The sequence below is a fragment of the Ursus americanus genome, chromosome 2, assembly GCF_024610735.1.
Source record: "Ursus americanus isolate L20-20 chromosome 2, mUrsAme1.1.p, whole genome shotgun sequence".
Taxonomy (NCBI): domain Eukaryota; kingdom Metazoa; phylum Chordata; class Mammalia; order Carnivora; family Ursidae; genus Ursus; species Ursus americanus.
This window is the reverse complement of record NC_142128.1, coordinates 42,390,339-42,454,869: the sequence shown is the minus strand read 5'-3', so window position 1 is coordinate 42,454,869 and position 64,531 is coordinate 42,390,339. Positions and strand designations below refer to the sequence as shown.

The 64,531-nt window shown below is 59.3% G+C and overlaps 1 protein-coding gene and 1 long non-coding RNA gene across 6 annotated transcripts; one reads left to right on the top strand and one right to left on the bottom strand.

The window, feature by feature from the left end:
- Positions 1-16,645: 16,645 nt before the first annotated feature.
- LOC123783478 (uncharacterized) lies at positions 16,646-39,310 on the top strand. 5 transcript variants are annotated; one of them, XR_015721489.1, is made up of 6 exons: positions 16,646-16,723; positions 18,987-19,053; positions 30,601-30,702; positions 32,777-32,876; positions 36,623-36,733; positions 38,243-39,310. It is a non-coding gene; the product is annotated as an uncharacterized LOC123783478 (long non-coding RNA). The 5 variants fall into 5 exon arrangements; XR_015721490.1 differs by lacking the exons at positions 16,646-16,723; positions 18,987-19,053 and adding an exon at positions 23,680-23,877 and having other exon boundaries at positions 38,243-38,364; positions 38,522-39,310; XR_015721492.1 differs by lacking the exons at positions 16,646-16,723; positions 18,987-19,053 and adding an exon at positions 23,680-23,877 and having other exon boundaries at positions 38,522-39,310.
- Positions 39,311-53,178: 13,868 nt separating this feature from the next.
- Positions 53,179-63,406, bottom strand: RHBG (Rh family B glycoprotein). The gene is made up of 10 exons (XM_045784180.2): positions 63,140-63,406; positions 58,221-58,407; positions 57,661-57,811; positions 57,397-57,544; positions 55,857-56,023; positions 55,436-55,573; positions 55,182-55,315; positions 54,694-54,815; positions 53,696-53,769; positions 53,179-53,551 (listed from the first exon to the last, which is right to left on the bottom strand). Exons 1-10 carry the CDS (start codon positions 63,324-63,326, stop codon positions 53,483-53,485), a joined length of 1,377 nt encoding a protein of 458 aa, XP_045640136.1. The 5' UTR covers positions 63,327-63,406; the 3' UTR covers positions 53,179-53,482.
- Positions 63,407-64,531: the final 1,125 nt, after the last annotated feature.

Sequence of the window (64,531 nt, the reverse complement as noted above, 5' to 3'; positions counted from 1 at the left end):
CCCTCCAGGAGCCTCTGTGCTGCCCTCCCCTCTGGAACCTCCGTGTTCTGCCAGCACCAGCTCCCGGGAAGTGTTACAGTCTTCCCTTTCCCAACAAGCAAACACACTCAGATCTCTCCTATACCGGCAAAGAGAGTCCTGTCACCCCTCTTACCCTCTCAAACTACTGCCTTCTCTTCTCCTTCCTTCACCATCAAACTTCTCCCAAAAGGGATCAGGAAGGGCCTGTTGGTCCTCATTTGCCTGTCTGGGTTCCAGCCCCATCTTCTCTCCTGAAACCACAGTCTTCAGGGGCCCAAGCAGCCTCAAAGCTAGTTGGGAGGCGGAGTCTCTACCCTCCCTTCAGTCAGTAGCTTGTGACACAGGCCATGGCCTCGCTGCCACGGCGAGGCTGTGTCCTGGTGGCTGTGTCCTGGTGGCGTGGCTCTGCCCTCTCCCTGTTCTCCTCCCGCGCCCTCGGGAGAGCGCCCGTGGTTCTGCGTGCCCTCTAGGGCTCCGCGTGCCCTAACCTTCGTCTCCCCTCGCTCCCCTCTCTCTGTGGGTTTTCTCACCTACTTCTGTGGTGCCAGTACCTCTCCTTTACGTCGGTGATTCAGACCCTCCCGGATGCCAGACCCAGCTTCCCAGCTGCCTGCGCACGGCTCCATCTGGATGCGATTGCCCAGGTCCTACAAGCTGGCCAGTGGCCCCCTCCTGCTCCGCACACACGGAGATCTGCTCCCCCAAGTTTCCCATTTCAGGTCATGCCAGCACCACACACGCACGCTCATGTTCACCCCGCGAGCCAGGAGCTGCCAGGCAGCACGGGCGGGCGACAGGCCAGGTGCTTTCCACACGTGACCCCGTCTGCTCCGCCCGCAATGATCCCGCGAGGCCGATCGCTGTTCCTGTTCCTGCTATGACAAAACTAGTGGAGAGTGGCGGCGTGTGCGAAGGCCTCCATGTGGTATTTCGCCGCGTCCTCTCTCCCTGCCCCTCTGTGCCACCTCCAGCCGGTCCCCAGTCTCCAGTCCCCGTATCTCTGCATGGTCACTGTGCATGACCCTCCGTGGGCCCACCAGCCCCTTGCGTCGGCTTTGGTGGCGTGTGCCTGGAAACAAGCGAGCCCGCGTCCATGACCACGGGTTGTGTTCTAAAGCACGGTTGTGGGTGCACTGCTGCCTGCGAGTGGCAAGCCCACATGGCTCTCACGCTGGACGCGGCCTACCCCGTGACCTCAGCTGCCAGGGCTCCCCTCTGATGCCAGCTTTCGTCCTCCCAGCACCCTTCGTGTGCTTGAGCTCCCTCCAGACGAGAGCTCGCGCCCTGGACACACCTGCCCTCCCCCGCCCCGTCCGCTCTCCCTCTTGCTTCCCTCTCCGGGTCCCTTCTTCCTTACCTAGCCCCCCCACCATGCGCGTCTGTTGAAAGCCCCCGACCGTTCAGATGCCGCTTCTCCCTAAACCTTCAAACCCTCCAACAACATATTTACATCTACTTCTCCCGACCCCCACCCTTAGGATTTTTTCCTTTTCTTTATCCTATTCGTCCTGGTCTCTGAGGTTTTGTAAACGTCTGTGTCCTTGACTTGTCTCTTAACGTTCTCGGAGTCTCGGAGGGTTCGGACCATTAGCTGTCCTTGTCCCTTCCACACGGTCGCCCACTACCAGGCAGCGCCGGGAGGACGCGTGTGCTGTTGAGTGTCAGTTTGGCTTCAGCGCCCACGTTTCGGGGTCTGTCAGGCGAGCTATCTCTCCCTTGACTTGCCCTCCAGGACGGAGCCTCCCGGAATCTGGAGGAGACAGACGCCCGGCTTCGGAGGAACTAGGTTTGCCGCCTCCCACAGCCGCTGTCTCGGCAGCGTCGGGTCGAGAGAAGCCGTGCTTCAGGCCTGGAGGCCGCGGGTCTGGCTCAAGCCCGGCCCCCGACTTACGGGGACGGCCCGGCACGCGTGGCTCGAGCTGCCGGAGCCTCCGTGAGCACCTACCGCACAGGGCTGCGAGGGTTCGGCACAAGGCAGGTAGGGCGGTGCGGAGAACGTGCGGGGCAGAGATCGGAGCTCAAGGACGCCGGGGGGATCGTCCATCAGATACGCTCAGAGTGGGTTCTACCTGTTTCCACTTCCGTACGAATGTGTCTGCTTTCCTGGAAGTCCGTGTCGGTGCGCATGAAGTGACAGCACGTCTGGCCTCCCGCGCCCCCGAGTCCTGCCCGTCCGTGGGCGCCTTCCCTCGGCTCGCTCCCGGGGAGGAGGACAGTACCCGCCGTGGCCACCAGGAGGAGCCCTCGTGACGCAGGAGTGTCGCGCGCCCGCCGGTGGCGCCTGCGCCCCTGTCCCCGCGCCGCAGACACCCCTGGGGCGCACGCTCTGTGATGACACGCTGCCGTCTTGAGAGGCCGCCGCTGCCAGGTCTCCGTCCCTCCCCCGGGCACGCTCTCTACAGGAGCGGACCCTGGAGCGGCGCCGGGAGCCCCGGGACCCCCGCCCCGGCGTTGCGCGACTCCCCTCCCCTGTGAAGGGGGCCCCTCATCCCTGCCCCTGAGCCTCGGGCGTTTGCTGTAACGTGAGCCAGCCTGACAGGACCCGACACTCTTTCCGAACAAGGTGCCCGAAGGCTGCACCCGTGTCTGACCTCATTCCGTGTCATTTCTCGGTCCCGCCGTCTTTTCAGGGGCTGTTCTTCGCTCCCTCCGACCCTGGGCGTCGGGCTGGAAACTCGCGGTCCCCTCCGCCCCGGCTCACGGGAGGAGTGAGCCTGAGACGCAGCGAGAGGGACGGGCGTCGGCGTTACCTGGACCCTCCAGAGAGAGGCCCGAGCCTCGGCAACGGGGAGAGAGGACAGAAGCAGAGTGGGGGGCGGCGGCCCGCGCGGCACCCAGCCGCGGGAGGGCTCCGTGCACTGCTGCTCAAAGACTAACACACGCAGGAAAGGAGCCCTGAATCTGTGTGGATGCGCGGGGGGGGGGGGGGGGGGAGGTATTTTAAAGTCTGGGGACACTAGGTGGCAGCACGAGGCCACGAACCGCGGGGCGCATGCCGCTGCTTGGCTGCTTGGTCGCCAGGGGCACCCTGTCCTCGCTACCGACTGCGGGCACCGCGCGCCCCCCCCTACTCTCTCGTGGTCAAGACCCGGAGCAGGCGGGGAGAAGAGACCCCGGGAGCCAAATGCGAACTCCCTAGGGTTATTTTCAGAGAGGCCCTTGGATTCGTTTTCCAGCTTTCAAAGGGTACAAAAAAGGGGAAGTTTGGAACGCTGTATGAGAAATCTGGATTAGGGTAAGGGGGCATCTGGATAGGACTCCCCAACCCAGACTCATCAGGGAAAGAACTGGTTGCAGGAATCTTTTTTTTTTTTTTAATAAAATAGTGGTGCCCTGAGGACATCACTACCTCGCCCATTCCTGCCCCAGAACCCTCAGACATCTCTCCTCCAGTTTCCTCAGAGACAGAGTCCATAACCTTTCCCAGCAAAGCAGAAATCAGGCACGTGGCTAATGGAAACTCTTCATTTTATCCTTCCATCAAGTATTGCTTCTTTGCTCTGCCAAAAGCCAGGGACCCTTGAGAAAATCCCATCTCGGCCAGGACACCCAGAAGGGCTTCTGAGACACAAGGCAGGGAGTTGACCGTGCCGCCGCTGTGCAAGTGTTCTGGGGGCAGACATGGTCCCAGTGGAAGATGCCACCTTCTCCTTGGCTTCACTCTGCTTGCTTTTGTAACTCCGAGATGAAATCCCCTTTCTGGGTCATTTCCACTCCTCCTATTTCTCAGCCTCTTAATTAGTGGAGTCGTCATGGCCATGCAGCCCAGCAATGCCCCTCCCAATTTCCTTGAGCACAATGGAGGCAAGACCACCACCTCATCCTGTCTTCTCTGTCTGTGGCCTGGGGCTCCTCGGTCCTCCCCGGTCCTCCCCGGTTCCTCCAGACCTCTCTTCTTCCCCTGCTTCTCCTTTGACCAAACTGCTATAACACTTAGTCTTTATAACAATGCCTGTAAAGCTCTTGAAACACAACTCAATGTCAATGATTATCATTGCTCTAACTCTGCAATATTTCACAGTTGATAAGAACTTTCACCTGCATTGTCTAATTCATCCAGCCACTCATTCATTCATTCATTCATTCAACAAATATTCATCAAACACCCGTTATATGCCTGTCACTCTTCCGGGCACTTGATAGAGAAACGATGCACGTGACACGGTCCCTTCATGGAGCTTTCCAGGAAGCCTGAAACGTCAGCTGACACCTGAGCTGCTTTGTGTTAGGGTCTTGGCTTTGGAAATGGTGTTAGAAACCAGCTAGTTCAATCACTGACCAAAACCAGAAATTCCTTCTACATCTTCCCTGTGTGGCCATTCTTGACCAAACATTCTCTATATTTGGTCTTTTCCAGCCATTTGAACATTCTTCCTGATGCCAAACGTACTGTTTCCTTATCTACTTCTCTGCATTCCCTGGTTCTGCTCCTGCACATTAACTGAGTGGCCCCACTCGGGGCATCACAGCCCCACCAACAGCCAACAGCCAACGGCCAACAGGGAGAGGCCACCGCCTGTCTCTAGCAGTTTCTTCACAAAGCTTCCCTTTTGAAGAGTTAGTTCCTCTTTTTCAAGAAGGATTTTAGGGTCTGTCCCCCTCGGGCAGGTGTTGTTTTCATACCCGCTCAGGTAAGCCTCAATAATGATCCCCTGCACTTCTCTAAGGAGGGGGAGCCTCCCCAGGTCACCCCGGCGCACACGGCAGAGCCCCTTGGCTCTCCCCGTGGCCGACCCTCTGCTCCAGGCTCTTGCACGCCCGTAGCTTGTTCAAGAGGAGCTCGGTCCAAAGTACGGTGACATTCTCCATCCTTCTTGATCTGGATGGGACTGTCCCTGCTAGAGCGAAGGATGGCGTCGCTTTTAGCGGCTCCTCGATGTCACCGGTTCACAAGGAGCTTGTGCTTGCACAAACGTTCAGGTCTTACTGGTCCGCAGTCTCCTCCGCCGTCACCTAGTTCTGTACGCTGGGGGCCTACGCACCCTTCGGGGACCACCGCCCTTGCCACCGCCTTCATGAAACCTGTCCTGATTCCACATCACCCCAACTGAACGTGACCTCTTTCTCTCTCCACAGAATTTCTGTCTAATTTTCTGAGCACATGTCACGTCGTGCTGCGCCTGCCCGCAGTTTGTATCCTCGTCCGCACTCTTTGATCAGGGCGCAGTCCTCATTCCCCATTCGGGTCCCTTAGTGCTTTGTACGTACAGGTATCCAGCAAACACTTGCCAAATGAGAAAATCTTATAACCAGGAAATGAATATTTTGTCCCTACCCGTATAAATACTTTATATGCCCCTGTAAAATTCCTGGAGCGAATGCTTTCTGTGGCACCGGGTCTCGGTCCCTGCTCTGTGTCGTGTACAGAGCACCGGCCAGGAGCTGCATGCTGGCTCACTGGGTGCTCGAGGCAGTCCTCTGAGCTGGCACAGATGAGGGAACGGAGGCTGCAGACCCAGGATCACCCGGCTCGTAAGCAGCAGAGCCGGGGCTGACTCTGCCTGCGCTGTGTTGTTTCTGGGGCTTTTCAAGAGCAAAACTCGTGCCCTTCTGGAGACCAAGTGTGTGGGGGGCAGTCGCCCCGCACAGGCAGCTGTTGGCAGAGCTGGGGAGACCTGCAGAGTTTAGGACAGGCTGCTGGCAGCTGCTCTGGGTTCTTTTATGACCCCTTTTTAAAGTAAGCTCCATGCCCAATGTGTGGGGCTTGAACTCGAGACCCCAAGATCAAGAGTCGTGCGCTCTATTGACGGAGCCAGCCAGGCGCCCCCACATAGGAGAGAAGACTCTTTTTTTTTTTTTTTAAGTAATAGCCCCTTGAGGTTCTTGAGTGGTTACGAACCAGCTCAAAATGGTGGTTGAGGACAAGGCAGTGGGACCTGGGGGAAGACATTGCTGTTGCGTGCATGCGTGCAGGACTCTCCTTCTCCTCCTCCCCTCCCGAAGACCCCTCTCACCTGTGACTCTTGGCTCAGATGCCCCCTGTGCGGGGAGGCCCCACCCTAGATCCCTCAGCCTGTTTGGGTCTCATTCATGGTCCGTGGCAGCATCGCCGTGGGTGTCTGGCGGCTGGAGCTGGCTGTGCCCGCGCACACCCCTCCGGTTCCAGCGGGAGCTCCCCGCCAGGCTCCCCCGAAGCCTGTCTCCCCTGTTTGTGAAGCCCCCTTGAGTGACAGAGGAATAGCAAACAAGAGCATAAATGTGGAAAGCCTACAGAATACATGACTTCAGGTAGAATCCAACTGGTGTTAAGGTGCATTTTTGCGTCCCGTCTGCGCGGTTCTGCCAGGAAGGGGTGAAGGCTAGCTTGCAGTAACTGTCCCCCAACAGGCCCAGGTGGGAGAGACTCAAAGAGACCCGAAATGGGCTGGGGCTGAGGTGGGAGGGGCTGAGCCGCTCGTCCCCCACCCCGGCGGGGGGCTGATCCCTAGAGGCCCGGCTGGCCGCCCCTCGCCCGGATTCCCAGCGTTGCAGGCTCCCGAGAAGAATGCGGCTCCGGAGCATAAGTGACCTTTCACCCCTCAGACAAGCTAAGTTTGTTTTCTCCTTTTCTGTCCATCCCGCAGCAGGAGGGAGGGGGGAATGGGATGGGCCTTGTCGAACTTTCTCCCGCGACAATACCCCGGAGGAGCTGAAGTGGAGGGAGTAAAGGATCTATTTATTTTGGCTTGGGAAGGACAATGTAAGCAGATGGTCTTTGATGGGATTAGCGGCGTAATCTCTAAGACCCTGGTAAATTGGAAAATGATCCATTATATTCCACGAACCTTTGGCGGCTTCAGCTCCTGGGGAGGGAGGGGCAGGGCCCAGGGGCACCTTGTTAGAAAGGACCCCCCTCTGGGAGCAGCCCACTCCCGCACAGAGAATTTGGGAAGGAGTTCGTTAGCCGAGGCGCGGCCCCTCTCCTCCTGAGAGAGCACAGACATCAGAACTCTCCCTGTGCTCTCTGAGCTCCTTACCCGCGGTCCTACCCCTCCCTCCTCGTGAGATTGCTGAGGGGTCCTGACTACCACCCCCTGCCCCCAACGCTTTCCACTCCCAGGGTGCTCAAGGTGACTCTTCCTTGTGAAGAGAGTGCCACTGGCTCTCCTGCCTTGGAAGGGCAGGAAATTCTTCTTAGAATCCAAACGGTATCCCTCCCACTGGATTTCCAGTCTGTTGCCCACTCCCAGCCCCACAGCCCGGGAGGACCCCTCCACACACACTGGGAAGCGGGGCAGAGCCGGGCCCGGAGAGGGGGATGGGCGGCCGCCTCGCGGAGCAGGGGCTGGGGAGGGGGAGAGATGTGAAAGGGGAGATAGGGTGATAATGAACCACTCCGCCCTCTTCACTCACCTTCGTCCCCCAGGGCCCCAGCGCCTCCAGGCCTAGGAGCCCCTCCATCTGGAGAATCCGGGCCGCGGAGGTGGGGGCACAAGGGAACCCCAGTCCGTGTGAGGGGTGGTGCAGCAGGTCTGGGCGCGGAAGCCAGCTGCCCTGTGTGGCACATCTTCACCCCATGGTACGCAGCAGTTTCTTCAGAAACTTGGCTGTTCAGAATGTTGTTCGGATCTCTGAACAATCGAGTGAGGAGGGCATCAGACAACTTGGAAAGCAGGTCTAGACAGGGTCATGACTTGCCAAGGGCCCCAGGTCCCTGCGGACAGCGCCTGGCCTGGAACTTAAGCTCAGACCAGGGGGTCGGCTCATGTGGATAAATGCAAGAGGTGTTTAACTCCACACCCTTGTTTATCCATTTCAGCGCTTCAGCTGTGTCCAGAACTTTCCGTAGTTGTTGAACAGGTGTCTGATGGCAATTGTATCAGATTCATAGATTTAATTTGGGGGAATTCAAAGTCCAAACACAAACAATCAAAATGTGCATTTTTGCATACACAGAAGCCACAATCCTTTGAAAGTTAGCACATACGTGACGGGAGCTAGAGGGTGGACAGGTAGAAGGGCAGTCACTCAACTCCAAAGAGAAATTACAACACCTCTGAGTGTATTCACTTTAACTGTAAGAGAAGAAGCAGGTGACTGGGGGGGGTCCAGGAGGAATTCGACTTGTACAGTATTTTATTTCAGGCTATTTCAATGTATTAAGACCTATTTTACTTTATTTTAGCATTTTTTTTACAGATGGACACTTGGTAACGTGTATTTTTTAAACTTTGTTTTTAAAGTGATCGCTACGCCCAAGGTGGGGCTCGAACTCATAATCCTGAGATCAAGAGTTGCCTGCTCTACCAACAACGGAGCCGGCCAGGTGCCCCTCATGTATGTATGTATGTATGTATTTATTATTTTAAAAAATTATTATTATTAGAGATACCTGGAGCTGACACAGGGGTTTGCAGCCTGGTTAAGACAGGAAGGCAGAGTGGAGAGGCAGCGAGCTGCCACCCATCCCCCTCTCCACGGCCCTCTCTCCCCAGCACGAAAATCACACCGTGGACGGGACAATCCTGAATTGGAAGAACGCTACCATCTCTTGAGCGTCTGTGAGGGGCCGCGCTGGCCCACACCGGCGCTGAATTCACTGAGCTCACAGCCCAGGGAAGTTGGCTTCCTCTCCTCCATTGCACCTGTTCGGAAGAGAGGCGCCGAGATTAGGACACTGGCTTAGAGTCACACAACCAGTGGAGTGGTGGGGCTGCCATTGCAGACTGTCCTCCTCCTAACACCCCGCACCCCCCCCAGAGACCCCCCCACCGCCCCCGGCCTCCAGGTCGATCCCCTCCCCCGAACGCCCCGCCTGCATATTCACCTCCTGGCGGGGACTCCCGGGAAAGCCCTCCTGCTCCCTGTTCTCCCGGGTTTCTCACATGCAAGCATCCCACCCCTCACCTCCCACCCCCACAGGTAAGGGTTTTCTCTCAGGTCAGCTCATCCTCTGCCCCAGATTAAGACCCAGTGCATTTACTGATAAAATCCGAAACATTCTGGGGTAGGACTGACCCACCAGATCTGGGTTGGTCTCATTCCTTCCTGGCTCTGGTTGCCTTTGCACTGGAAGGACCCTTCCTTCATGAAGGAGGAGAGGGGTGGACACAGTGGTGAGGCCAAGGCCTCTGGGCTGGTCATCGCCACCCTTCCCCGCCCCTCCCCATCCCACAGAGGTGGGGGTGGGTGCAGGAGATGGCTGGGAGGCATTTATTCAGGTGTTCTGAGAGCGAAATGGCCACCTGACGCTCGGGTCAGCTGGGGCTTAGTCAGGATGCTAAGCTCTGGACTGAGCCAGCCTCTCTGCTGCTGTGAACACCCTGCACCTCGGTCTGGAGGCCTGGGCTGGCCGTGCTGCTTAGTTCCCTGCTCTGTGCCCTGGAATGTTAGGGCTTCCCGGAGACACTGGCTCTCCATCCCCTTCCCTGCTCCAGAGAACCACAGACAGGGTCCACGTGGGCTACGTGGTCCTAATTCTTTGGAGCCTGGCTCCCTTAGCCCCTGGAAACCTGGGTCTAAGGGCAGAATTGGGCAGCTCCAGAAGAAAAGGGAAGGGACCCTCAGCACCGCTGGAGGAAGAGAAGGTCGCAAGTCCTCTTGGCCAGACTCGGGGAGGGGGGCTCAGCCTCTCCCACCGCCCTGGTCCGGTCCCTCTCTCCTCTGTCGTATTTCCCTGGATCTCCTTCTCTGGCTTCTTTTCCTCCCCTGACCCGTGGTTCTTGGCCCCCCTTCTCCCCTGGCTCTGTCCCTCTGGTCTTCCTCGTCCTCTGCTCGCCAGGCTCCCGCGTTGCGCCAGCTTCTCCGGGGACTGATTCCTCATCTCCCCGACCCGCACCGCGGCCGGTCCTTCCCGCCTGGGGCTGGCGGCCAGCGGGGCCGGGCGGGGAGTGGGGCGGCCAGGGACCTGGCGCCCACGCTCCCCCCACGGGCCCGGGCTTCGCGAGCCTCCGCTTAGCGCCGCGAATCCGGAGACAGAGTCTACAAGGGCCTGGCGGCCAAAAACTCGAACTCGAGGGAGGACTGAGCCTAGGGGGATGACAGTGGAGGAGGGAGGTTGTTCTTGGCTTTATTCCCCCGGAGAAGGGCTCGGCGGCGGAGATGGAGGGAGGGGGGTGGGCACTGGCCGGGCTTTTCGCCTGAGCCGGGTCGGGGGAGCGGGCGGCCAGCGGAGGAGACCCCGCGGCCCCTGCTTCTCACCGCTCCAGGGACCCCGCGTCCCCCGGTTCCTGCAGCCCCTCGGATCCCGTCCCTCCTCCTTCCTGCAGTGCCCCGAATCCCGCAGGCCGCCCCCATGCTGCATCTACCCCACTTCCCGCGGCCCCGGATCCCATGCCCCCCCCCCCGCTTCCCGCGGCAATTCAGGCTCCCCCCGAGTCCGCAGCACCCCCGTCCCTGTATCCCCCTACACCCGCTTTCCGCGGCCCCCGCTCCCCGAGCAACCCCCCTTCCTGCAGTCTCCCAGATCCCACCGCCCCCCCATCCCGTGCCCTCCCCCCGCCCGCTTCCTGCGACCCCTGGCTTCCTGCAGCCCCCAAATTCCCGCGTCCCCAGATTCCCGCAGTGCCCCCGTTCCTGCAGACCCCGGACCCTGCAGACCCCCGCTTCCCGCGCCCCCCGTTTCCTGCAGCCCGCAGGATCCCGTGCCCCCTCCCCCCGCTTCCCGCAGCCCCCGAACTCCAACGCCACATCGCCCCGTCTCGGCCCCTCCCCTCGGGCGCCTTGAAGCCTTTTCTTTTCCGTTTTGTTACCTTGCCCTTCCTATCATTTAATTTAACGTTTGTAAGATCTTTGTTATGTTTCCCTTTTATTTCATTTAGCATTATTTTATCCCTTTTGTTTTAACGTTTGATTCCTTTTCAAGTGGATTTTGTTCTCCTCTTTCTCCTTTTCTGACTCCTTGTTTCTGTCTCCGCTCCCTGGTCGCTTCAGGCGTCCGGTCCTCCCCAGGTGCCCGCGGCCGTGCGCCCCAGGGGAGCGGCGCCCCACCTCGCCCCCCTCCCCCGCGCGGAGCCCACTGGCCGGGACTTGGTGGGAAGCGGGAGCCGAGCCACAGGCGCCGGCAGAACGAGACTGGAGCAGAGGCGCGCGCGGCGTGTTCCCGCCTGGCCCGGCCCTGGGCAGGCGGGGGGGGGCGGGACAGGCCCACGGTTCACGCCGGGACTCAGGGGCCCCTAGACATGCACGGGCAAACACCGAGATCAACAAATGTCACACGCGCAGCCTCAAACCACGAGAGCACACTACACTCGCGGAGCGGGTACGTAATGGACACAGAAGTGATCGGTACACGCTCACCAGAGAGCGCACATCGTTGCACACTGCGGATCGACACGACTCAGACACACAAGCCTGCTTGCACACACTTGGCAGCTAAGGGGGACGTCGGCGCTCACTCAGACCATCCCAGTGTGACCCTGTGCAGCACGGCCGGAAGGGGACCTGCCTGGTCTCCCCAGCAGGCACAGCCGTGGCCAGGTACTCAGCCATGGAGCTCAGTACCTCTGACTAAGGTTGTAGGGGCTCCGAGGTGGGGAGCACCGGCTGCTTGTGTAGCTGAGGGCTCCAGCCCAAATCTGAGAGCCTGAGCCCCAGACAGCAGTGGCGGCCCTGGAGAACCGTCTGCGAAGCCCGCAGACACCAGCGCCGCACAGAGAAGATGGTACCGTGTCAGAGTATCAGGCGCACGATCTGTGTGCCAGCGAGGATTCCCGGCGCCTGTGGCGCACACAGGGCTGGAGCTGGGCAGCTGCCCACTTAGAGACCATTATTTGTGTGAAAAGGAGCAGAAAAGATGTGTGTGGTTCTAGGAATAAAAGTAACATATGTGTACAAATCTAGGTACCAATACACACCTGGGGGAGGAAACGTAGAAACTCTCCCCAGCTCACGGGCATTGTGACGAAGATGGCACGAGAGCTCGAACCTCTGTGGGCAGGTCTGGGGTTCTTTCCAGGACAGATGTGATTGGTGCCGTGGGAGCTCTGTGCGGAAAGGCTGGTTTGTGGGGAAACCACATGTATCAGATCTGTTATCAAATCACACACACAAAAAGGGGTATTTTGGCAGCTTTGGGGATGAACTCTGGGGTAAAAGACCATCTGGACTGTGTCCCAGAAGTCCTGGGTCTGGAAGGGGCCCTCGGGTGCAGCAGCACACGTGGCAGACGGGGGAGCCTGACCACAGGCAGGTGCTGGTCCGCAGAGACCCAGCCTGTGCTGGATGAAAACACAAACCTTGTTCCTGCCATACCCAGACGTGCTCCACGAGACAGGCAGTGTGTGCTGACAGATGTCCAGCTGGAAGGCCAGGGACACTAACGTTGTAGGAGAGAGGTGGGCTAGGAGATATTTATGTGCATACACGGTGCTCCATAGGTTTGGGGCCAAGTTATTGGATGCAGGACCATAGAAGTAGGGAAGTGCATAGCTTGAAAGAGAAATGTCAGGGAGTCCCTGTCTGAAGCCAGGTCTCCCTGGGGCAGCCCTGGGCGGGGGGGAGGTGATCCATTGTCCAAACATCAGCGTGGTCAGACGCATGCAGGGGGACGTGCCTGATGAAGGCGCAGACCCCGTCAACAATTTCTGGAGTGTGCCTGGAGGAGAAACAGGCAAGAGGAAGGGCCACATCCCGGGTCTCCAGGGCTGGATAGAGAAGGGCAGTCTTGGCCCCGGGGGCTAGCTGGCTGTCACTCTCTTGGTCTGCCCTGTCCTTGACTGGGCTCCTGGTGCTTCTCTTGTAGGTCTTAGTCTCTGCCTCTCTCGGTGCCTCTTCTCTGTTCTGTTTGTCTGGCCTCCTTTCACTGCTTCTTCAATGCTTGCTCTGTTCAGTATTATAGGACCGCAGAGAGACACAGGCAGACCCGGGAGCAGACGGAGTCCGAGTGCATTCTGAGCATGGGGAGGTCGCTGGCGATAAAGCCCATCCGTCTGGCCGCTCTCTGTGTGTTTATGTGACAGCACATTTTCCTGTGTGTGCAGAAATCCAAGTATGGCCATCAAAGTTTGTTTTCTTTCAGTCCCTCGGTTACTGTCTCTCTGGGGGTCTCTGTCTGTTTCTCTCAAGGACCCTTGGCCGCCTTATTGATACCACTCCCTTGGACTCGCAGCAGTTTTGGTAGCCCTCCTGCCCCCCAGTATTGGCTTCTTTGAAGTTTGCTTCAGGTGGGCAAGGGCTTTATTGACACAGAGACGGGCCGGATGGCCACACGGGGGGGGGGGGCAGCTCCTGGAGGGAGACGTTGGTAACTGGGGGGGGGTATGCGAGTATCTCTAGGGACATGACAAGACCTGGGGGGCCCCTCAAACAAGGGGTGGAGCCCTCTTCTGAGTGGAATGGGGGGAAGGACATCGGTGAGGCTCTGAAACCCAGGGCCAAGGGCCAGTGGCCAGGCAGGGGAAGAGGTACCCCAGTCAGTAGGGCAAGTCCTGGGAACAATATGAACGAAAAGCGGTAAATCCCGTCAGGTCTGGCTTCCCACCCCCAGATGTGGCGGATATAACGTCTGGATAAGAGAAGGCAGAGCTGTGAGAAGGGAGCCTCAGGTCCCTGGCGACATCTAGGTGGAGAGCACAACAGTGAAGACAGTGACAGTGAGGAGACACCCTGGGGGGAGGGGAAGGGGCTGGAGGGCGCCTCTGCCCGCCCCCCCCCCCCCCCCGCCCCATGCGCTCACCTAGCAGCAGGGCTGGGAATGACGCCTGGGCCAAAGGCCTCTGTTTACTACGAGGTCTAGGAGGTGCAAACAGGGCGCAGGGCTTGGGAACGGGGTGTGCTCCGGGGGCGGCAGGGACAGCGGCCAGGCAGGGCTCCATGCCCGTGACAGAGCACACCTGCAGAACTCGTGCCACCCCCTCCCTCCAGAGAAGCAGGCCGGGGTTCTCTCCCAGTCTGGATTCTTTGGGCCTTCTCTCGGTGGGCCTTTGCCCCCCCCCCGCCGCTCTGCCGCAGCTCGGCTCCCGTGAACTGGGGGTCTGTCTCCCTGTCTCTGTCCCTCCTCACAGCTTTGCTGCCTCTGTCTTCAGGTCTCTGTCTCGTCACGCTCACCCCACCGCCCCTTTGTCCCCAGAGACATCTCATGGACGCCCCCCCTTCCCAGAATAACACTGAGGAAACTGTCCCACTCCCTCGGCCCCCTCCTCTGGGGCTGCGGGCCCCTCTGCCAGAGTCAGATAATTGCTGGTGTGCGGCTCTGAGGAGCCCGAGCTGATACCAGCGAAGGAGAGGGGGAGAGAAATAAATAATAATTTGCTTCCATTCAGCGTATATAGGTTACTCGATTTGCATATATGCTAATAATGCTATAATTACCCTGCTGTTCTGGCCTATGATCAAGTTCTATAAATACATGGATAGCAGAGCGAGGCCTGGCAACACCACCCCAAATTATAAAGTACGTGTCTGTGTGCGTTTATGTGTCCCCTAAATCCACGAGCCTCTCTTTGTTGTGACATGGCCTTCGGAGACCCTAGCTCTTCCGGCGCTCCCTGCCCCTCCCGTGTTCGTGGACAACTCCGGGGGAGGAGGAACGACGGGCCTGAATGAGAAAATATTCTGGGTTATAAGTAATTTTTTGTATTGATATTATTATGAATAAATTATTACTGGTTTTAGGAAAATCAAAGATTTCCCCTAAATCACTGAATCACTTATTACCTGACTGCCCTCCCTGCCCACAGGCCCGTACTTTGGGGTGCAGGTTGAGGCTCGGGAAGAGGCCGGCTCCCTACGCTGGGCCTACTGAGATGTTTAAGAGTGCCGGCTGTGGGGTCCCCTTCCCCAAAGCTGCCCCCACACCTCAGCTTCTGTGCCTGCTCGGGCTCTCAGGACGTCAGGGGAAGAGGCTCACGGAGCTGGAGCCGTGCAGATGTTTGGGGGATGGTGGCAGAGGTGGGAGGAGGCCTGGAGCAACATAAAAGACGCGATCCACAGCTGTCTGCTTTTAATTATAATTATCCCCTTTCGCTTCCTTTCTGGCTAATGAGGGGGGGATTCGATTTTTTTTCTCCCTTTTCTCCCCCCCTTCCCTGGAATTGAGGGGTGGAGTGAGTTCAGGGTCCTCCTCCCCTTCCTCCCCTAGCCCCTGGTTACTGGGAGAAAGGCAGACTCCAGAGGGTGGGGACAGTGTGAAGAGATTTGCAGGAACAAAGGGAGGACAGGTTTGGATTGCTGGACACGTCCCAGAGTTGGAGAGACCCCCTCCATCCCACTGGCACCCCTCCCATCAGCCCCCCAGCCCCCAGACAAGGAGCTCAATGTCTTCCAGCCGGTGAGAAAGGAGCTAAAGGGAGCCCAGGCCTAGAGGAAAGGAGGAGGGAAGGGGTGGGGAGCTGGGGGCGCAAAATTAGTCTCAAAGGATCTTTATTTCTGAGCTAGTGAAGCAGATGTAATCAAGGGGAGAGCAAAATAATCATAATGGGCGGAATGAGGGGAGGGGAGCTGAGGCTGGAGTGGGGGGCAGTCTGGCCTTCCCCCACCTCCCCCCCAGTCTCCCTACTATGCGGTACGGAAGGAAGCACCAGGCCTACGGATGCTGACCTAAGCCCTCAGAATCCTCCTTTCAGAGCTTAGGGACGCGGGGCCGGAAGGTGCCTGGGAAGGCACCAGGGAGAGGAGAGAGCCCCCACCCCAGCTGAGGGAGGTAATGGGCAGGGGGACACTGAAAGCAGTGGGGGAGGGACAGAGAGGGAGCCGGCAGGGACTCAAGTGGCCTCCAGGTCTGTGGGACAAAAGTTGGAGGGAGATTTGTGTATGAGAGAGGAGGGGAGGGGGCCTTGGGGAAGGGGGGGCTTTGACAATGAACTTGAGACAAACTTCATTAGCATGCAGGCCTGCTGTCTGTCACGTCGAGCTCAGACTGAGTTCCCAGGCCGGCCAGGAAGAGTGGGAGGGAGGGGAGGGAGGGGGGGTGGGGGTGACAGAGAGGACCCGGCCATTGTGCCATCCTGGGCCCCAGCGTCCAGCAAATATCGGGACCCCAGCCCTGGAAACCAGCCCCCAAATGGCTCTCCCTCCTCTGAGAACAAGATAATTTATCTCCCACTTTGAATCCACGGTCCCACCCCTCCTGTCTCCCGTCTAGACTTCCAAGCACTGGCCTTCCCGCCCCCACCGTGGGCGCACAGTGTCTCCTAAGTGTCACTTTCTCCTTCACAACTAGGACGTGGATTTGTGATTCGTGGAGCTGACAGGGCCCGGGGCCGGGGGAGGCTTGGGAAGGGGCCCGGGGACACCCTGAGATGGCAAAGTGTCCCCTTTCTGTCACTCCTTCTCCACTCCGCTCCCCATCCTGGATGCGTCATCTAGCCATGATCTCAAGTTCGAAGGTCAGTTGGACCTGGCAGGAGCCTGGGGACGGTGCGTGTCTGTCACACCCTTTCTCCCGCTTCCTTGGGGGATATGGGTGGCCTGGAGGAACAATAGCTTTCCTGAGCCCCTTCCTCCTGCCTCAGGTTGGAGAAGGCAGTAGGAGGAGGTGGGGAACAGAGGACATGACAAAGACCCCTTCCCACACAGGCCTCGGAGCGGGAAGGGAGGGGGCTTCCTCCCGGCAGGCTGTCATTTTGGTGGTCGTGGTGTCTCCAGACAGGGGCAGCACCCCCTCTTTGCTGCCTTCCAGGGAGAGCAGCCAGAGAGAGAGAGAGGCAAGCGGAATTCCTGAATGGACAGACAGATGCTACGTCACCGGAGCTGCACCCCCCCCACGCCACAGGAGGCAGGAGCCGGAGCGAGGCAGTCCAGCGGCAGGGGCCACCGAGCCGGCTCTCCTCCTCACAGAAGCCCGGTGAGTGGCCATTCGGAGGGGTCCTTGCTCCCTCAGACATCTGGGCTGGGGTGGGATGGGATCCCCTAAAATCAGTCGGGGCACCCTACTTTGCCCACTGGCTAATGGAGGCGGGCGTGACAATCGCAGAAAAGAACGGCAGATGAAAGATGTAGGGGTGACCCGCAGGGGTGGGGCATGTGTGTGGAGGAGCAGCCAGCAGAGCGGGGTCTCCCCTCCTGCTTCCGGGGCGCCCACAGCAGCGAGCTGAGGCAGCGGCCCTCGGCCCACCACCAGAGCCCAGAGCGCCTCCTGGTCCCCTCCTTCCCCGGCCCAGCCAACAGGAGACAGCTCACCAAGTTTGTCAATGGGATTGGGGGGCTTTAGGGTCACGGTGCTACTGATCCTATTAATCCGCCCCTCCCTCTCTCCACCAGACGGCCAACATCTTAATGCTCCTTCGAGAGGAGGGGCAGGAAGGAAGACTAGTGGGGATGGGAGGGAAGAGAAAGATGGTTCTGTATTTGGACTCCTGACCTCTTTCCTCTAGTCCTCTCTGCCCAGGGGACTTCAGCTCTTAGGGGAGGGCAAGGTCGGAGGAGCAGGAGGCAGGGGGCTGGGGGCGAGGGAGGAGCCACATTCCCAAACAAGTGGGGACTAGAATTAGGAAAAAACCGAAAGCATTTTATAGAATTTAGACTAATCTAATTTCCCTTCTTTCCTGCTTTTCCCATGAGCTGGCAGGTGGGAATGGGGCTCAGGGGAGCTGACAGGCCAGTGAGGTGTTGGGGCCAGATGCTTAAGTTCCAGAAGGGGCAAGAGCCCCACTGCAGCTCTCACGAGCCCCCTCTGATGCTGGTTTTTATTTCTTGCTTTTCAAGAAGGGCCGGGGGATATAGAGAGAAGGCTCCATTCTCACTCCTGCCCCCACCGCACAGGGCTTTCTGGGAGGCCGGCTGGGACCCCTGTGGGGCAGTGGGGGCTGGAGGCCTGAAGCCTAATTCTGGTCCCCCAGGCAGATTTCTGGGAGAAGCGGAGGCTGCCAGTCACCAAACGTGCACACACGCTCCATCCCTCCTGGGGTGCGGTCCTTGTCACCGTGCTCCCGGCCTGGGTAGGACAGGGCTCAGCAGGGAGAGGCATGGCTGCTCCAGGGACCCCATGCCTCTTTTTGATGAGGGGGGAGGAAGGCGTCAGAGCCCCCCCCCAGCTGTGTTTGTGCCCATTTTCTATCCAGTCTGCGAGTTGTGGGGGGTCGGCCCTATTTGGCGCGAGGATCGTTTCAGACCGAGACACCCCTTTATGACCCATGTGCTGGCAGAGCAGAGGCTGGGAGGCGAGTGGGCATTTGTGGCCGTGAGAAGTGGGGCGGAGGCGTTCGAAGCTCTCCTCCTAGAAATCGACCGGGATGGAAGGCTTATGCCTGCTCCCCAGCCCTGCCTTTTTATGATTCCCTCTGCATTAAGGGAGACGATCTTCCTGATGGAAAAAGAAGGTGGAGCAGTTGTGGATTGAGTTGGGGTAGAAGGGTTCACACACGCACACGCCCGCACACACGCGGATACACTTCTCCTTCTCGGAGCGCATCAGGAGCAGGGTCACCCACGTCATTCCCCTAAATCAAAATTTAGCCTGAAAGCAAAATACCGGGAAGGCGAGACTATACAATATTGAGACTTGGTTCCACACCCAACATTCACATGTAAAAAACTGCTTTGTATTCTCACTTCTCACCTTTTGTGTATGTGAGACGGAGAAGGAGAGGATGGGGGGTGCGTTGGCAGCTCCGGGGTCTGCTCTCGAGGATGACGGGGTGAGAAAGCTAGAGACCTAGCAGGGTTGGCCATACCTTCCATGCAGAGCATTTTACTGATACGCTGCAGTTAGATCGAGACAGACAAACCTGTCTCCTTGCCCCCAGACCCCTCGTTCTGCCCCAGCAGGAGCCGCGGGGATCTGTGAGGAGAGAGTGTCCCCTGGGCAAGGAACTACTTCTCCAGGTTCAAGTCAGAAGGGCCAGGCGCCTTAGCTTCGGCCACAGGTGGGAGGCGGAGCAGTGGGCGCCGTCCAGGCAGCATGGGGCTGGCAGGGGCCCTGCCTTCCTGCCGGTCCAGGCGTCCAGGCTGCTCTCCCCCGCAGCCGCGGGTGCTGCCTGGAGCTCTGGCAAGGGAAGAGGACGGCCTGGCCTGTGGAGGAGGGAAGGGCCGAGGAGGGCGGCAGGGAGAGGGGGATGCAAGGGAGAGAATCGGAGCCACTTTAACCTGCACGTTCTCCTCCCTGACAGGGCCAGGCATCCAAGAAGCAACACCCCGCCTCTGGTGTCGTCACGGGTGGCCACCTTGGCTTTTAGGGTATTTATTGTCTTATTTGTTTGCTTTCGAGGGCGGGGGCAGCTGGGGGGAAGCTGGACCTGCATCCCCTCCGTGTTCTCCTGTTCTCCCCACCCGGCCTCTTCTAGCTTTGGGGCCCTGACTGTGCTCCCCTCTGACGGTAGTAAGACCTGTGGAGTTGTTGGTGGTGGGAACGAAAGGTCCCCCCTGCACCCAGCTCTGTGAGAGGGAGGAGAGGCCAAGGCGAGCCAGGGGACTCTTCCTCTTCTCTCCGAGGTTGCTGAGGGCTGGGCAGCAGCTGGTTGACCCAGGAGGAGGCGGGTGGGGGCAGAGCTGGGCAGGGATGTCCATACCTGGGCCACAGAGGTGAGAAAGGAGAGTGGGGTGGGTTGTGGTGAGTGGGGATCTGGGAAGCATGCAGGCCCTGGGGGGGGTGTGGGCCATGCCCCTGAAAGCAGAGGTTGGGAGTGCCGTGGACATGGGTGGCATTTGTCTCGGTGCATAGGTTTGTGTCTGCACGCGTGTGCACGGCGCCCTTGCACACCCATGCTTTTCCCCACTTGCTGAGGGCAGGCCCTCTGCCATCTCCGTCACCTTGTCCTCACCTCCATGGGGCTCCGAGGCAGGCGCTCAGCTCGGTGTCTGGGTCTAAGAACTGGGAGCAGGCAGGGAGGCAGTGCTTACGGAGGCCTGAGGAATTCTCGGGCTGGTCTCTCAACAGGAGAAAAGCACTCTTTGGGGAGGGAAGGGTGGCATCCCCAGGGACAAGGTCTTCCAGATTGTCCCCATGTCCTCTAGTCTCCTCTGCCCCTATGGAGATAGACAGATTGTTTTCACGGCTTTAGCAATTTTTTTTATTGCCAATTCTTGCTTGTATGCGTCACTATCCCACAGACAATGCGAGTGTCCTATAGCAAAAGAATAATGTGTGATAATGTTCATAATAATGATACCCTTAGAAGCCAGAAATAAAGACCTGAACCCACCCTCTTCCAAATGCAGCTTTCATCTGTATCTTCAAAACAAATTAATCTGATAATTGAAACAAAGAAAAAATATGTTTTTTATTTAATTACCTGTATGTTTCAAGAGAGTGGCCTAATGCCAAAACGTATTTTGGACCCAAATTATAAAAATCTGTCCAAAAGCTGCATCCTGAGAGCGTCATTCAGGCCATGTTTTCCTGTACATGGGCCTCTTCAGGCACAGACAATGGGTGGGCATCAGGACGTAGGGATGGGGGTGGGGACAGGCACGGGCAAAGAAGGCAGACTCTAAGCTAATGGAGACACTTGCAGACTCAGATCAATACCGGGGACTTGAGGGGCTCTCCCCACAGTACCCCAGAATTTCCCCAGAAGGACTTGGGGTGGGGTCTGCAGGCCGTGGCTTTCTAGAACACCGACCTCAACCGCGAGTGCTGTGGGCTCCAGTGGAGGCCTTCCTGGGGAGACTGAGGCTGGCCAGCCAAGCACAAGGGAGACCTAATGCACCCATTTTCCTCCAGCTGACAGCCTCTCTCAGGCCTGCTGCATCCAATTCTAGGTAGTACAAGGGTCTCTTGTGGTCAAAGGAACTGCCTTAGTCACTAACACACAACACCGTCGATCACTATGCCTCTCCCCTCCCCTCCCCTCCCCCCCACGCAGATCCCACGCAAGACACACACTTTGTCAACACCCTCGTTCTCCACCCATTCGCGCTCAGTCCACGCGAGGGCAAACTCAGCCGGGCAGGCACCTGCCCTTGTTAACCGCTCTTTCCTGGGCACCCACCACGTTTCAGGCATAGTACCAGATTCCCCAGACCCCACTATGTGTGCTGCTGCCTCTGGCCTGGAGGGCTGGCTCCTCGGCTCCCCTCGGCGCACTGTCCTTTTGAAAACCAGAGTAACAGTATAGAAAGCAAGCCCCGTGCGGTGGGCAGTTTTCTGCCTCTTCCTCGGCTTAGTGGAACGGAGACCGAGGCCCCACTAGCCTCCATCCCTGAGCAGGAGCCCTGGGAGGTCAGGTTGTCACGTCTGCCCAGGCAAAACCAAACAAAAAATTGCTTCCTCAGGAGTCTGGCCAGGAGGGTGACTCCGACGTAAACGGATCTCCATTCTCTCCTGCGGGGGCTCCTTACATCAGGGCTCTGCTCAGGCTGTTCGCGCAGTCACACCCAAAGCCCAATGGACCCATTTCTTTCCAGACCCCAGTTTTTGAGAAGGTCCAGCTGAGTCTGATTTTGCCCCATAGGGATGAGGGTGTCTCCACTGGGCAAAGAAGACTTTCTGTGTCTAAACCGCCCCCTCCATCCCCAGCAAAAATACAGCCCTGGCTGAAAGAGAAGGAAGGTTCATGCTGTTCCCGCGGCCTCTCCCTGCACTCACCGGGTGGCTCCAGGGGAAGGGCTTGTGGAGATGAGCTCGGGCCCCTGAGGGCAGGGGACTTGGCTGGAACTGGTGACAGAGGAAAGCGGAGGGTATTGGCTAGCAGACGGGCCAGTGTGCCAGCTCTTTCCCACCTGCTGGCCCGGGCCTCCAGGGCCCTGGGTGAGGGGAGAAAGGGAGGGGGGAGTGCGCTCCACGTGCTCCACCATTTGCCTTTGTGGGGGGCAAATGGAGGATATTTGTAGGGGAAGTTGGTGGTGTGTGCAGAGGAGTAGGCCCTATCCAGGGTTGCTGGAATGTCTGGATGGTGTTGGGTTTCTTATAAAGGGGTAAGGAGTCAAGTACCTGGAATTATTTGAGGAGGTTAGGAGGCTGGAAGTGGAAAGGCTGGAGGGGACTATCGTCTCTCTGGGGCCTGGCATGGAGGGTGCCTTTACAGAATGCATTTAGCAGCATGCTGGTAGGGTAAGGCTGTCTGGGAGAGTGTTTGGGGAGGATTCCACTTCTCTGCAACTGAACTGGGGCAACAGACCCCCTAGTACTCCCCCAATGCTTGCTTCTGAGCTGTAGGGGCACCTGGAAGGGGCAGGAGGGGAGAAAGTAGGCAGTGACCACTATGTGTCTCTTTCCTTCTTTCCCCACGGCCGGCTGGTGTGCTCCCAGTTCTGAGAGAGTAAAGAATTGATGCTGCAGAAGCTTCTAGAAAGCCTTTCCCTCGGGTAAGGGTCCTGAGAGTCTCTGGAGGCTGACGGGGGTGGGGTGGGGGTGGGGGTAGGGAAGCTGTGGCAAGCACAGCCCTGAGAATGCCCTGAGACCTGGGGAAGCCAGGCTCCATACTGCTGTTCTCCTGGAGAAATGCAGGCCCCCTGGGCTTTATTCTATTTCAAAGTGTCTCCCACCTCTCAATTGTGTAGCAACTATTCAGACATTCTCCAATCTTTAAGGGGGTGCATAAAATGAAACCCATTGGCCAGGGGCTTGCATCTAATGGGGTGGGGGGAATAGCATCCAGGCTTGGCTTTGTCTTAGAGGGTGAAGAAAGGCAATACCCCGAGTGGATAGAACAGTCCGGCTGGGCCTGCTGGCAGACTGAGGGGCGCACCTCTGTTGGCACAGCGTTCAAGGATCCCAGGTGATAGGAATCCACCCGTGTTAAGCAGACACAGGCTGTAGGTATCTACATTGTAGGATTTTTCAGAAAAGGGGCCGAGAGTAGGGCGGTTGGAGGGATGGGGTAATTAGGGACCTGGGACACTCCCTGGCGGACACTGAGGCTCAGCTAGGGTCCCACAGCTCTCTAGGAGAGCTCCGCCAGGCAGTGAGAATCTGGATCCTGCTTGCAGGGCCGCGAGCTGCCGGGGTTGGGATGTGGCATTACTGGACTCTGATTCTCTGGACCAGATGGGGAGCCAGGTCAGGAAAGCACGGAACCTAAAACCTTGCTGAGAGCCATCCTTCTCCCTATGACCCCAGCTCTCCAGACACCGGAGATGGAGCCGGGGTGGGGGCGCACCACCGGTGGGGGTGGGGGGCTTCCGTGGCTGAGTGGGATCTGCGGATGCTGCCCAGGTTAACGCCCGCTGGGACCCACCAGCCTCCCCCACCTGGAGCCTTGGGGTAGCGAGCAGGTGCAGGAGATATTCCCGTTTCTGCACTGCGACTAGGGACGTCCAGCCTCGCTCGGACCCCGCGTCTCCCGGTAGGAGTCCCTAACTTCCAGAATCTTTCCCTCACTGTTTTGGGTTGGAAACCAGCAAGATCGAGGTTCCGCCGGTCCTAAAAGGTTAGGATCCCAGTCTGGAAGGGATCAGAACACGACAAGCACAAATATACTGAGGAGAGGAGGCAGGTAGGGGGAGAATCTCCAGTTATCTGATTCTTTTTAATATCTCTGAGCCCCCCCCCCATCCTGGTGCAACATACCTAGGGCCCAAATGGAAAATGTAGGGCCAACAAAAAGAGTGAGGATGGAGATCAAAGCCACAAATGACAATGGTGGGAGATGGCAGGAGGGCCTCGGGGTGGGCGAGGCAGCGAGAGGCTGGGGGTCAGCACACCGAGGTAGTAGTTCCTCCCCCACCCCGCTCCTGGGGGGGAGGGGCGCCCCAATTGCGCGCTCCAGCTCTTCCCTGGAAGGAGAGGGGCGGGGCCGGCTGGGAGACGAGGCGGTGACGTCAGACTTGGCGGAGCCAATCGGAGACTGGCCTGGGGAGGGAGCGTGAAAGGATGAATGAAAAGTCCGGAGCCGGAGCGCGCCCGGGCCAGAGCAGCGGCCGCGGCGGAGGCGGGAGCTGGGGAGGCAAGGCCCGCTCGGCCCTGCTCGCCTCGGCTCTGCTGAGGCTGAGATCCGGCGGGCGCCTCCACCCCGGCGCCAGCTGAGCATTGGCACCCCGGACCCGGGGCCACGGCTCTCCGTGGCGGGAGCGCGCCGGGAGGACCGCGCGGGAGAGCACGATGCGCGCCCTGGGCTCGATGTAAGTGGCCTGGCCGGCTCGGGGCAGCAGGTGGGCGAGCTCCTCGGCGTCCAGGTGCCTGCGCGTCCGCCCCAAGGGGCCGGGCGAGACCCACACCCTCCTCCCGGCTGCCGGGACCTCCGTGACGATTCCCGTTCCGGATCGGAATCCCCGCCAAACGCTAGGGCCCCTCTCGCCTCGGACCCCCGGCCATTTTCACAGCCTTGGGTGCTTTGTGGACCTCTTTGTACAAAGCCGTTTCTCTAGGGGTCCCGCGGGGCCGGGGACTCGGCTCACCTGCACCGCCTGCCCCATCTCGTGGGGGGGGGTGTTTCCGAGAACCCCTCCCGGGTGGGGTCTTTGCCCTTTCCTTCTCTCCCCGAGACGCGCCGGGGAGGCCCCGGGGGCGTCCACCCCGCACCGGCTTGCCTCCCTCCGGGTTGCCGGGATTTCCTGTTCCCTGCCAGGACGCTGCCGGGGGGTTTCCCCCACGATTCGCTGCGTGCCCCCGGCTTTAGTCAGCGCCCTCGTTCCAGCCCTTTGCGAGCAGGGGGTCCCCGCGGCTCCCACGCAGAGGGTTGGGCTGTTGGGCGCGCCCTGCAGCTTGCAAAGGAGGGCGGTGGGGACCCCGTGGGGCTGCCGAGGCCTCCGCTGCGGTCCCTGCGGTCGTCCCGGGTGGCGCGAAAAGCCCGCGAGTCCCTCTTCCTGCGGAAGGACCCGCGAAACTCCCGCTTCTGGCTCGGCTGGGAGCGGGAAACGAGGCGCTCGAAGCTTCTGGGGCCCGGGGGCGATCCCTGGACCTCGACGCCGCCGGCCTTCGCGTTCTTCGCGTCCTTCCCACGCCCTTTTCGGTCTCTGTGGTGTCTGTGTCCTGTGCTCGGGGTCCCTTTCCGTCTTGGACTCCGTTTCTCTCTCCGCCCCCACCTCCACCCCTGTGCCCTCTCCCATCTCCACCCCTGTGCCCTCTCCCATCTCCACCCGCGGGCGGCCGGGGGCGGCGGCGGCGGCCGGGAGGCTGCGTGGAAGAGGCGGCGGCAGCAGCCAGGAGGCGGGGTTGGTTGTTATCTTTGGTTATCTAGCTGTATGAGTGGTGTGGAGTCTTCATAAAGCTAGATAACCGAAAGTAAAAATAACCCCATACACTGCGCAAAGGGCCCCGGGAAAGCTGGCCGCTTGAGCGGGCGGGGGAAGCCCACACGAGGGTCTGGGGGCGCGAGGACCCCTAGGCCGTGCCGGCTAGAGGAGATGCCGCTGGCCCGCGGGCCTCAAGACCGAACCCCAACCTGGGTCCGCACAGGTAGGAGGCGCCGCCCCGGCTCACGTTAGCCAGGTGCTCCCGATGAGCTTGAGGGAGGCCAGATGCTCCCCATGAGCTTGGAGGAGGCGAGAAAAGGGCAGGGTGGTTCCTCCTCAGGACGGGGCTTTTCCGGGCAGAACGCGGAATGGGCCACTGCGGGGGAAGTGCTCCGAGGCAGAGATCCGTTGGAAGCTAGTTGCAGGTTATTTGGGACAGTGCCTAGGGCTCCCGGTCCAGGCGTCTCCCGTGGGCGCTGATGAACAGCTTCCCGCAGGCTCTAAACAGCTCTTGCTGGGGAGGGAGGCTTTGGGGAGACCCCTCCCCAGACCTTCTCTGGGGGAGAAAAGGAAAGAGCAAAGAACCCACCAGGGGTTTTTGCTTTCCTCTGCTCCCTGAAGCCTTGTAGGTCTACCCAGCTGGGCTGGCAGCTGAGAATGGCAGAGTGGAGACAAGTAGGGGTAGACCTGGAGGCACCAGCTGGGTTCTGGGGCAGGGGCCTGCAAACTGTTTCTCAGCTCCCTTGTTCCATTTTCTTTACTCTTTCTGATCCAGGACCTGGGTCTGGGGTCCTGAAGAGCTTCTCATGCCAGCTTTGTCTTCACTGACCAAATGGGTTGAGTTGGGGTCTTTCAAGACACCTTCCCTTCCTATCCCATCCACACTCTCTGAGAAATCATCTCCAGGAGCAAATGGCCTCAAGGAGCTCAAACACAAAGGAATTTGTAGCTTAGCATTTATGCTGCCCAGAGAAAGCAAAGAATTAGATTAATCAGGGCCTTTCTTAAAAGAATCCATTTATCTGGCCTGACCTAAATATTTTAAGCAAAAGTGTTTCAGTGCAGTTGAGAGGAGGACAGGCCAGAGTCACTTGGTAGAATACAAGTAAACGTAGCAAAGCTAGAAGCAGCCCCACTGCATTTACTCCCTCTCCCCGTTCCGTCCCCCACCACCTGGCACCCAGAGTGTGGGGAGAAGAAGAGGGCAGGAAAACTGGACAATATGACCTTGTATAGACTCCGGTTCCCTGCGTAAATTTACAGTTTCCTTTTTTTTTTTTTAAAGATTGTTATTTATTTGACACAGAGAGAGAGCAAGAGAGGAAACACAAGGGGGGGGGGGTGAGAAGCAGGCTTCCCGCAGAGCAGGGAGCCCGACAAGGGGCTTCATCCCAGGACCCTGGGATCTGACCTGAGCGGAAAGCAGACGCTTAACGACTGAGCCACCCAGGCACCCTAAATTTACAGTTTACTCCAGGAACCGATTTTTATAGCTAGGAGATTATGATTCAATTATATATTATGTGGGAGAAATATTGGGGAATCTAAACTAAAATACTCAGGCTTCAGAGAGCCTAGAGCACACACGTTTCCTCCCTTCAGAGGTTTGGAGGAAGGAGAGATTAGCCGCCTCTCACTTTTTTCAGCTGTTTGGAATTTGGTATTTTTGGAGGGAGGCAGTGGAGGCAGGATTAGGGAGAAAGGGAGCAGGTTTGGGCAAGGACTAAGAATCCCTAACACCACACCGTACCTCCTGGTAACAGCCTCTGTCTACATGCCTCTCTCTGATGCTCCGACACTGAGAGGTGGCTGCTATTAACCCCATTTTACAGACGAGGAACCACAGACCCCAGTGCGAAGCTAATGTCACTGAATAGTCTCAACCCCCAGGGCAGGACTAGAGAGAAGGTGGGGGTGAGGGATGAGTGAGAGGGAGGGAAGGGAGCATCAGGGGAAAGGGAAGGCCCAGGAGAGGTGAGAAGAGAGCCGCAGGCCTGGTTGTGATCCCAGCAGGAGAAGCACCAAGAAAGACAGGCTTTTTTTTTCTTTAAATATTTTATTTATTTGTCAGAAAGAGAGAGAGCATAGGCAGGGGGAGCAGGAGAGGGAGAAGCAGGCCTCCCACTGAGCAGGGGGGCCAATGTGGGGCTCGACCCCAGGACCCTGGGATCATGACCTGAGCCAAAGGCAGAGGCTTAACCCACTGAACCACCCAGGCGCCCCCCTCCTTTTTTTTTTTTTTTTTAAGTCTTCCTCCTGCAGCTGGCTGGAAGTGCATGTTTGGGAGCTGCCGAGACTCATCCACATAAGATTTAGAGCTTATATTTTAACCACGGTGGGTTTATATTGTTATCGTGGGGCCCCATGAGCACATCTGACCACTGGGTCTCTAAAGGAGACTAGAGGGCCGGAGGGAGCGGGTGGGTGGAGGGCTTACACCCTCCGGAACAAGCACCCCCTCCAGGGAGAGGAGGTGGAGGCCTGGAGGGACGTGCTGGGGGAGCGTGTGCTGCCTTCTGGGTACACGCGGCGTGCGCGTGGGTGTGTGGGCAGGGCTGTCAGGAGAATGATGGGAGACTGTGCTGGGAGCTGTCTGTGTCTGCTCATGAGGGAGACACTGAGTGACCTGGCATGACGCTGGGTGTGTGTGTGATCGATCCACGGTGGGCAGGAGGCTTGGCTGTCTGATCAGAGATGCCTGACTATGCATAAGTATAAATCCACTAAACAAACAGACACTCTGGGGTTTGGGAGGGTTTACCAAGCGCAGACGTCACAGTGATATCACGGAGTCCTGCCGCCCGCCTCCCCCAACTTCTGTGCCACATGACACCCCTCCAGCTGAGCCCACTAGGAAAACTAATGGGATGGGGGTGCGAGGAGGCTGGCTCGAAAGGGGCTCACAACGGCCTCACCAGTTACCAGTTAGTGAATTTCTTGCTTGGTACCATCACACTTCGGTGTTCACGAGTTTTTAGTTTTATTCTTCAGATCTTGGGACATCCACCCATTCCTACTGGGAACCAGTTCTAAGTGGGTTTCTTCACTCATTTTCCTCCCTTGCCCTCATTCCAATGCCTTCCTATTGAATTCTGAGTCTAGGAATTTAAAGGCAATTTTCTCCTAAATTTCTAACTCAAGTTTTGATTATCACTCACACCCTCACCCTGGGTCAGATTTTCCACAACTCGGGGCATTGAAAGTTTTCCCCAGTCCTAAGCACCATCACCGTTAGCAAGCCTGGGGAGGGACTGAAATGGAAAGAGCATATGTGACTGGACCAAGGTCTGTGCTTGGGCTGTCACTTATCAACTGCAACATCTCTGAGCCTCAGCAGGATGTTACATAAGGAAGGGGAAGAATGTGTGCCCTTGGGATTGTTACATGGAGCAAACAAAGAATTCTATGTAAAAGATCTTGTAATATGTTACGATATCTATGGGCAAAGAGTCATTCTCCGGCTACAGTTTGGATCTGAAAGCATATGATTGATCTCAGAATGCAAAAAAGGACAGCTCTTTGATACGCTCATGACTGAGGACCTCAACACATTTAAACTTGAGGAAGTCTTCTTTTCCAGCTTTGCAGTGGAGGAGGGACTGCTGGGGACCTGGATAGGCAGTGTCTGAAGGCTGTGGGGAAAGGCCTGCTCAGGGAAGAGCCTGGAGTCCATGGGGCAGTAGGGCCATCGTGTTTTCTCTTCTTAACAGATGTTATCACCTGTTGGTAGAATACTTATGATTGGTAAAGTGACTTACGTAGGTAGAGAAATATGGCATGGGTAGATGGTGATTCCAAGCTTATTCCATTAAGTTTATAGAATTACTAAAAACACAGTTTATATAGGTAAAAGACCCCTTAGGCAGTAGGTATAATTAACAAACCAAACGGAGACCTGCCTGTCAGCGTGCAGAGTTTTCTTCGGCACTGAGAGACTTCAAGAAGAAATGTTTTCTCTCTTCTTGCCTCCTGATCTCCCACCTCCCTGACTGCCAAATCAATTCCCCAGGTTAGTAACCCACCGGAGAAGCACAGCCCCCTCTACCTTTTTCTGGGTCTGGAAGTTCTGCTTGAAGTCTGCCCTTCTCAAGGTTTGGGAGCTGCAATATTCTGATGCTTATTTCTTCACCTCATTCCCACCCTAATGCTCTGGGCACAGATTGACCTTTCCACCTTCTTTCCTTTGCTATTGAGACCTCCGAGATCTCGGGGGGGTTATGGCACGATCTCATCCAAAGGCAGGGTGTGCCAACTTCCCTAGGAGAAAAACCCATTTAGGTTAATGCTTTAACATCACTGGAGGGAAGGAGTAGACAAAACCATGAAAACATTTCTCAGAGCTTTGAGGAAAATGAGAAGCAGGATTATGAAAGGTAAATGTGTGTAGGTGCATATTTAGATAGGAGAGGGGTGAGAGGAAAGGGGAACCCTTCCTTGCCACCCAAGCTCTCCCAAGGCTCCGAGTGACACCCCCCTCCTCCTGCCCTAATCCCCCCATTAAGGCTGCTCTGAGTTTGTTATGACAGCGGCTGAAGGCAGCTGAATTGCTGTTTGCCGTGTCTGCTAATTGGACTGAAGGGTAGGAATCTGGACACTGAAAGAGACCATTGTTGCTGTTTACCTTCTACAGCTGCCTCCCTGGGGACCTTCTGGGTGAAGGGGAGCAGCATGCCCTCAGGATCACTGCACCCATGCCCTGTCTCTGCACAAGAAACTGAGGTGGGGAGACAGTTCATCTCATTGCTGATGTCATTGAGATAGTTTGAGCTTCCACAGCACAGAAGAGACAAGCCCAACACCTGAGTCAGTCTCCTATCCAGATCAGGCCCGGGGCCACCAGGAGTTCCCAGGAGAGGGAAGTTAGATGCTTGTCCTTCTCTTCCCTATTGATTCCCCACTTCTTCGGGGCCCTAGCTTTGCCTCTTCCTCCAGCTGATCAGGCTTAACCTCTGTACTTTTTCTTAGGTGCTTTCTTCCAGACCAGTGATTCTTGACTTGGTTATGCACTTTAATCACCTGGGGAGCTTTAAAAAAAATACTGATGTTTGGGTCTAGTTCCAGACCAATGAAATCAGAGTATCTGGATGAGGCCTAGGTATCAGCATCATTTAAAAGTTCTCTGGGTATTTCTAATGTGCAGCTAGGGTTAAGAAGCACTGAGGCAGGCTTACTTCTCTGCCTGCACGACAGACACACAGGCACGCATGCACCCAGGCACGCACCATGCCCTTTCCTGTCTTCCCTACCTCTCCTCTCCAGCTATCCAAGTCTGTAATACTGTCAGGTGGGTGTGTATCTGCCCCTGTGTACCTCTCATCATTGTCACTAAATTCCTTGTGAGAACCATAGAATTTAGGGTGGAACTTAGAGGTCTCCACCCCGTCAACTACCTCAACCTGAGCTCTTTTCCAGGGGCAGGAACTGTGACCCTGTTTCCCTGCGGATTTCCAGATAGGATCCAGATGAAGACTGAGCTAACCTAGGACTCTTATGTCCTTAGGGATGGAGAGGTGTGGGGTTCAGAGTTGCACTGGCTCTTGGGCTCTCCCCCTGTCCCCCGGAAGTCGGATTTGCGATTTGGATATCTTCAGAGAGGAGACACTTTCTTCAGGGAGATCTGCCACTTTACTTACAAGTTTCCAAATGTTTCTGCTTCTTCTCTTCCTTCAGCTTCTCACCTGGGGCGGGAGGGTGCTCCAACACCCTCCCGCCCTCGTTCCCCCACGCGTGAGCCAGAGCCGCGCGTCCAGCACCACGGACAGCTCCCGGGCGGTGAGTAAACAGAGGGGTGGGGGGGCCTTCTATCTGTCTCTAGATCGCGTAATCTGTGGGAATTGTTTGCAGGCAGCTGTGGAGTCTCAGGAAGAGGAAAAGGCTGAGGGCAGTTGGCATTCCATCTTCAGGAAACTGTGTTTGTCCTCTTTGGGGAGTCTGAGTGAGGGGCTGCGGCCGCAGCAGGGAGGACGAGAGTTAGATTTCAGGAAGGATTGAACCGAAGCTCTTGTGAGATCAGGCAGAGCTAGAATGAGCCTCCGCCCTCTATCCCTCATTTTACAGATTCCCAGGAGTGGAAGAGTTATGTCCAAGGTCACTCCGCTGAGTAGTGGAGATGCCGAGCTGCAGCCTTCTAACTCCAGGCTGGCCTGCCCACCGTGTCTGATGTATCCTGTGGGGGCCTCCCTGCCTGGGAGGAGCAGGCCTAATGCTTGTAGAGAGGGTTCACAGGTTGTTCTTGCACAAAAAAGGCCAGAATGTATGTGTGGACATGCGAGGGGTCCACACAAGCCAGGAGGAGGTGGGACCAGCTTCTCTGTCTGTCCGCAGAGGTGTGGAGGGAAGGTCTCAGACAGAAGCTCAGGGGAAAGCATACCGAGCAGTAGCTGGCGAGCCCATGGGAGAAAAGGCAAGGGGGCAGCCATCTGCCAGGGCACAGAGGCCAGCGGATGGCCACGAGGAGTCTCCAGAGGCCAGCAAGAGTCACGCAAACTGGAACAGGGCCTGGGAAAGGCCCTTCTGTGTGCCCAGGCCTGCTTCTCCAACACCGGGAGCCCAGAAACAAAGGGGCCATTCTCTCTCGGATGTGATGCCGCCATCTCCGGCTGGCAGTGCCAGGTGGTGGGGGCATCAGGGGGTGTCAATCTATTATCCCCCCCAACTCTTAGGTCCTCTGGGGCTGGATGTTGGGGAGGTGGGTGTTCCATGCTACGTTGCCATGGCAACTGCCCCAACCCCCACCTTCCTAAGCACAAAGAGAGACAGCTTTCACCCCCACCCCCAGGAAGAACCTGGGTCTGGTTGGGAATCTTCCCTTGGGAATCCTCCTTTCTGATGCACAAGCCTCGGCATGCATGAGCTTCACCCTCTTCTCAGCACTGGAGCCGAGCTGTCCAGGCAGAGGCTGGTGCATCCAGAGACTCTGGGAAGGTTGTGCGAGTGAGCAGGAGTCCCTTGTACTTAACCCTCTCTGCCCTCAAGCTCTCCTGTCCCTGACCTACAGCCCAGGCCACCCTGGGCCTTCTCAGCTCAAGTGACAGAGGCCTTGACCTTCTAGTCTTTCCCAGAAGTGAGGGACACCCTGCCACCCCCAGCTAGCCTCCAGGCTGTGGGAACAGGAGAAGAGGAGGGGGTCATTTCTGCCCCCCTCCATCTGCACCCTCCGCCATTACTCATTAAGCATTCTGCCCCCTCCTTCCGCTCGTTAAGCCTGATTTGCATACATTTGCATAATACAACTCATTTGCATTCCAGGAGGCTCATGGTTGGAGCCAGGAAAAAAGGGGAGGGGGTTGGAGAAGAGAGAAAAGGGGAGAGATTTTGTTTTCATCAAAGTGTGTGGGGGGGGGAGGTGGCAGGAAGAGGACAGAAATAAAAACTCACACTACTTTCTTTCTTCCCTTCTGCTGTCCCTCCCTGAGCTGGACTCAGATGCCAAAGAGAGATGCCAAGGGGCCGGCTTTTCTGTCCTTTTTTGTCTTGCTTCCTCCGGCCTTGGCTCCCCAGCCTGGCCCCCCACCTTGTTGGGCTCAGGCTTCAGAAAGAGAGAGACAGCGGTAGGAGGCAATGCTGTGGGAACGGAAGCAGAGGAGAGGGAGGCTGCCATCTTAGGCAGCTGGTGCCCCTAAGATGGCCACCTCTGACAGGTGGATGGACATGGCGGGGGGACGGGGTGAGGCCACAGGAAGCCCTTGGTGGCCGACCGGAACGTGGTCAAGTCTTCCTGCTTGTGGAATTGGGAAGAGAGGACGGGAGAGAGGGAAGGTGGGAGGGATGGGGCATGGCTGCCCCAGAGGAGTGGGAGCCTGGCATAGGAGCAGGGCTGGTAGAGAGGGCTCCCATTTCCTTCCAGACCCCTGGTGAGCGCCGGTGGTCAGAGGACCTGGCCGAGGATCTGATGTACAAATCCTGGAGGGGTCAGAACTGGGCATCTCAGCAGGAGGAAGGAGAGGGTAAGTGGTGGGTAGGCAGGACCACCTGCCAGTTGGAGGATCTCTCTGGGGCCTTCAAGGGCTACTGTGTACTTGAGCTTCGAGTCTTCTCTGCCCAGCCCAGCAGTCTGGCTTCTATCTTCAAGACTCTGCTGAAGCTGCCCACCCACCCCCCACCCCCGATGGACATCCACAGCGCCTCCACTGGCCCACCCGTCCCTGGGGCCCCCTGCTCAGCGGGGCGACCCCTGCAGAGCATTTCCTACTGGCATCGTCCTGCCTGCTCCCGTGGCCTTTGGCTCTCCTGTTACACCCTTGCTTATGTGTTCTGGCTTCTGCTTATTCGGTCCTCAGCCCAGGTTGGCCAGGTCCCCATTCATGAGTGCTCCCCAGGGTTCTGCAGCCCTGCTAGTGTCTCACGTCAGCCTCAGCCATCGTGGGGCTCTAGACGCTTGCCCACTTCACTGGTTGTGGGCTCTCTGAACTCCAGATCCATCCCCTACCTACTCTCTGCGCTCCTGTCCTTAGCTCCTGAGGCAGAGGCTGGAGGGGTGCACCTGCACTGTGGACGCCCAGGCCCGAGCTGCAAGGAGAGCCGGGAGGGCTCCCATGCTTTCAGCTTCCATAGTGACGCATAAGCTGACCTCCCCCAAAACTTGCAAGGTGGCCGCTCCCCAGATGCTGTCCAGGGTCCAGACGTTCACTGGCTCAGCCCTGCTTCTGGCTTGGCCGGGCTCCTGCCACCCTGTCTCCACCAAACTCCTAGGCCCTCAGGTCCTGTCGGGAGCAGGCCCTCCCCCTCCACACCACTCACATCAGGACCATCTCCCCCCTTTGTAGCGCCCCTCCACCCACACCTTCCTTTCCTTCGCCCTGTCTCCATGTGCCAGGGGCCATGCCAAAGATGAAGGTGGGATCCAGGCCTGCTCTGAGGAGCTAGCGGTCCCGCAGGGAGGGCAGACACCCAAGAATCACAGGACGGGGGAATCACCTGGGCCGGGTGCTGCAGGGGTGCGGGGAAGGGCAGTTAGGGAGGGCCTCCTGGAGGGGCCAGAGGAGAGGTGGTAAGACAGAGGGGTGAAGGTGATAAAAGGTAAACAGAGTGTCATCAAGTCCAAGTTCTGAGGATGTGGGTGGTGGAGAGTGGACGCAGGGGATGGGACTGTCCATTAGGGGAACTCTGGGCCAGGAGGAGATGGGACATGGGCCCCACCAGGGAGGCTGGATGTGACGGGGCACTGGGGAGTTAGCTGACAGCCTCAGAGATGCTGGGAGCGGGATACGGATGTGGGGGCAGCACATGACCACTCCCGGGAAGGACCAGGACACTGCATCCGGCTGCCCACTCAGCCCAGGGCCCAGCTGGACGTTTCATAGGCTTCTGGTTAGTTCTGCAGATGAAGAAACATGTTTAAGGCCTGGGAGCCACCTGAGGAAGGGTCGCTGCCTCTCCCCCCAGCCTCACCCCACTGTCCGCTCGCATGCCCTCTTGCACATGGGTAGGCTTGTGGGAGCTCTCTGGGAGGAGAGGTGGAGAAGCCAGGGCTGGTGCCCAGCACTGGTGCCCCGGGGTCAGCAAGGAAGACGGGCAGCTGGGGACTGGAGTGAAGAGCAGAGAGGGCACTGGGTCCTGGAAAGTCCCTGGAAGAAGAGGTGAGGGACAGGGTGGGCAGTGGGGGTGGGCCAGGGCTCTGAGGGGATCCCTCCTGGACAATGGCTAAGGGAGGCTGGAGAGGCAGCCGAGGAGGTGAGGCACTGCTGCTGGCCACTGGGGTGGGGAGGGGAGTGGGGGTGCCGCACCTGCCCCTCCCCCAGGCCCAGCCTCTGCACAAAGGCTTCTCTGTGAGTGGCCATGGAAGTGGCTCTGTCAGGTGAGGGGGCTTAGCTCCCAGGGCCCACAGGGGGCGGGTAGAAGGGGGTTGGAGGAGGGGAGGGCTGAGGGGTAGCCTCCAGCTTTAACCAGACCCGGGAAGGAAATGGAGAAGCTGAGATCTGGCCAGGCTCTCATGGTGACAGGCTCAGGACAGGCTCCTCTCCATGATCCCATCAGGCCCCACAGGCCCCCTGCACCAAGGCCCTGCTGCTGGCCTTCTTCCCGCTGTAACTCCCCATCCTGCCAGGCCCCTCCAGCCCCCTTTCCCCAAGCCATAGCTCCCCTTCCGTGGTGCTTCCCAGCTCCTGCACAGGGCCTCCCCACCTCCCCCAGGGAGGGCTGCGTGGGGAGGGAGGAAAGAAGAGAGTCCCAAGTCTGCCTGAGACCCCCCAGGAGAAGTTTCTCTCCTTGCCTGGTCTTCGTGTCACTTACTGCTGACCAGTAGGGTGGACAGACCTTCCCACCACCCACGCGTCCCTGTGCACACCGTTCCTTCTAATTAATGTTTGGGTTTGAGGTGCTGACAGCAGGCAGGATGTCAGCTCAAGGCTTGCCCACAGATTTGGTAGAAGGGCTCCATCCACAGGACGGACAACAGAAGGAGGTTTCGGTTGTTGACCCTGGAATCGGACGGGCTGGTCAGGATGCAAACCCTGGCTTCCCTCTCTTACCAGCTAGGTGACCTTAGGCAAGTCACTTAATGTCTTCGGATCCTAACTTCCTTCCACGGTTGTCCTGAGGGATCAGATGGGTCCGTGTGAACGAGGGTGTTTTGTAAGGCCGTATGCAGATGTCCAGTGCTAATTCTAAAAGGGACATAGGGTTAGAAGGGCCGTTGCAGGTAGGTGGGAATGGTCAGGGAAGGCTTCCATGGCTCAGAAGCGAGGGCGTGATCGCTGGGGCAGAGGGTGAGGCACTGGGTGCGATCCGTGATGGAGACCTGTCTGAGAAGTGTGGCTGCAGCTCTCGTGGTCTCCGGCCACCGAACATCTTTCACACCTGGACGGTGGACTCCATGACCGTGGCTTCTTTTGTCCTTCCCGCTGGCCCCGTGTAAACACTGTCCAGCAGTCCTGGGGGTGCCGGGCTGAAGCTCCCCCACATCGCCCTAGCCCTGCAGCCCCACCCTAGGGCTCTCCGTGGGCGCGCTCGCGGGACACTGGGGCCCTCGGTGGCGTCTACAGATGATGCCACCAAGCCCGCTGTGCGGACTCCCGCCCGTCCCCAACGTGACGCTCCTCAGCGTTGTTGGGAGGGAGCTCCATTCACACTTCTCTAGATCCCTCAGCCCACCGGCCAGAGAGCCTCTGAGCAGCAGGGTCTTTTGTCTGTAAGCGGCCATTCCTTGTTGTACAAGCAAGAGCTGGGAGGGGGAGTGGTTTGGGCATCATCGCCCACAGATAGTGGTACAGCCCGTGGGCCTGCGGGGAAGGGCCAGGCTGAGGCTGGCATATGGAGGGAGAGCCCTGGGCACCGGGGCACGAGCCTCACCCGGCCAGGGCTACCTTCTGCCGGCTCTGTCCATCTGGCACCAGCTGGCTTTCCAGCGCTGCCCCCCCAATCAACCAGACTCCTTCTGCTGTGGTTGCCATAGCAATTGGCTGCCATCTTGTACTCTGGGCACTACCTCCTATCCGGATCTTCCCGTGGGGTTCCCGGAGGATGGGAGGTAGGTCTCCAGGGATTGATCCCTTCCTCCTGCCATCCCATGAAAATTAAGATTAACATGATTTTTTAAAAATAGCCAAGATGGAAGCCAACCGTATGTCAGGCTCTGTGCAGAATACTCCCTGTGTGTTACTTAATATGGCCGAGCAACCACTCACGTGATCAGCGCAAACGGTTCCCACCCAGTTTCTTATTTCTGTGACAGGCTTTTCCTCTTTCCAACCAGGAAATTCCATGATCCCACATTCCTTTCTCGGGAAGTCCTGGCCCGTGTCTAACCCTGGTCTGTACTGAAGCCCCGTTCTTCGGCCTGTGGCTTGACGTGCTACTTTGAGAGGTAAGGAGCAAACTGGCACGTGGCTACGGTCACTTCATTGGGCTTCCTGGACTCCAGCTGTTGGCACAGGGAAACAGACTTGGCCAGCTTGCTGACGTCCCAGTGCCCCTTCGAGACTTGGGGACCCAAGTCTAAGATCTGTTTAGAGGGGTGCCCAGCTGGCTCAGTCAGTAGAGTGTGGGACTCTCGATCTCAGGGTCATGAGTTCAAGCCCCATGTTGGGTGGGGAGCCTACTTATAATAATAATAAAGATAAAATCTTGTTTAGACAAGGGGACTCAGTGTCACGAAATGCTTTGAAATTCCCCTTCCTTGCCCCCATCCCTACCCAAAGAGAGAAGCAAGAGCCAGAGGCCACTGGAATGTGATGGTCTCCCAGGCCCTCAGTGTTGGCAGGGGGTGTGTGGGGGGGGTGTCCCCTAGGAAGGCAGTCTCCCTGCTCCCGCCATTCAGGGAGGTTCTGACAGGGTCCCTGAGAGATGCTGAGATGGTGAGGACCCCCTCCCTTTGGAGCTCAAGCAGAAAGCAGAGAATGGTCACCTTGACCCAGAGGGGCATCCCGAAGGGACACTGAGCAGGGGCCAGCTTTGCTGGGGGAATCTTGAATGAGGGGCAGGTGGAGAGAGAAAGGAGGCCATTCTCCACTGAGGCAGGGTAGGCTGGCAGGGAGGGGCTGGGGATGATTTACGACATCATTGTTTCCCCGCCCCCCTTCCCAGCCCCCTGCTACTGGACGGTTGCTAGGAGATGCTGGCTATCTGTGTCTGGGCTGGGAGGGCGGAGCAGGCGGTCCGGCGGCTCCATCTGGACTCCTCCTCCCCCACGGGGTGGGGGGTGCTGCTCTGAGCTTCACCCACTACCCCTCCCCAGGCCTCGACACACACCTTCCCTTCCGTTGTCCCCCAAGGCCAGCCAGCCTGGGGCTCGTGGGGCTCCCAGGCTGGCTGAGGATCTGAGCACAGGAATGCCAACAGTGAGCCATGGAGGGAGAGGGTGGGATGCAGACTCAGCTGGGGTGCTAAGGAGAGGCCGGCTCACCTCAGGGCCTCTGGGAGCTAGGGCAGGACAAGGGCCAAGGGAAGTCAGGGCCTCAAGGAACCTGGGTTTGAGGGAGATCTTATCTTTGGGTGTCCTTATCTTTGGGGAGCTACTAGTGTGAGAGGTGGGGCAGACGCCATCCCCACCCCTCCACAGTTCCCCCAGTCAAGGTTAGCGGCCTGTAAAGGCCAGGTCTGGGGTCATGGGGTGGAGAACTGAGGGCAGGGGGAAGGTGAGGCTGGACCATCTGGTCTGAGCGGAGGTGGGCTGCGACGGGGCGTGACTCAGATCCCTCCTCTTCTGGAGAGTCTCTTCAGATTTTAAAGCCCTTGGAGAAGTCAGATGGGGTGCACTGTAGGGGCTCCCAACGCTGTTGGCCCCCCAGTCCTGTGGGCGTGAGAGGGGCGCCGTGCGCACAGTAGTGCCCCGGTACCAGAGTTCCGTGCAGCCCTTGCTGATCTTCGTTCCTAGGTTCCGCTTCGGTCTACGTCAGGAAGGAGGGAGCTTGCCTGGGCTGGGCACCCGCTTGCCCATGCGAGCCCCCTCTCAGCCACATTCTCCATCAGTCTTCCAACAGGCCTGGAAACTGGCTGGTACTGTCCCCCACTTTGCAAAGGGGCAATCGGGGCCCGACGAAGGACATGGGACTTGCCCAGAGTTGCGGGCTAGCGAGCTGGGCTGGGCTGGGCTTCAGATGGGGCCTGGTGGGTCCCCTGCACACGCTGCCTCCCTCCCCTGTGGCTTCCACAGGACAGGTTCCTAACAGGCTTTGGAGTGACTGAGGGGCAGGAGCAGATGGGCGGGGCCTCGCAGCACGTGCTCAGGGGCGAAGCCACAGGGATGCTAAACCGTCCCTGTGGGTGAAGACAGGACCGGGGATGAGGCTACAATTGCGGCAGAAGTCACCTGAATCCTCCCAGGTTGGTCCTTGGCCAAGGGCAGCACATTCCCCACCTTCAGCCAAGTCCCCTGGCCACTGCCTCAGCTCTCACCTGCTGCAGATCTGAGGTCCCCGTCCTGTCATGGCCCTGGGTAGAGCTCCTGGAAGAGATGCTTAGACTCAGCCCTTTGTCATGGGGCCTCCCGGCACCTTGCCTTTCTGGTGGAGGAGAGCCCCAAGGGCTGCTGCACACTCTCGCTGGAATTCTGTCCTCTGCCTCCTGCCAAGGTCTCCATCCAAAGAGAAATTTCTTCACTCTTGACACTTCTTTTCAGACCAAAAAGAAGGACCTATTTCACCCAGTTGGCGTAGGCTCCCTCTGAGAAGCCCTCCTGGATTGACCCAGGGATGACGCTAAACTCTAGCAATTGACTGGCTGTTCCAGGAAGCCTCTGAGCAGGATGGAAGTGGCCAGGCCTGGCTCCAGCCTGGGCTGCCCATTCATCCAGAACCACTGGGGAGAGGACTTCTTTCCACCCATGCTCTGTGTCTGTAGCTGTCCACCTGGCCCATCCCGGTCCCTCCTCTGTCGTCTGAGCTGACAGTCCTCTGAGATGGAGGTCCCATCTCGTGTCTAATAAAGACTCCTGAACGTTGAACCAGTCCTGGTGGTCGTGATGTACCTGGGTGGCGTTGGGAGGGTAGGGCTCCGCCTGAGAGACCCTTGCTGTGGGGGCCACCGTTGCAGCAGAAGAGGGAAGCCTCACGAAGACACAACTCCCTCCTGTGGGGGTGGGGTGGGGACTGAAGACCTTGGCTCCTTCCACCTCTCCCAAGGCTCCTGGCAATGCCACCTGGGCTCTGGCCAGGCCCAACTCAGAGCAATGGGCAGATGCCCCCAGTTGAGGAGGTAACCCTGGAAGGACCAAGAGAGAGGGAGGGGCTGGGCTTGCTGCCCGGAGTGCCTGTGCGGGCGTCCCTGGGTGGCCTTCTGTCTCCTCCACAAAGGGACCCTTCTTCACAGATGTCCTCCTGCATTTGAACAGACCACAGAGAAAGAGCCCCCACTCCTGCTTCCTCTGTCCTTCCTCAGTAGACACAGACAGGGAGGAATATACTTAGCAGAAGGGATTCAGGTTAGACGGCAGGTAGGACTTCCCAACAAGACCCGGGTGGGAACCTGAGGGCAGGGGACCCGCGGTAAGAAGGAACTGGCACTGTGCTCTTGACCCCATTTCCCCCGTGACACATCTGTATCCAACGTGCTCCCCCGAAAGATAGGCCCCTCGCACTCTACAGAGCTCCTGCTGGAAAGTGTTGGAGTCCAGACTGCTAGCATCGTTTAAGATCTCTATCACCCTCTAAAAAGTTCTTCCTCTCATCTAGCCATAGCCCCCCCACAGAGCTATATTCTGAAACCTGGAATCTTTCTAAATAAAAAGCCTTAAGATGGGAAGCATGGTGCACTTCCAACAGCACAAAAGGCAAAGTATGTCTCCTTCCCACCCCGTCCCCAGCCACCCACCTCCTCTCCAAAAGGCAAGCCCCGGCCCCGTGTCCTCCCTGGGATACTCCGTATGCGTGTACGCACATGTGTCTACAAGCCCTCCTTCCATCTAAACACTGACCACAGCATTTTTAGGTCCCTAGACCAGGACTCCTAGCCTGAGGTCAAGACGAACCTCAGGGGACCCTGGCATCTGCTGAAATTGCACACAGAACGCTGGCTAGGCACTTGGACCCTATTTCCAGGAAAAAGGGACACATTAAACCACCTGGTCTAGGCCTGCTCTTCATTTTACAGAGGAAATGGACGCCAGAGAGAAAAAAGCTACAGCCAGGGCCCTCAGCATGGTGGACCCCGCTCCCCCAATGTAGCCAGGAGCCCCAGGGTCTCCTGCCAGGACAGCGTCCCAGAGGGAAGTGGCCACTCCGTTTGTACCTCCGTGTGGCTTATTTAAGAGCCCAGGACTTAGCCTGGGCTCCCCACGCCTGGCCAGTGCTTCTAAGGTCCCCAGCCCTCCTCTCAGAACCCTTCCTGCTGTCCAGCCTTGCAAGGACCCCGGCAGCCCCCCAGCCCTGGGTCGGCTCTGGGGTGGAGGGGTGAATGGAGACAGGGTCTGGGCCTGGGGTCAGCGTGAAGGAAGTTGCTGGGGATCTGCCCACCCACCAGCCAGAGCATCAGTCTTCACAACCTCCTTATCCTGTGGGTGTTGGGGGTCCGGGATAGGGGAGGCAGCCAGGGACTGGGGCGAGCCCTCTGCCCACACCGGCGGCCCCCTGGCCTGGAAAGGAGGCTGCCGGAGCAGGCGCTGGGACAGGATGGAGGAGCTGGGCAGGAAGGAAGGAAGGGCAGGGCACGGGCACAGCAGGTGCGAGAGGAGCTGCAGAGGGTGGGCTGCCTTTTGGAAGCAGAAAGACCCAGACCCAGACGGGGGCCGGAGGGGTAGGGGCCCTCCCTTGACAGGGATGCCAGCACTGGGCTGGGAGGGGCCGGGCGGGCCACTTCGGAATGTGCTCTCAGAGTCCCACTGAGCATATGCAGATGAGGCCTGTCTGTATGCAGATGAGACCGTCTGTATGCAGATGAGGAGAAAGGGCATTCTCTTCTCAGGGTTACCATAGAGCCCACCCCACCCCCTTCCCTCAGGGCCCCAGCTGCAGGGCAGCCTGGGAAGAGGCCAGGCTGGGGACAGGCAACCTGCCGCAAAAGGTTAGACTTCCGGAAGGACTTACCCAAGGAAAATGGGCCATTCTGGGAAAGGAGCTGGAGAAGAAACCGGGAATGTAGAGGGGCGGTGGGGCGAGCCAGGCAAAAAAGTTGGGGGCGGACTATGACAGAACACAGCCAGAGAGGAACAGGCAGGCCGACAGAAAGCTGGGAGCGAGGCAGCAAGAGAAAGAACTTGGACGCCAGGCCCCCTGGGTCCGCTCGACTCCTCAGATTGCCCTGTGGTCTTGCACAGACAGGGGCCCCCCAGGCTGACGGACACGTGCAGGACCCCCTGTTTGCAAATGGCGGGGCCCTGGCCTGTCCATCTCCGGGCAGGCAGGCTCAGCTTCGAACCTTCCAACCCATTCCGGGCAGGCAGACACCACCCCCAAGCCCCGAACACCTCCTCCTGCCCTGAGGGAGGCTGAAAGGTGTTCAGGGTCAGGGCCTGGTCCTGGGCGAGGGGCGCTGGCTGGGAATTACTGGGAATTGGCAGAAGAGGGTGGGGTGGGCTGTTAGGAGCTGGAGAGAGGGCAGATATCAGGAGAGGGCATCGGGTTGAGGAAGGATGCCAGGGATAACGCAGTGGGGGAAACTGAGGCCAGGAGATTGGGAGGGTTGCCCTCCTCCCTCGGCAGATCCAAGTCCCAGCTGGGCCTGAACCCGGGACTCTGGGCCCCCAGCCCAGGGCCCCTTCCTGGGAGTGCAGAGGCCGGAAGTGAGGGTGTCTCTGAGAATAGCCTCTCCTCTTCCTCCGGTGGCCCCTGGCCCCCCACATCCAGTGGTGTAGCCAAGGCCTTTGTGGGGAAGCCGAGGGGAAGAGAGGCCCCTTGTTGGCCTGTTCATCTTGCTGAGGCTCCACCAACACCAGCCCCCGGCACCGGCTGGCCTCTCCTTCCTGGGGGTGCCAGCCGGCCCCCACCCGCTGCCACTGCCCACTCCCCAGCTCTGCCGTTTCCTGGAGCCGCAGGGCTTTGGCCCCGGTCCCGGCCGAAGGATGGCGGGGAGCCCCAGCCCCAGTGCCTCCCGCACCTCCCCTTTCACACGCTGGCAGCAGAGCCGTGGGAACGCCGGGCGGCAGCTGGGCACCGGTGCCCGGCTCTGCCCACCCCCAGCCCAGCCGACCTCAGAGAGGGGAGAGGGGCAGGCTGCCCCAAAAAAGCCCCTTCAGGACGGGGCCCTAGAAATCCTTAGCACTAATTATGAATCTGGGGACAAACAAGGCATTTGCAAGTCAATTAGTGACAGAACTTTCCCAGGAAAGAGCTTCGTCCAGGCTCAGCTTCAGACTGGGCCCCATGCTGGGTCATCTTGTCCCTCCTCCTGTCTCTGCCCTGCTCAAGGCTCAGGCACAGAGGCCAGCCCAATGTTCTGCCAGCCCCTCTGCAGCCGAGGGTGCCAGACCGCAGTGGGCGTGAGGCTGGGGGGCAAGGCCGTGCTCTGTGGAGGTCAGCCGGAGGTCACTGCAGGGCCGCCCCTGGGATGCAGCCGGTCAGGGTCCTGGGCTCCACCGGCAGCCGGAGCCCATGGCTCCTGTGTGGAATGCAGAGGAGACAGACGGCCTGGGCTGGGGTGGGGGGGGGCAGGGCCCAGCGGACAGGAAAGTCGACGTCATTGTGAAGGGGCCAGGGGGCGGCTCCCCTGAGCACAGAGCAGCCAGGGCAGGAGGCAGGCAGCCTGAGGGGGTTCAGCTACACCTATGGGGACTTCAGGTGGGCCAGCCCGCCGTCTGGGGCCAGGGAGACAGGGCGGGGTGTTGCTCCTCCCAGGCCTGGGAAAGGCACTCTCTGCCTGGAGGACCCCTTAATTGGGGGAAGTGGGGGGGGGTGAAGGGGCTGTTGGGGCAAAAGCCCTAGAGCCAGCCTCGCTAGCCATCTGAGGGAGATTAAGGGATTACAATTAAAACGCGTTTGCAGACCGAGCAGGTGGGTTGGGGCTGGTGCTAACGATCTAATTGCCGCCTTACGCCAGCCCTGTAGCTGGGCTCTAATGAGCGGGGGGTGGGAGAGGCGGAGTGCAGGGGCCAGGAGGGACGGGGCCTACACCCCAGCTCCAGGGGTCACACCGCAGAGGCTCCCCGCTGCCTTCCCTGAGGACCCAAGGTGAAGCAGCGTCACGGGGCCTTGGGGGCCTGAGAAGGGTTTTCCCGCCCAGAATGAGCAAAGGGTGCGCTGAGGTCCCGACAGAGAGGAGCCGTGAAGACAGGGGACGGTTAGGGTGGACTCTGTGTCAAGCATTGTACGAAATACTGATAAACGTATATATTCCTCACAACCACAGTAAAGCCGCGTCCCCCTCAGGACGAGACTCCGGAGCTGGGGGTCCCACTGACCAGGGGCGGCTCCCTTCAGACCCGTCCTTTCTAGGAAGGGACAGAGGGGCAAACCCTCTCCAGACTCCGAGAGACCCCGGGCTGAGGGTCCCAAGTGTGCAGGCTGTAGCCCCCAAAGCTCTGCTAGGGGGGCCCAGCCTCCTCCCCTGACTTTCATGCACAGAGAAACCTGGACACAGAGAAGGTATCACACGGCTGAGCCCTTGCACACACTGTTCCACTTCCGGGAGAGCCAGCCCTTCCGTTTCTTTTTTTTTAAGACTTTATTTATTTGAGAGAGAGAGAGAGAGAGAGAGCACAGAGCACAAGCAGGGGGAGGGGCAGAGGGAGAGGGAGAAGCAGGCTTCCTGCTGAGCAGGGAGCCCGAAGAGGGATGGATCCCAGGACCCCAGGATCATGACCTGAGCTGAAGGCAGACGCTTAACAACTGAGCCACCCAGGAGCCCCCCGTCCGCTTCTTTTCTGCCCTTCTGAGAGGACTTCATCTCCCCTGCATCCCCGGGCTCCCCTCAGGGAAGGGTTATCTCCCGCTGAGAGGGTGTTACACACACTTGGGAAACACAGGGACGGTGTTTACTTCTAGAAACTGAAGGGCCTGACCCGGAGTAGCTCTGGGAGGGTCCAGAGCAACCAGGGATGTGTTTGTCTCTGGGACAGGACCTGGGGTGGAGACTGAGGCACGAGGGAACTCTGTGCTGTATAGTTTACCCTTTTGTGCCTCCAAAGTATAGTGAAGGAATTACTCAGAATCAATTAAATTTAAAATATTAATTATTGCATCTTTTTTAAAGGCTGGGGAAGGATAGCGTTTCACTCCAAAGGCCAGAGCATAAGCAAAGCCTGAGACGCCTCCTTCGGGATTCAAGAGTGGGATTTCGGTTCCTCTGTCTGCCTCTCCCTTCCTCCGGCCTCCGCCTACTCCCCTTCCCCCCCTTGTGCCTGGGCCTGGTCAGTGTGCCCTGTGCTCTGCCCAGGTCCCCCAGGGCCTTTCAGGACCAGCCCTAGAACAGCAGCACCCCTCTCTAGCCAGCTGGTGTTGAGGGCAGAGCCTGGATTCTCACTAGCTCCACGTGCACGGGCTGCCTGAGCTGGCACCGGCCCTGTGAGGGGAGAGTGGTGGCCTGGTGGCTCCCGTACGGCTGCTGAGGGCACGCTGCCTGCCCCCGTCCCTGCGGCCTGGCCGGCTTGGGCCCTGCCAGCCTGCCATGGGCCCACTTGCCCTCTCTGCACATCCACGTTCCGCCCAGAGCCCGGGCGCATCCCCACCCTTCCTCTCCCGGGGCAGCCGTGCTGAGGTTAAAGGTCTAGTTGGAGCCTTGGCGCTCTCGTCTGGAAAATGGGGCTACGAATGGTAGCTCTCTGCCAGAGCAGCGGGGGGTTGACGGCCATAATGGATGTAGAGTGCCTGGCACCGCACGGCCCGACGGGCTCCTAGCGGCGGCTGTCATTGCCGTTATTAAATGGGAGGGACCCTGCACGGTGCGCGAGCCTGTGGAGGGGACCCCTCATTACTGCTCGGGCCAGGAATAATGAGGCCTGTGGTAATAGCCCCTCACACTCCCAGGCCCACTGACAAAAGGCCCAACAAAGTGGGAAGTGAATGTGCATAATGGGACACTTGGGGGCTTCGCCCAGGCTGGGGGGCGCCAGGAAGGACCCTCCGGCTGTGGCTCCAGGTGCTCAAGGACCCCGCGGGCCAGAAACCCAAACCGACAGGCTGCCCTTTCTTTGCCTCAGCGGGGCCAAGAGCCTTCAGATGCAAACCCAGGTCATAATGGGGTGGGGGGGCCTGGCTGGTGCACCCAGACCCCAGCAGCTCGGGCCTTGTGCAGCCAGGGTGGGAGACTCACAAGAACCCAAACGAATAAGTGAGATACATCCCGCGTCAGCTGGTCACAAACAATCCGGAGAAAAATAGGGCAGGAAAAAGGGAGGGACAGGGAGGGCCGAAGTCAGGAGGTGAACCGCAATTTCGAATAAGGTGCTTAGGGAAGGCCAGATTTTGTTAAACTCTGTCTTGTGAAAAATTGTACGTAAACACGGAACTGCGCAGGCCCGTGCGAGGAGCCCCGGCTCTGGCCTCCTGCTCGGGCCGTGCCCCGTCTGCTGCCCCCACATCTCCCAGGTTAGGCTCAGAGGTGAGGTTTTGAAGCCAATCCCATACCTCTCCCTTCACGGAGGGCGTGTTTTGAGCCGAGACAGCAGGGCCGTGGGAGGCAGCCACGTGGCCACCGGGGAGATGGGCCTTCTGGACAGAGGGACAGCCTGAGCCAGGAGCCCTGGGCCTGGGATGTGAAGAGCGGCTCCAGTCTCAGCTTGGTCACTGGCTGGGTCACATTTCACGAGTCTCCTAACGGCTCAGATCCTCAGTTTTGCCGTTGGTGAAAGGGAGCTGGTTCCTTATCCCACAGGGAGTCTGGAGGCGTGGAGTGCATATCCCTGAGAGGGTGTCATTAAAGTGTGGTCACCAGCAGGCCCGGGGTCCGCTCTCAGGAATGTCTGCCCCAGAGACACTCAGTGGCTCAGTGCAGGTGAGACAAGGCCCCTGAGGCACCCAAGGGGGGAGTCCGGACGGAGGTGTGGGGGAGGTCTCCTGCATGAGGCTACCCCCAGCTAGCAGGCCACAGTGATGGGGAGGAAGCTGAACCCAGCTCGGCCACATTCGTGGTCCGCCCCTCACCCCCACCCCCCCCACGGATGGGCCACAGGATCCCAGGCTGCTGGAGACAAGGGGAGCCTGGAGCCTGAATGGCCACTGTTCTCTGAAGAGGCTTGGTCCCCTTTAAAGACCCTTATCACCACCTCCACCTCCCTCCCAGGGTGATTATCACCCAGAGGGGCCTTTCCTAGGGGACATAAAGAGACCCTCAACTCCCATCCTTTAGGCAGGATAATGGGCCATTCACACTGAGGGGACCCCAGCCCCACACCTGGCCCTCTCAGTCAGCCCGACTCCACCGCCCCATTGTCCCAGTGGCAGGGGAGCCCCAGTCCCCAGCTGGAGCACTCCTGGCCCTTCCCCCACCTCTCCAGCCGCCTGGACTCAGGGCTTGATTTGGGGGAGGTGGGCCCGCCATTCATTCCACCCCCCTCGCTCAGAATTTCACTCCTCTCGAAAGCCCTTACACAGCGATGGGAAAATGGGAGGGAATAATTAGGAAAATCATTAGCGTCTCAAGGCCCATCTGAGAGGGATTAAGGGATTAAAAGCCTCCCAGCCAATCTCTCCTAGTTTAAGGTTGTTGTAGGGGTTTTGTTTTCAGGACTTTTTTCCCCTCTTTTCTTCTGAGTTGGGGCAGACTAAAGTCTTGGTGGACCCTTCCTTCAAAAGCTATAGGAAAAAGTCAAGACATTGACGTCCGAGTGGCGAAGAATGGGGGGAAGCAGGTGTGTGGGGGAGGGTCTCTTCCCAAGCTCTCCTGGGCCTTCTTGGGCCACTTCTCAGGGCATGAGTGCCCAGGGAGGGGGTGCTGAGGCCAGGCCGGGCCTAGAGGGGCACCAGCCCTGCTGGCCAGGCCACCTTCCACCTGCCCTGAGTGCTGCCTGAGGGCTCAGCAGGCTCTCCTCCCCCTGACTGAGCCCGTCCTGTGCCGGTGGCTGAGGCTGGGGGTGGGGGCGGGGGGAGAGAATGAGGCAGGAAGACCTGGCTGTTCCTCTGCAGAGGGCCCGGTGGGTGCTGTCCTCGAGCCACCCACATTTCCATGTGGGGTGAACGGGTGAACAGCTCGTTACAACACCCTGTGGAGGGGTCTACAGAGGAGGACGTCACCCGCTTTCACGGGGTCTCACTGTCTCACTGAGATGGTCCCCTAGCCACAGGAGGAGAAACTCAAATACTGTGCCACCTGGTATAAGGCAAACGGGGAGGCTGAGGGCCGTGGGCTGCTGGGGCGCAGAGGCCTCCGTGTACATGTTAGCTGTTAGAGTCTTTGTGCCTCCATCCCAAGCCACCTCCGAATGTTCTGGGGAAGAAGGGTGCTGGCATCACATGGCTCACACCGTTCCTTTCTCTCACGCACAGTGGCCTCCCCGGTTCCAGTCCCAGGGCTCCCTGGAGGGAAGGTTGCCCCTCCAACTTCTCTGGAAGGCCCAGCTAACCCCCTCCAAGCCTCCGTGCCCACGAACACCGCTCGAAGGGCCTCAGGCAGGGTCGCGGCAGTGACAGGAGCAGCCCGAGATGGAGCCAGCCCGCAGCCCGCCGAGCTGCGAGCCCTGGTGCGGGAGGTGGGCGCTGGCGGCGGTGGCCCGCCACGGCATCAGTAAGCGCGTTTATTGATGGTCTTAATTAGCAACTGCCAGCAAGAAGCCTGGTGCTAATTCCACCGATGATTGCGGCTCGCGGGGCGTGGACGGAAGGGTGGCCGCAGGGCGGGTGGCTGGCAGGCACCGCGAACCGCGCGGGGTCCGGCTCAGCGGAAGCCCGCCTGCGCAGCTGCAGAGCCAGGGAGAAGGGGGACCCTGCCCCCCGCCAGCTCCCACACCGGGGCTCCTTGGCCCCCCGTGGCGCAGCCTCCTCAGACAGTTGGGACAAAACGAAGCGTGAGGAAATGCGGGGAGGAGGGGAGACCTCTGTCTGCGTCTTCAGAGCCAGGGCCAGACAGCAGCCCGTGGGACTTCGGCGAGTCTATAAAAGCCTGAGTGAAATGAGCTAGAAGGGGATTGGGAACAAGCCCCCCAGTGTCCTGGAGCCACATTCCTTGCTCTGGGGAGACGGAGGACGTGGATGGTGTGAACAGGGAAGGAGGGGACACTGGGGGGGCAGCCGCTCCAGCTGAGGGCTCTCCTGCCAAGAAGAGCAAGGTGGGAAAAGCGAGTTTCAGAACCCAGGCGATGCCCAGGCACGACAAAGCCACTTCCTCTCTCAGCCTCCCAGCCAAGCGGGGCCTGCCTGGGGCCCCAAAGACCGGCCGAGCAGGCCCGGGGAGCCCCAAATTCCAAGCCGAGGGGAGAGGGCCGCTTCAGGGTGGGGAGCTCAGGTCACTCCTCTTCCGAGGACTGCCCAAAGCAAGAGTGCCATCTGCAAATGCCCTCATGGAAGGGAAGCTGTGCTCTGGGGTTCGGGCCGGTGGGGCTCTGGCCACGTGTGGAGATGTGCCTTCTTCCTGAGGTGGCGAGAGGAGTTTTCATGAGGCTGGGCAGCCCAGGTCAGAATGCTCTGGAGGGATTCTGGGTCGGACCGGAGACCCGGACAAGAGAGCAGCTGGGTGAGGAGCTGCCCACTTCCAAGGGTGGGGGCCAGGGAAGCAGCTAGACTTCTGTCTGCCCCCAGGCCTCCTGAAAGCCCTCAGCTCCCAGCCCTGGTCCCCTGACTCTGAGTCTCCTCCTATCTAATAGCATCCCAGATGCCAGCCCAGAACCCCCCCCCCAGGATGAGACTGCTGTGCACAGTGGGTCTGCACCCCCAGGGAAGCCGGGGGACAGAAGGGAAGAGCTGCATCAGAGAGGGAACGCTGGGCCAGCCCAGAGAGGAACAGGCCTAGGAGGCAGCGGTAGGACCCTCTGCCAGCACCTTCTTCCTCCCCCATCCAGCCCTCTCCCACCTTCCTGGCCCAGGAGGCCTGGGTTTCCCCGGGACAGCTCTCCTTTTGGTGTTGCCTTGACCGAGTCTGCCCTGAGAGCCTGAGGAGTCCCAGACGTATCACGGTTTCGAGGGCCCAGCACCAGCTCCAAAGGAGCTTCTCACCAGAGGGGCATCTGCCCTCAAACGTGAATCTTCATAGAGGTTCCGGAAAGGCAGACTCAGGCCCTGCACCTGGTCCAGCCTCAAGCCCGTGCACTGGAGCTCAGCCTCCACGCGCCCAGGAGCAGCAGGGCTCCAGGCTCCTCATCAGGGGGGACTGTGCTCCCAGCACAGAGCTCCCTCGCCTGCTGTCTGAGTATTTGAATAAGTACGCTCTATACCCCACGTGGGGTTTGAACTCAGGACCCCATGATTGAGAGTCTGAGTCAGCCAGGTGCCCCCATGGTCTAAGCATTTCAACCCAGGGTTTGATCAGTTCCATGCGTTAGCTGGACACAGGCCCCTGGGCTGGGGGTAGAGGGCACACGTCTTTCACTGGTGGGAGGGAACTGCGCCTCCGTCCCTGGAGAGGTTTCATTTGGTCCTGCCATGGTGAGCCTTTCTCCCAGGCCAGACAGGGCCCCTAACTGCGGCGGACAGCAGAAGGAGGCAGGAAGGGAGGCCTCCACTAGGCCTGGGGCTCACTGTCAGAGAGGACCCCTGGGGGTGTCTCTGTCCAGTAACCTGCTTTGGAGAAACCATGAGTGTTCTTCTCGGGGCTCTGGAAAGGAATCAGCTCCAGAAACACCTGTCCAAGTCCACTGGTCACCATGATGTGAGAAAATGGATGGAGATGGGGAGAGAGGCCAGGAAGGGAGAGCGGGAAGAACGGCACCCACGGGGCCAGGTGTAGCCCCCCAGGGAAAGAAAACCCCTGCAGGCCAAGCTAGTGAGCAGGGGAGGGATGCTGGGGGCCTGCCACAAAGACCCCCACGTCAAGCCTCTTTGGGGCAAGGAGCAGGTATGGAGGGGACAGGTTTGGGTCACCTCTGCCTTGGGCCGAGGCTGGCGATCAGACAGTGCTGTGGAGACAATGGCGCTCTGTCCCAGGGCGCTGGGACGACAGCTCATCCCTATGCAGTGGCTGCCGGCCCCTTTCAGGCGGTGGAAGCCGGCGGCGGAGGGGAATTCTCACAGGCCGGTGGCATTTGCATAGCGGGCTCGCCTGCCCAAGACATTGGCCCGCATTGTTCCCTCCGGCGGTGGTGGTGGCGGCGGTGCACGGGCCAGGGCGCGGGGCGGGCGGCAGGGCCAGACAAAGGGGCCGGGGTGCAGAGCCGGGAGGCGGCGGGTAGGGGTCCTGACGGTGGGAGAGAAATAACGGGGTGAGGCGGGGCACCCGCCGAGTCCGTCTGTCCCAGCACAGCCACGACCCCCACTTTGGACACCCACGCCGTGTCTAATTCCTCCCTGAGCCGGTGCCCCGCACCGTGATGTGAATCCCAATGGCGCAGCTCAGGCCTTTCCCAGGCTGCGCAGTTCAGGCCAGGTCCTCCAGAGGTCAGAGGAGCTGTGGGGGCCGGAGGCTCCGGCCACACAGGCCCCGAGGCACCGGGGAACCGTGCAGATGTCCCTGTGGCAAACCCCCTTGCCGCTGACACAGAGTTATGCGAAGCCAGCACAGTGGCCACTTCCAGAAACCCTTCCCTCAGTGCCCTGGCCCTGTGGGCTTCCACGCTGACCTCAGTGCGGCCTGTCTCCCCCACCAGTGGGGGCCTGGAGGAGAGCGAGGGCCCCGTGTCCTCGTCCATCATTGTCCCCAGAGCTCGGGAGCTGGGGCTGGACAGAGTTCATGAGTGGACAAGCATCTGATTGTCCTGCATTGAGAGTCATAATGGTGGTGATCAGAGGGGCTGTCCCTGAGGGGCAGAGGCCTCATTGTCCTAAAGGGGTGAGGAAAGAGCCCCCTTGGCCCCTGTCCCTGCCATCTCCTTGACCTGCTCATTGTCAGCCTGTTGACCCAGCCTGAATGGATGGGCCACCGTGCAGGGACCAGTGGTGCTGAGCTGGGCTGTTGGGAAGATGGAGGAGGGGCTCCCGAGACACGCTCGCTGAGCTCCCCGCCTGACAGCAGTGATGGGACCATTACCCCTGTTCCCCCATCACTCCCATCTCCCATCCCCCCCATCGCCCCATCCCCAAACCACAAGTGATGGCCTGCTTCATTACAGCGCCTGCTGTGGGGTGCCCAGCAGCTTGCTGGCACTCAGGACCCAGTACGGGAGGGAGAGGAAGAAACGCAGTGACAAACCAGGAATCTGACTTGGGAAAGCTCAGCCCTGGACCAGGTCCCCTGAGCCAAGTTCGGCACTGTCTCCAGGCCATGGGAAGCTCCGTCGGGGTGAAGGAGCTTGGAACTATGTGTCCCAGGGCACTGTTGTGGCGTGGTCCCCGCCCTGCCTTTCCTTCCGCAGGGACCTCTGGGTGGGCCACCCCCCAGTTCCTCCTTTGGAAGCCGGCTGGCTAGTTTCCTTCCCCCAGAGAGGACTCAGTTGTCCCTTGCTCCCGGAAGCCCTCCTCCACCGAATGGGAGCAGTGGCCAGCCCGGGCTGGAGCAGGTCATGTTTTCAAGCCTGGAGGAGATGTGACAATGATCAAGAAGGAATCCGTGGGAAATGCTGGCAGCAGCGCCCAGAAATTCTGCCCAGACTGAGCCAGGGCACGAGGGGCTCGCCCTTTCGCTGAGCCTCTTTCCTGACAGGCTTTCAGGTCCCTTTGAGGACTGCTGGGGGGTTCCAGTTCAGTGGCTGGACCTGGCCAGCACAGGGCTGGGAGCTGATGCCCCACGGGGTGGAGAGGGGATGTGGCCTCGACTCTCCCCCAAGCCCCCTCCCTCCCCACAGGGGCTGACAGGACAGGGGACCCTACTGCCATCTGGTCAGTCATCCTTCTGCCCCAGCTCAGGGGCCTCCCCACAAGACACCCACTCCGGCTAGCCATGGGGGGTTCCGTGGAGGAAGGAGGACGATGATGGGCCCCCGTGGGCAGGGATGGGTCCCCTGGAGCACTCGTCCCTCAGGGCCATCTGTGTTCCTCCCCTTCCCCTCAGCTCTGTGCTTGGTCTCCTTCCGCAGCCATACTCAGTCCCCCCACCTACAGTGAGGTCGAAGCCCGCTGGGGGCACTCTCTGCCCCTGACCCAGGGCCAGGCCCCAGGAACCCCAACCCCTCGGGTCCCTAGGTCTGAATGGCTGTTGGTCTTGAGGGAGAGAGAGGTCTGTGGTCCAGCCCGGCTCCTGCCTGGAGGAAGGCCAGGTCAGGGTGGACGGGCCCCAGTTCTCCAGCCCCCTGGGTGGGTGCTTCTCTGTTGCACGAGATCTGAAGCCCTAGAACCCGCGTGACATACAGGGGGGCTGGAACTCAACACAGACCCAGGGCACGAATGCTGGCAAGCAGAGCAGAAGCAGCCAGGAAGGACGCCAGTTCGGGCCGCGGGTTCCTGCGCCGGGCCTGGAGCGCCCTCTGGTGGTCATAAGACGTCAGGCGGCCAGCGGCCTGCCTCCACTCCCGCCGCCACTCTTCTGGGACCTTCCCAGTCCCCTCGCCTCACACTCACGCGGTGCGGGGGGGGGGGTGCAGAAGGGGTGCCTGGCTGCTGGCTACTTCCAGGGACTCAGTGGCAAAGAATTCCCTCCTTCCCTTCCCAGCCCCGCAGGTGTCTGCCCGAGTCAGGAGTGGGGTCCCAGGACAGACAGACTTTCTGGGAGAGAATGAGCTCCCTGTCCCTGGAGGCAAGCAAGCCCAGGCTGGGCACCCACCTGGTGGAACTCGAAATCCTAGAGGGAGCGCCATGTGTCCAGGGAGGCGGGAGCTTGTTGGCACTGAGGTCCTCCCCACCCGAGCCCACCCGAGGTTCCAACGTTGTGCCTTAGAGCCCGAGGGAGCTCCCCATGTTCCCAGTGCACAAAAAAGGAGTCGGAGTCCTTGGTGCGGGTGGTGTTTATCGCCCGACTGCCGGCCTGGCACACACTTCACTGTGACTCTGCCGCGTCGGGGGCTTCACTAAACAGGCCAAGGGGTGGCGGGTGGGGGTGCTGTGAGGTGTCCCCCAACCTCTGCCAGGTGTGGCTTCCCCCATTCCCCACCTTCCACCGCCCTGTCCCCAGTGGCACAGACACTCAGCCTGTCTTGCAGCAGGAGGGACAGGAGCTAGAAAAGAGCTTCCCTACAGCAGCCGGTCACCATCCTCTAAAAGGAGAGCATCCTCTCTCGAGGGCTGGAAGCAGGTTAGGCCTGGGTGACTGGCTCCTCCACCCGCAGAGGGCCCTGGGCTTCATCCTCAAGCTCCCCAGGCACCTGGAGGGCAGGGGTGGGGAAGCAGGTGAAGGGGTACCTCCAGGGGGCTGGAGTCCCCCAGAGGAGAAGGAGCAGGCAGGAAGGAAAGACGCAGGTGAGGAACGGAGGGAGGGCTCGGGTCTGAGTGGCTGCAGGCACGCTCACCTCCCAGTAGACCCGGTCCTCGTAGCACTGGGAGTCTGGAGGGGAGTCCAGGAAGGGCAGCCTCAGCAGGAGCCCTGGTGGTGGTAGGGGAGGGTGTGTGAGGGGCTGGGAGGCACGAGGTCTCCACAGGACGCCTGCCACAGACAAATCACAGCTGGATTCAGGGAGCACCTACTGTGCGCCAGACCCCGTGCCAAGGGCTCTGCAAGGCCCTTGCTGAGCACCCACCGCAGCCCTGCAAGCTGGACCTGACCCTCAGGTCAGCGTGAAGGAAGCAGGGCCCCGCGAAGTCCAGCGCCTCACTCGTTCCTACAGACGGTCATGGACGCAGCCGTGATGCTGCAGGGCTCCTGAGCTGTTGTGGCCCCTCCCCAGGAGGGGTGCAGAGAGTGTTTATTGAGTAAATAAGGATTAAGTGAGGGAAGGAACCCAACCTTGCTTGGGAAGGAGAATCTCGGGGCGGGGGAGAGCAGGGAGGGGTGGGACACTGAATCATAGGTTTTATTTTGAAGGCCACAAGGAGCGAGGTCAGACATCGGGAAGGACTGTCTGACCCGGCATCAGTGAGCAGTCTGCCTCTGTGGGAGGATCTGTGTGTCGTGTCCCCCCCACCCCCACCCCTGCCCCATTCCCTGCCCAACCAGAGCTCAGCAGCCCCTTCAGGGCCTCAGCCTGAGGTCGGGCTGCCCTCTGGTGGGCAGAGGGGGCAGTACAGGGAAGCCACAGAACTGGAGAGGGACCCAAGTCAGCCCCTAGCCGCTCCCCATCTCCTCTGGGCACCAGGAGGGAACAGGTGCCCACTTCCGGAAGCGGTTACCCCTGAACTCTACAACCCCACCCCATACCTGACACAAAGCAGGTGCTCAATAATTATGTGAGGAAATGAATGTCAGGGGGATGGGATCCATTGGCCCTTCCCCCCAGAGGACACCCCTCCTCTGTCTTCTACGTCCTGGGGAGCTCTTGCCAGCCCCCCACCCCCAGCCAAGGTCACTCACCTCCGAGGCCCCCACCCACAGAAGCAAACATCAGTGTGACCAGCAGCCCGAAGAGTTGGTGCATGGCCTGGGAGGTGGCAGTGCGCTGGCCCGCGGCTATGAGCGGAAACACGCTGTCCAGGCTGCAGGGAGAGGGGGTGGTGGGGACACGGGGCTGGAGCACAGGGTCAGGGCGCCAGGGCATCGCGCTGCCTCATGCAGCGGCAAAAGGACCTCAAGGGAGCCCAGAGCACCCTTTCACCCCCATGTGCCTGCAGACACCCAAATGCTTTTCAAGACTCGGTCTGAGGATCTCTTTTGCCTGGCCTCTCCTCTGACCCCTGATGTGCAAAACTGATCCTAAGGGTCATCATCTCTTCCCGCCGTTATTCATGAATGAATGAATGAAAATAGACACTGTTTTTTGTGTTGGAAGGAGGAAGAGAGTGATTGAGGTCATTTCGGGGGGATAATGACCTTGGGGAGGGTCAGGGATGGGGAGGACTCACCCTTCTCCATAAGCTTCGTGGGTGGCCAGCCTAGCCACGAGGACCCCCAGGAGGGCTCCCAGGACCCCAGGCATCCCATGGAGGTTGTGGACACCACATGTGTCTTGGACTTTGAATTTCGCCTCAAGAATGGGCTGGAGGACAGGACACGAGTCATGGGTTTTGAGTGGCCCTCCCTCCTGGGCTGTTGGAAAGGTGGGAGGAAGGGCGCTGAGGGCCCCCTGCTCTGCCCAGGGCCCGGGAGTTGTCTATACCGTGAAGAACTTGTACCCCAGCGTGGAGACCGTCCCAGCCAGGAAGCCAGCTGCCAGGGCCCCAAAGGGCGTCAGCATCATTTCACCTGCTGTCCCCACCACAACCCCTCCGGCCAGCGCGGCGTTCTGGATGTGGACCTGGGGGAGCACAGGGGAGGGGGGCACGGGAGGCCCTTCCAGATCACACACCCATCCCGGCCCCACCCCGTCCACCACGGCGGCATCTCCTGCTTCTGGAAGTCCTTTTGCCCTCTGATCTCTAGCTCTCCTGCTGTCCCGTGGTCTCCTCCTGTGAGGACCCCGTGCATCCCGGCCCCAGGCCTGTGCCTCGTCCTGTTCCCCTGGAAAACGGGCCTTGCCGGCTGTCAGACCCCTCCTCCCGCACCCCGTCCCTCGGTCTCCCCGAGGCCTCCACCCCTACCATATCCAGCCGGCCGTGCTCCCCGACCAGGGCTGACAAGGCAAAGGTGCTGAGGGTGCTTGCCGTCAGGGAGTAGTACGTGTGGAGGACTGTCCGGTGCTGCCCGTCCCCCAGCGTGGTGGGCGCTGAGTTGAAACTGGGCCAGAAGACCCACAGGAAGATGGTGCCTAAATGGGGGGCAGGCCGGCAGAGTGAGAGGCAGCATGCTCTGTGTCCTCGCTCGCGACGTGGGGCCAATGCCTCCCCGAGCCAGGGCCACGTGAGGTGAGGCGTAGCAGGTGTGCAGCCCGTGGCCTGGCAGCAGCTAAGTGCTCCGCCAGGCCCTGTCTTAACGGTACTGAGATGAAGAGTGCCTCGCCTGAGGACCACAGACGCTTGACATTTTCTTGGTAAGCATCAGAAAAGGAAATAAAAACAGGCAAAGGGTGCTACATGTCAGGCACCAAACTGGGAGCTTAATATCCATATCAGGGGAATCACGGGCTTTAAAACCTCACCCACCCCCCGGAGAGGCGGGCCCCGCAAGCAAGCGGGAGGGGCCACCGTCTCTGGGGCACCGGAAGGACGGATGGCCTGTGCGTGCCCTGACTACGCGCGCGTGGCTCCCAGGCCAGTCCCGGAGGGTGGGGCGGAGCCAAGGGACAAGGTGAGGGGAAGGCTGGGGACCCCATAGGGTAGGGCCATCCTGGCAAGAAGGCTTGAGGGACTGCCCCTCTGTCCCGAGGGGTCTCGAGTGTGCGATGTCGCTTCTCCCTGCAACCCCACAGTCTGCTGTGGGATCCAGCACGCTCACACGCTTACACGTGTGTCCTCCGAGGGGCGAGCAGGAGTCAGGAAGAGGCAGGGCTTCCTGCCTAGAAGGAGGGGGACAGAGGAGAGCTGGGGTGTAGGCCTCCCGGGGAAGCACACCTTCTTGGGGGAGCCCCTGGACTTCTAGCCAAAACATCCACCTCATTTCACCACCAACCTGCAGGTGAGCAAGAAATACAAAACCAGCCTCTCTTTTTAGTGTAGGAAGAGGCAGTTTGGCCATAAAAAAGTAAAATCTCCATTTCCTTCCCTGCCCCGTTTGTGAAGGCAGAGAGGGGAGCAGAGAGACCTGACTGCTCCCGGGACTGCTCCCGGGACTGACCCAGGGCCTCTCCCCGCACCCCGGTGTGCAGAGGCTTCTGGGAAACCGCCTGGGGGGGCGGCGTGAGGGGCAGAGTCCTGGAGGTAGGAGATGGGGAGAGTGGGGGGGCGGCTGCGCCAGGCTGAGTCTCGCTTCTGACTTGGGGTGAGGGCTGAGGGTTTTTAAGCAAGGATTGGTGCAGTTAGACTTGTTCCGGAAAGGCCCCCCAGGAACGGGTCTGGGGCACGTGGTGTGTACCCCGGGGCTGAGTTCCAAGAACCTGTCCAACAAACTGTTGACGATGATGAGCACAGAGCTGGTGGTCTCCGCAGGGAGTTCCCAGCAGGACCCCAAGGACCACAGGCAGCACCCTGAGACCTGGCCTGGAGGTCCTCCCTGGCCCCGCCCCGCCGCAGCCTCAGGCCTCACCGATCATGGCAAAGAGGTCAGAATGGTAGACGGAGCCCTGGCGGTGCTTGCTCTTCTCCAGCTGCGGCCGGTAGAGCACCCGCGAGAGGACCAGCCCGAAGTAGGCCCCGAAAGTGTGGATCGTCATGGAGCCTCCCGCGTCCTTCACCTGGAGAGGTGGCCTGGAGCTGGAGGGCAGCCCCCGCCCCGGCCCCACGCTCTCCCTGCTCGGGGCCTGGCCCTGACCGTCCCCACCCCAGCCCACCCCAGCCCCAGCCGACTCACCCCCAGGAGACTGAGGAGCACAAACTCGTTGACCCCGAACAGCAGGGTCTCCAGCAGGGCCAGGAGCAGCAGCTGAGCTGGCCCGGCCTTGCCCAGGACGGCGCCGAAGGAGATGAGCACAGCCCCCGCGCAGAAGTCTGCATTGATCATGCTGGGGAGGTGGGTCGCAAGGGTGAGGGGGGCAGGCGAGGGTGGCCCCAGGGGGCCACGTCAGGGCAGGAGGCAGGGAGCCTGGGTGTTTGGGCCTTCCCTGGTAAGTGGGGAGGGCTCCCGTGGCCTCGCTCGTGGATGAGGAAAGCAGTCTCAGGGAGGTTCTGCGACGTGCAGAGTAAAGCCCACGTGGGGCGGGAGACCCAGATCCTGAACCCCGTCCTTTTCCAAGGGCCCTTGGGTAAGAAGGGGCTTAGAGCAATGGGCATGGGGCTGAGTGCGGGAACAGGCAGGCATTGGAGACAGGGAGCCGACTGAAGGACAGGGCTGGGGCTGGCTCCCCACCGACGGGCAGGGGCTTCCCGGCCAGACCAGGGCCGGGGAGGAGCCAGGAGGCCGCCGCTGCCCACCTCTCCACGCCAACACAGATGTGGCTCCCGTGCCTGGTGTGTAAGAAGCCCTGGATGAGCGTGGACCACTGCAGGGCGAAGGCGGCCAGGAGGAAGGTGAAGCCCAGGCTGCTGAAGCCGTAGCGTTGCAGGAAGGCCATGAGGAAGCCGAAGCCCACGAACACCATGACGTGCACGTCCTGGAAACCTGCAGGGGACATTTGGAGCGGCTCCGGCCTCCACCCCTCCCATCAGCCGCCCTGCCGGGGGTTGGGGGGCAGCTCTCACCAGCCAGGGCTGCCTGGAGGCCGGAGCCGAGCCTCTGAAACTCCCCAGCGGTGGCGGGGCCTCCGGGCCTGGGTCAGCGGTGCAGAGCCGGCCGGCTCAGAGCAGTGGGACCCAGACCCTCCCTGCCGTTCCCACCGTGCAGCCAGGGAGCAGAGCCTTCTGCTCTCTTCTCTGGCCTGTCCTTGGGTCTCCTGCACCGCCCAGCGGCAAGTCCTGCCCGAGCTCTCTCCTGCTAAGGTCCCTGCCCCTCCATGCTCCAAATCGTCTCCCTCTTCAGGCTTCGTCCAGTTTTCCCTTTCTGCTGGGAAGTCCTCCTCCATGTCTCACCTCCATTCCCCAGACTTCAGAATCTATACCTTTCCATTTTGAGGATTTTAGCTTTTTTAAAAGATTTATTTATTTGAGAGCAAGAAAGCGTGAGAGAGAGATCATGAGTGGGGGGTGGGGGGATGGGAATGGCAGAGGAGGAGGGAGAAGCAGGACCCTGGGATCATGACCTGAGCAGAAGGCATACGCTTCACCGACTGAGCCACCCAGGCACCCTGATTGAGGATTTTAAATTTTTAAAAAATAATTTATGAAATAGCTTTATTTATTTATTTTTTGGAAGTAGCTTTAATTGTGAACAGAGATTTCCTCGGGGACAGGAAGGGAACGGAGGGGTGGGGCTGCTGGTACACAGTGCCGACGGTCACCCCTGGATTTGTGCCATATGGAGGCTCGGGGAAGGACGGTTCTGCTTTTTCGTTCGTTTCTTTCTATAATCTGAGTATGTTAGTTTTATAGATGAATTAGTTGAATTTTTTTAAGTGTCAATGAGGTTTCTGGGCAGGGAGACTGGAGCCTCTCTGTGTGCTTTCTGTGGCGTACGCGTAACAGACGAGGCTAGTACAGATCACCTGCCGCGATCTGGAAATGAGACACATGCCGTGGTTCCCTTCGGTACACCTTGCTCTGTGCCCCTCCCCCACCCCGCGTGAACAGGGGTGCGACTCAGCCAGCCTGGCCCTGCTCTGTCTAGAGTACTTCCACGCTGTATCTTTGGCTTTAAGTGAGAAATGCCAGAGAAGGAGTACCAGGAGCGTTGCTAGAAGTTACACAGTGTCAGGGAGCTCTTGAGAAACAGGGTCAGCTCTGACCTTAAACTGTCCTTTTATTGCTCCGTGGGAGAAACTTCGCTTGGAACCTAGTGCTAGCAGATGTCACTTCCCCCAGGGAACCCGGATGCTTTCCCCGCATTCCCGTGACAGAGCTTCACTGCGAACTGGGGCGCCAGGCTCTGAGGACACGGCTGCCACCGCAGCAGCCACTGTGCCTGCCCTCACAGAGCGTGCAACACAGACGTCAAAGAATCGAAGAACCACACCCGGGAGTCTTCCCAGCTTCTCACGAGAACACATATCACTGATCGCATTTCCCTTTTCTCTCGGCCGCCTGGAAGCTCGGAGCCATACTGGCATCGCAGCTGGGACAACTGGAGGCACTTGTTATTGGTTACTATAATTCATGACTTACGTATTGCTTCCCTGCTTTTCTTTTCTCCTACTTGTCATGTTTTTGTTGTGAATGACCTCAAAGCTCTTGTAGAAAGAGGCAGATCATAAAGGAAAAAAATCACGGTCACCTTTTTGTTTCATCTGAAGAAGGACCAATAGGCCAGAAATGCATTATTGAACCATAGAATGCGATCCGTAACCTCGAGAGAAGCTAACTTTTTTGCTTTTTTGTGCTGGGTGCGGGCTGACAGGAAACGAGTTCGAGAGCCCCAGGTGGAGGGTTGGGTGGGTGCTGGAAGTAGAGGTCTGCCTCTCAGCTGCCCCCCCCCCCAGCTGCCAAGGGGAGTAAGGGTCTGGGGGTCCACTGGCCTTGCTAAATGTCCCCAACACCGTGCCACTTCTCCAGCCCTGTGCACTCTCAAATCACCCAGCTCTCTCTTCCCTCTCAGATCTTAAAACCCAACAGAAAAGGAGAAGCATCACCTATAAGTCAGCCTGCCACCTAAGTTCTTTGAGGCCTCGCTGTCTGGCTTCTTTTCTCCTTGTGCAAACAGTAAATGGGATGGCATGTCTGCTCCTTCGTCCAAGGACAGCAGGATGGCAAAGGTGGCTGGGTCGCTGGGCTCGTGCCCCTGACACGTAGGAACTGCCCCGGAGCGTGTGTTAACTGGCAATAATATTTATATCTCCCACCCTGGGTTTGTTTTCAATCAAAACTCAGTCCCTTGACCTTTCAGCTGGAGTCTAAACATTAAGAAATCTTCACTGGGGAACATTCTGCAGACTCTCTATTGCTGTGGCCACCAAACCCATGCGCCTTTGGTTGGAGAGAAGATAAAAGTCCTCTAGAGATACCCATTACCCTCCCTCCTTCCCCACTGCCCCTCCCCAACCCACTGAATGGCTCCTGAACAAAATAACAAGGAACAAGGGGACAGTTAAAGCTGGGTTGTGTGACCACGGACAAGCCACTTAATCTCTGTGAGCCTTGGTTTCCTCATCTGTAAAGTGGGGCTATAAACATGGGGAGTAGAGAAATGGGAGTGGTGAACTGGGGAGTCCGCGTCCTCTCACACTCTGCTTCCTCCTGCCGTGCTCTTCTGCTAGAGGTCACATCCCTCTTCCCGCATCTTCCAAGAAGATCCTGATTCCATCTATCCTAAATCCCTCTCCCCAAAGGTAAGGTCTCAGAGGCGTGCGACGCAGGAACCGTCTATACTGTTTCCTTAGACTCTCCCGTGGTTTCGGCTGCCAACCTGTCTTTTCTCCTCTTTCTTATTTTCCGTGACTTGCCTCATGGGACAGCTGGGCAGCCAAGAGACCTGGCTCTAGCCTGGCTAACTTGCTGTGTGATCTTGGGCAGCCCCATGACCTCTCTGGCTGTCTCTCCACATCTGAGGGGAGTGGACCAGATGGGCTCTGAGGGCCCTTCCTGCAGCGAGGCCTGATAGACCCTCGGAGCAGCCATGTCCTGGGCACTGGTTAGTCCCACAGCTCAAGACCAGCTGCAGAGCTCCCTTTCATCTCCCGAACCAAAGGGCGGTGGCTACACCTCCCTCTGGCCCTGACCCCTTCCCCTGGACTCAGGGGCAGGGGAAGACCCGGCTGATCAAAGCCCCAGGCTCCAGAAACCTCACACTTCCCTCCACCCCGACCTTCCCCCATACCAGAGTCCCAAGTCCACAGGGATAGAAAGCTAGGGCAGCAAAGAGGTAGGATCCCCACTCCGCTCCTCTTACTGCAGCCCAGGGAGAGCTGCGTGTCCCAGGAGAGCCCCCCACTGCAGCAGAGGGGCGACAGCCTGGGGGGTTTCGGGGAGAACTTTGAGACAAGCAAGGCGCCGAGGCCTTGAGTGAGGCCCATGGGAGAAGAAAATGTGGGGTCCTGGCAGGCGGCCAGGTCAGACCCTTGGACAAGAGCTTACTTCTCTCAGCCTAGGGGCTGTTCCTTCCCTCTACCTCTCTGGGCAAATACACGACCTGGGAGCCTGCCATCCCAGCCTCTATGGCTCACCTTGTGCAGACAGGGCTGACCTGAAACACTGGAGGGAGGACGGCTGGGGGGCTGGGGACTGGCACTTCTTGCTCAGGCCCGGTGCATCTCACCCTCTATGTCCTCAGCATTGGGACCTCATTGTGTCGGGGTTGGGACTGGGAGAGGGTCAGGTGGGGACAGTCTGCCACCAGCTCAGCATACGAAAAGCAGGGTAATAACAGCCTGGGGTTTTACAGAAGACTCTCACACTCTGGGCCTTGTTTGAATGTACATCTCTCAAACTGAGCCATTCTTCTCCCCACTGCCCAGATGGGGAAAACCGAGGCTGAGAGAAGCCCTGCCCAGCAGTAGTGATGAAGTCTGGAGATCTGATATCTTTAGTCCCAGCTGCCCAGGGCCTGAACTGCAAGAGGAGGCCCCCAACCTTGAGGGAGAAGCTCTGACCCCAGCAGGGGCAGAGGCTTAACCCTCTGGTTCCTGGGCCTTCTCAGCAGGCAGGTGGGCTGTGTTGCTTGGGATGCCTGAGTCCTAGCTCCCGCTCTGCGGCTCCCCTGATGGGCAATCATGAGCAAGTCACAAGCCCTCTGAGCCTCAGCTTCCACCCCTAGGAAATGGGCTGATGACCCTGCCATGGTTCCTTCTCAGGGCTGGGGGCTGCTGCTCTGTGGCTGTGGTCAGTGGTCGTGTCATTGTCTCTCTGACTCTGGAAGGGCCAGTTTTGAGTGGCTGCCTTCAGAGCGAACACCTGCCATTAGCACCTTCTGCACACCACTCCCTACCTCCCCAGCCCTGATCAGGGTGGAGGCCCTGGAAAGGCGGTCTCTGCAACAGCCCTGCAAAGCCCAATTAGGCAGACTGGGAGGTGAGACAGGGAGCAATGAAAGCTCAGATCTGGGTTTGAATCCCAGCTCCCTGGGCTCTGACAGCCCGAACCTTAACCAGCCACGTAATCTCCTCCCGGCTGGGTTTCCCCAACATCGTCTACTTCGTGGACTACATGAGATATTGCATGGCGGCCCGCAGACGCCAGCGCAGGGGTGTTATTATAAATCTGGGGCACCTTCCTCGGAGCCGGAGGGTTGCCCTCCTGGGGTAGATACGCCCGCCCGAGACACCGCGGACCTTGGGCTCTTCGCTCCCCGTACCCTCGCCCGCACTCACTTGGGTAGCGAAAGTAAAATTCATTGTCCGCGTTACTGTGGTTGCCCCAGTGCCAGAGGGCGGCGTCGGTTTCGTGGTTGTAGCGGACGAAGACCGCAAAGAGGATGGCGGTGGCGCCCTGGAGGAGGAGGCACAGCAGAGGCAGCTGCAGTCGTCGGCCCGCGGCGCGGCGCGGGGACTCAGCCATGGACAGGGGCTTCCAGTCTCCGGCTCCGGCTCGGGCGCGGGCGCAGGCTCGGACTCGGGGCGCACTGGGCAGAAACGCCAGGGCAGGGCAGGCAGGTTCCACCGGAGCCAGGCCCCGCCCCCGGAGCCAGACCCCGCCCCTGGAGCCAGGCCCAAGCCCACGCCCGAGGCTCAGCGCCCCCCCCCCCTTTTCCGGCAGCTCGAAGCCCCAGCCCTGGCAGGTACGGAACCAGGGCGGCGAGGGCCTGGGCCTGAGGCCTGAGATGGGGCAAGGGCCGGGCAGGGAAGGGTCGTCAGGATCCTGAGGTCCTGTCTCCCTTGGCCCAGCTGCCCCTTGCACTGTTCGGGTTGGGACAGGTCCTTGGACGTGGCCTGTGACCTGCCCTGATGGAGCACACCTGAGGGACCCGGTGGGAGTGGGGGGAGGAGAGGACCCTGCCCCTCAAACGTGGTGTTAGTTTAGAGAGTGTTTCCCAAGCAATAAGAGGCCCTTTAAGGCCTGGGCCTGGGCCCTCCGGGTTTAACACCAGAGACAGATGAGGGGTTACTCAATCTTTTCCTAACTGAAAAAGCCAGATGGAGAACGGAGGTAAAGAGGCGCTGTCCAGGCATTGATGATTAACCCGGCTGGGGGTGTCTGAGCCTCACCAGCACAGTGCCTCCCCTGGGCCCCAAGCTCCTAGGCCTCCCACCCCGGTCTGCACCCCAGCACGCCCAGCAGCTGGCCACACTGACAGCTGGGCTCCCTGCATGCCTGCGCCGGTATGAGGAGACCTGGCCTGGCTCAGCAGCTGGAAAGAGGGGAAGCTAGATGGAGGAGGGTGTTCTCAGCCCGGAGTCAGGAGCCAGGTCTACGTTAGCAGGGGTCCTAGAAGACAGACAGTGAGGACACAGACTGACTGACGCCTACTGAGAGCCGGGCTTTGGAGATGAACCACATGACCCCTCCCTCCAGGAACCACTGTCCAGTTGGGAGACCAACATCTAGGAGGGAACTGAATTCCCACTGGGGTGAATGTGTGACCTTAGGAAGTACAGAGGCCACAGAGGCCCAGGAGGAAAGGCAGTGGAACCCATGGGAGCAGGGACAAGGGTGGGCACAGACATGAGCTGCTTCCTGGGAGGTCATGTCTGCAGGCAGTCTAGAAGGACAACCTAGAAATTGGAAAAGCAAAGGAGGAGGGGACATTTCAAGAAGGGGACCTG

Coding starts and splice junctions, on each gene's coding strand:
- RHBG (XM_045784180.2), bottom strand. CDS start 63,326: ATGGCTGAGTCCCCGCGCCGCGCCGCGGGCCGACGACTGCAGCTGCCT. Junction 53,770..54,693: donor TGTGGGTGGGGGCCTCGGAG/GTGAGTGACCTT, acceptor TACCACCACCAG/GGCTCCTGCTGAGGCTGCCC. Junction 53,552..53,695: donor AGGACCGGGTCTACTGGGAG/GTGAGCGTGCCT, acceptor CCTGCCCTCCAG/GTGCCTGGGGAGCTTGAGGA.